This window comes from Magnolia sinica, chromosome 1 (assembly GCF_029962835.1).
Source record: "Magnolia sinica isolate HGM2019 chromosome 1, MsV1, whole genome shotgun sequence".
NCBI lineage: Eukaryota > Viridiplantae > Streptophyta > Magnoliopsida > Magnoliales > Magnoliaceae > Magnolia > Magnolia sinica.
The window spans coordinates 45,886,918-45,943,694 of NC_080573.1; the positions used below are offsets into that span (position 1 = coordinate 45,886,918).

A 56,777-nucleotide genomic window follows, 5' to 3' on the forward strand; every position below is an offset into this window, starting at 1 on the left:
TCGGTCTACAAACAGTTAGGTTTGGGTGAATTAAAATCCACCCTGACCACATTACAACTTGTTGATCGCTCAATTCATGTACCGAGAAGGATAATTGAGGATGTGTTGGTCTAGGTTAATAAATTCTACTACCCGGTAAATTTTATCGTCCTGGATACAGAATCCATCAGTAACATGAGCACTCAAATTCCCGTCATTCTTGGTCGCGCATTCCTCGCCACTTCAAACGCAATTATTAATTGCAGGAATGAAGTCATGAGTATGTCTTTCAGGAATATGACATTGGAGTTGAATATCTTTTTTAACACAAGCAAACTGTTAGATGATGGTGACGATTTCCACGACATTAACATGATTAACTCTTTCGTGGAAGTTAGAACACTTTTGAACTATTCCTCTGACCCTCTAGAGACGTGCCTGGCCCACTCCCATGATTTAGATGATGATATAATTAGGGAGATAGGTGTTATGCTTGATATTGTGTTGGTACTTGAAGTTAACTAGTGGAGGCCAAATTTTGAAGAATTGCCCCAAACCAAAGTAGTGCCTCTACCGTCTAGCCTCAAGGCGTCGAAGCTTGACCTAAAACCGTTGCCCTCAGATTTGAAATATGTCTACTTAGGTCAAGATGAGACATAACCGGTAGTGATTTCTTCCCACCTTGAGCAAGAACAAGAGAGTATGCTCGTATCTCCTCTCATTGAGCATAAGGTAGCCATTAGATGGACGATTGCGGACCTCAAGGGAATTGACCCTTCGGTTTGTACTCACCGCATTTATCTTGAGGATAATGTGAAGACCTCTCGGCAACAACAACGTAAACTAAATCCAAACATGAAGGAAGTGGTTAAGGCCGAGGTTCTTAAGTTGTTGGATGTAGGTAACATATACCACATATCCGATAGCCAATGGGTGAGTCCAACTCAGGTGATTCCTAAAAAGTACGGAATCACCATCGTAGCCAATGCCAACAATGAACTCGTGTCAACTAGAGTTACTATTAGTTGGAGAATGTGCATTAATTACAGGAAGTTGAATACTGTCACGAGGAAGGACCACTTCCCTTTTGCCCTTTATTAATCAAATCTTGGAAAGGCTAGTTGGTCACTCGTACTATTGTTTCCTTGACGGGTATTCGGGTTACAACCAGGTAGAGATAGCTTCTGAAGATCAAGAAAAGACCACATTCACATGTCATTTTGGCACATTTACTTAGCGAAGCATGCCATTCGGACTATGTAATGCCCCCGCCACTTTTTAGCGATGTATGATGAGTATTTTTTCTAACATTGTGGGGCAATATCTAAAGGTCTTCATGGACGACTTCTCTGTCTTTAGTCCATCTTTCAGCGATTGCTTAAAGAATCTTAAATGTGTGTTGAAGCGATGTGAAGAAAAGAATTTGGTACTCAAATGGGAGAAGTGTCATTTCATGGTTCGTAAAGGAATTGTCATTGGACATATTATCTCGTCTAAGGGAATTGAGGTAGATAAGGCTAAAATTGATCTTATCTCTAACCTACCTCCACCCAAGAACATACGAGACGTGTGATCCTTCTTAAGACATACCAACTTTTATAATAGATTCATAAAGAACTTTAGTCATCTTTCTCATCCTTTATATAATTTACTTCAAAAGGATACACCATACGAGTGGACTGAGCAATGACAGGAAGCTTTCACTAAGCTTAAGGGCATGTTAACCACTGCACCTATCATGCAGCCACCCGACTGAGCCTTCCTTTTGAACTTCTATGTGACGCGTATGACTATGCTCTTAGGGCGGTCGAATCCCTATGTTATTCATTACGTAAGTATAACTCTAAATCCTGCCTAAGTGAACTACTCGACTACGGAAAAGGAACTCTTAGTCGTAGTGTTCGCTTTGGACAAATTTAGGTCTTACTTGATGGGATCTAAGATCGTCATTTACACAGATCATGCGGTGCTGTCATGCCCCAAACCCAGAAATCGGATTGCCGAATTCGATGCCGACAGGCTCCGTAGTGCCCCATTCTCGGCTCCCAGCACTCATATACCAGGTTCTGATTCTGGGATCTTACAAAGAGGATTTTTCAACATGCATTTATCTCGTAAGAGGCATAACCACAAGTTTACCCAAATCACAAAGGCAACATCATCATCACACATCCACTAATATAAACATTTGAATACAATGCTGAAAGGGAAATACATATGTTAAAATCAAAACTCCAGAAGTCAGCTACATGCTCCAAGCTCCACGCTGCTGCAACCTATTATCACCTGCACGCATCTATCGTGCATAAGCTTATAGAAAGCTTAGAGGGTGGTGAAAGTGTGTGCGCAAGATAAGTGCCAAACACACAAATACAACGTCACAATCATACAATGTCGGAAGTTAGGTAAGATCATGAATTATACGATATCAAAGTATGCAATACAGATCAGCTATGCAAATGAGGAGTCATAAAAAACTAAATATCAGATGCCGTATCTAGACCATATAAATGCAGAAATACAGTAACCCAAAATACCATATGCCGCGGATGTAATACAATATGCGGTGCGAATGGAATGACCATGCTGGAGTGTGAAGTCGGGATGCCAGTACGTAGTATCGTAGGCTATGGGGTCCATCACAAGGGACTTCTATCCAAACCAGTCCCATACCTAAATTTGGATAGTCAAACTCAATGTGGTAAACTCTTGATCTCATGTCAGTCGCGCGCCTCAACTGAAATCCTGGCCATTGCGAAGGCACATGTAACAAATAGTTGCGCACCACCAGCACGAGTGGATAGTGAATGAATGAATGAATGAATATACAAACTCCTGCCCAATAAGTCCACATATCAGTACTGTTCATCTCTGGGATCATCACCGGGGTCTAGTACACTCTACATCAGCTTGCCGCCCCATCAAGCGCACAACTGGGTAAGTGAAAAAGACCTCACTATCCGCCTGGCCAGTAGTCGGCCAATATCTACCCGGCACGTCGATAGCGGACCCATTCACGAGCTGGTCAAACTCAGCCTAGCTATGCCTACTCCCTTAGGCGGGTAAGGCCACACCCCCTCCCAACCGACCACGACATAGTGGGAGACGTGGCCTACTGGTATACGGCCCTCATGCGCTCATATATATATCCACTCAGTCTCGACGTTGGGGCGTCCTCTGGTACCAAGAGGGTTTAGGAATTTTCACCCAGGGCCATCTATGACAGCTCGATGCTAATAACATATTTTCGATGTCCCATCTGGCCATCCACGATATGCCTGTGGAGGCTACAGCCTTGATATCGCTAGGGCGTACAGTAATTACAATACACAATGCCAGATGCATGAGTCATACAATCCAGTCATGCATCAATTCTACGCATGTCGTGCGCTCATGTGAGACAATCTTCGCCTATCAGGGAGTCTCATAACAACCTGCCCAATGACATATGCAATGGTCAACCACATCTCATAACAAACATGCAGATGATGCGTATGGGCATGTATCATGATGTTATGCTGTCACATACTCATAATTGGTATCAATAACCGGCATTGACAATCAGCCTCAACAATGTGGACATTTAACCAACATTGCCTCCAAGGAATGAACCGCATAGAGCCTAACATATAGTGGACCCATGGCCTCACACAAGGGCCTAATATACAACACCATGGGCCTCATTCAAGAGTTTAATATACATCATGATGGGCCTCTCATATGGGCCTAATATACAACACAACGAGCTCCATCGCCTGGCCCTCAAATGCATCACAATAGGCCTCATCACATAGGCCTCACATACATTACATAGGCCTCAAATGCATCAAGCCGAGGCCGAATGCTCATCAGAATGGGCCTCAAATACGGGCCGCATATACATCACAATGGGCCTCGGCAATCGGCCTCGATATCCAGCCTCGACAATCGGAGTCGGCCTCAATAATAAGAATCGGCCTCAATAATTGGAATCGGCCTTGATAATAATCGGAATCGGCCTCGACAATCGGATCGACTTGACAATCGACCTCGATAATCGACACCAATAATCAACATCGATAATCGGCACCGATAATAAGAATCGGCCTCAATAATCGGAATTGACCTTGACAAATGGAATCGGCCTCGACAATCAGAATCGGCCTAACAAAGGGTCTAAGAAAGGTCATTATGTAGACATTTAACAATCATCGCCCATCAATGTGGACATTCAACCAACATTGCCCCTAAGGAGTGGCCTATATAGAGCCAAACATATAGTGAGCCCATGGCCTCATATAAGGGCCTAATGTATATTACAATGGGCCATATCACATGGTCCTAATACACATCACATGGTCCTAATATACGTCACGATGGGCCACATCACATGGGCCTAATACGCATCATGATGGGCCGCAACCCATAGGCCTCAAATACAACAAGTGGGCCGCATCAATGGGTCGCACTAATGGACCTCATATACACAACAGGTGGGCCCTGCTCATGGACCTCAAATACATGACATGTGGGCCCTACACATGGGTCTCTTATGCATCAAATGGGCCATGTATCAGGGTCTCGAATACATCAAATGGGCCATGCATGATGGGCCTAATACATGTCACAATGGGTCTCGTGTACATCAAGTCGGGCCTCATATACACCAAGTGGGCCGCATCAACAGGCCGTACCAATAGGCCTAATACATATCACAATGAGCCTTGCCCATAGGCCACGAATAAATCACAATGGGCCTTGCCCATGGGCCTCAAATTCAAGCAGGTGGGCCTCATCATATGGGCCTAATACAGTCAAGTGAGCCTCATACATGGGCCTTAGGTACATCAAAGCGGGCCACATCCCAAGGGTCATACATACATCTCATTGGCCTTATTACATGGTCTCACATACATCTCATTGGGCCTTATTACATCGGTTTCACATACATCTCATTGGGCCTTATCACATGGACCCCATATACATTACATTGGGCCACATCACATGGGCCTGATGGGGCAGCCGTCCAACAAAACAGATGGGCAACATGCACCTACATCAAGGTGGCCCTACACATACAAATGGACAACATGAAATATAACTTATACATTATGGTGGATCCCACCGTCCCAGGTTGCTGGATGGTGTGGGTCAAATACATCACGATGGGCCCTGCATGTACGGCAGGTGGGGCCCGCTCTAGCATCCAACAAGATGGACGGCATGGATACAAATTATGGTGGGGTCCAGTCCTTGGGCGCCCAAGGACTAGATGGTATGGATGAAACACTTACATGCAAGTGGTTCCACATCACAAAATCACCTGGAAAACAGGGTGGATGGTATAGATATAAAGCTCATACATACCAGGGTGGCTCCACGTTAGTGTGGACAGTGTGGATTGCAACACACTCATCAAGGCGAGGCCCCACGTCTGGGCAATGGAGGGTGAGGAATCAAAGTGGACTTCACCGTCCAGAATGTTGGACGTTGTGAATAAGGCATATGCATCAAAGTGGTCCCACGTCCAATGCACTGCACATGTGCAGAGGGATTTTACCATCCATAGAGCTGGACCATGTGGATGTGCAAACACATCAGGTGGGTCCCAGCGTCCTGCTACTGGGTGGTGTGGATATCACACATACATTACGCGGGCCCTGCATACAGCTGGACAGCGTGGGTATGAAGCACACATACATCATGGTACGTTCCACAGCTGATACAGCACATAACCAAGGTGCGGTCCACGTGAGTGGGCCACCCCACTCCACTCACCTCTCTCTTTATATATATATATAATTTAAATATTAAGTTCTCTCACCCTTTTTTTTTTGGCCGAAGAGTGTTTTCCTTCACACAGTCCGGCAGCAGAGACTGCTGGATGTCTAAGGTATGGTTGCAATATCTTCATCAAGGTGGGGTCCACATACTCGTGGCCCACCAACACACATATATAGAGAGGTGGCCCCACTTATACATAGTCCCTAGATGGATGGTGTGGATCTAATCCACTCATCACGGTGGGGTCCATACGTCCCAAAACAGATGGTATGGATATAATATATACGTCATAAGCGGGCCACTCTCATCATCAACATCACCAAAAGAAAAGGATAAAGTGGGAGAGGAAGAGATAGAGAAAAATGGAGAGATAGAGGGACCCCGCCACTATGGGCCCCTCTCTACATTGCATACATCAATGTGGGTCCCACAACATGTGGCCCAAAAATTGAAATCATGAAATCAACAGTAGATCACCCACCTATATCACTCCTTTAGTTCCTTGGACTCCCATGCTCCTTGCCTTCCATTTTAATGGACGTTGATGGAGAATGAGTGGTTGAGATGGAAGATGAGAAGGTGGGAAAGTGGGCCACACTTTGTTTTTGGAAGAGGGAGCTTGGATGTTGGAGCTCTCATGGAAGTTGGGAATTGCTAGAGAATGAGAGAGAGAGAGAGAGAGAGAGAGAGAGAGAAGAATGATGGATTGATGTGGGATGGCTATTGTAAGGAAGGGGAATGGGAAAGCATAGGCTTATTTGAAATTTTTGTAAAAGAGGGTTGGGTAGGGGGGAGAGAGAGTTAACTTGTCGAAAAAGAGTGATGGTTGCTTATACTTGGAATAGGGTGAGGTGGCATTGAGGTATGATGGTGTACTTGACTTGATTTGATGTGACATGTTGTAGAGATTCTCTCAAAATTTATAATGCACGGTGTTTTATCAAAATAAATGCAGGCCCACATCTCCTGGCCTAGGTATCGGATCGGTGTGCGAGTTGCGGCATTGGAACCGCGGCGATACAGAGTTTCGTGATGCTCCCGAGAGCAACTGGGTTTTGAGACTGATTCTAGGTTTCTAGGTAATGTTGGGTTAGCGATTCTAATAGGTTTGGGTCTTGCAGTTTGTATAGAAAGTGGTTCGAGCTAATTATACTGATTATTCAGTCTAGTACTTAACTAAATTATGCCCTAATTATGACAGAATATGGTCCTAGGGCAGTTCTATGCCCCTTTCTAGTACTTTCAGCTAGTATATTATTTTAATTATTTTTCTAGTAGTTCATCATCAAGTTTACTTCACCTCCACCAAATTTCATAAGATTTTGTGTTGTAGAAAAATTCTAAAAATTTCAGAAACAGCAGTTGTCCAACTAATAATCTTCAAATAATTGTCACAATGACCTATTTTTAACTATATTAAAAATTTTATTATATTTTTTATCTATTTTTATATATAACTAGACTTATCAAGCTTCAATTTGGCTTTTGAATCACCTAAATCGGAGTTATAACGAGAGAGATATGACTTTTCAAAGTCAGACGACAAGTGTGAAAAAATCGCAGAGGCTGGCGAGGCCTCGCCGATTCGGCGATGCCATCGCCGATCCCTAGATCCCAGGGCGATGGCACCCCCCTAGGGTGCCGAAAATGTGCAGGACCCACCTCAGGTCCTCCCAATTTGCATCGTTTGGCCCCGCGAGTCCGTTTGATGTGTTTTCGGGTCCCCTTTGCAAAATGGAATGAGTTGTTTAACGTGCAATATATGATTTTGGGGTAGGAGAAGCTGATCTATCCAAATAACCTATGTATTTCATGAGATTCCAAAATTTTAAGAGTCAAAAATCCATTTTATTTATTTATTTACTATTTATAGTAAATTTTTGTTTAAGTATTGTTCTTCATCACTTAAACTTTAGGATTCATATCTAATATGGAAGGACTTAGAAAATTTTAAAGAATAAGGCAGCGAAAGGTGAGAATTTGAAGGAAATGGGTTAAAAAGGAATTTTGGACTTTAAGATTGAGTTTCAAAAAGTCAGTAAGGTGTTATGGTCGACCCATTGCTTAAGGACATCTATCTCCAAGTTGGCAAAAATTCGAGGTGTTACAACAGTAGCGCCTTCTGCGCTTGGAACATCTAGTTTAAGCTGGGAGTGATCCATCAATTCCGTCGACCTCTCAACCTTTCTTTCAACCACATCTTGCGTGAAGGTAACTCGATTGCAAACTCTTTGGCTAGATTGGCTAACGAAGGTTGCCCAAATAGGCTTTATGTTTCCCGCCCTGACCTTCCTAGGATAATGCGGGGCGCTCTTGCGTTGGATAATGCGGGAATGGGGGCCATTCTTTCCATGTAAGTGAGTCGTTGTCTCACTAGTTTTGTACCCTGCTTATGGGGGGTGGAGGGTTTTTTCTCTCTTGTTTTTTTCGGATTTTTCTTGTGTAGTTAAAGTTATATGATGGGAGTGGTCCGCTCTTTTTTGTTGGGACCCTCCTGAATGGTTGTAAATTCCCTGAAGTAATGAAATTCTAGTGTTTTTTTTTAAGGTTAGGGATGGGAGATTAGGTTACCTAATCAGTGTTTTCTCAGTTTTGAGCAAATTTTGAAATAAAAAATTTAAAATTTTTTCAATGTTTATTTATTTGGAAAGCGACAAGTTGTGTATTTAAGACTATTTTGAGTATGATGATAGGATAGAAATCGAATTTTGAATTGTTGGAATTGGAGCAACTAAGTAACTTGTCACTTATGGTTCTTACATTCAATTAATTAAGAGTAAGTTTGAATATTATGTTATTTTATTGTTTTTAGTGAATAGTACTAGATTTTCTAATTGTTAGTATGATGATTATTGCAAGATATTAAGAACTGAGTCTGGAGAATTTTATCCACCTTAAAAGAAGAAAAGAACCAGTTAAAAAATAGGAGATCGACAAAAAGGTCGTAAAGAATGAAGAATGACAACATCTTTAAGGGGAATGAAAAATGTCTTTGAAAAGGATGTAATGTCTGAAAGAAAAAAAAAAGATAAACAAACTGAATAAATTAATATGAATGTCGATATAAAATTAAAAACTGGAAAAAGAAGAAAAATGGGATAAGTTCGAATCAGTACTTGGGTTTTTAACCAATCTTGAAGTGATGAGCATGGCTAACATTATGATCAGATAGTATATTCACTGAGCACGTTGAAAAACTTGATATGCGAACTATGCTCTGACCTAATGGATAAAGGATTTATTTGATCGGTTGCTTATGTGGTTCGGCTCCAGGTTTTCAAAAACTCACTTTCTCATCTTAAGTTTACTCATGCATACTTAATACACGAAAGATTGTTTTCTGAAAATGGTTGAACATTGCGCATTAAACTTATTTTTCGCATACTTTGCTCGGGACTAGCAAAATGCTGGTTGGAGATTGTGTTGAGGGTCAAATATTGCATATTAAACCCCAGTTATTACTTGGTTTTATGCACATGATAATGCTTAATGTTCTATTTTAATCATGTTTGTGTTGCAAGGTGAATTCAAGAGCTTGGATTGAAAAGGATACTAAAAGCATGGATTTAACGCTCAAGAATCATCAAAGCCAGTGGATAGATCAACCAATCAGGAGTTAATCACTGATTTGTGGCCAACCTGATCTTTGGATAAGCCTCAATTTTGGACACAACCCTTGAAATTAGATGGAAAAATGAATGGACGGTGTAGATGCCTTTAAAACATTACGACGAACCCCACACTTAGACTATGTGCATGCTGGCTGCGCATAGCTGCAATACACTAGACCGGAACTACTAGTCAAAGCACGTTGACCCGTGCTCTCCAACGAAAAGAGATATCTCTCTCTAGTGACTTCTCGCTATGGAAGTTTCGAACAGGGACCTGTGGACGGTCCTGATGGGCCATTAATTTCGACTCAAACGTTCGATCCGGACCGTTCATTAACCTCCAATGAACCATCTAATCAAGACCTTGGCGAAGAAATTGCAGAAAGACAACGAAGATGGTCCCTGATCATTTAAACATAAGAGGGACGACACCAAAGGGACTACCACAGGTCTGATCCGTAACAAATCACGCGGGATGAAAACATCAAGAGAAATGCGATGGAAGGAGTGGATTTCCCAGATAGTTCCGATAATGGGCCCACCAATCATCACAGATCTGTGATTTTCGCATCCAATGCAAATGCGAAAGAAGCGGACGCAGCTCGAAAACTGCAGCCCGCTAGGTGATCAAGGTCCAGATCGTGGCCTTGATCCGAACCATCCAAACGTTAAAGAGGGAAGACTCGACCACTTCCATGCTGGTAGAAGTGATCGGAAGGAGAAAAGTGGGCCACACGCGGTCTCTGACCAACTCTGCGCAGAAATAGGGTGCGTAAAACGTTTGTCAATACTCTATTGTGTGCGTAAACTACCTTACGCAAGAAAGCTCTAGTGAACCTCAACTCTATAAAAGGAACTCCCCCATCCGATAATTTTTTTTTAAAAAAAGGTAATAAAAAAACATGAGCAAGGGAACGTGAGCAAGGGGACACAGTAAAAGGAGAGAGAGAGAGAGAGAGAGCGCAACGGCCAGAGGAGGATAGCGTGGAGAAGCTATTGCCTAAAGTTTTTTTCTTTCCTTTCCTTAGTTGTTACGCTTTTCTTAAGAGATTTTGGTTCAATCATGTCTATGATTGGCTAAACTTCTTAGCTAGGGCTAAGAGGTGATGCTTGTAGCGTGATGGGATGTCTTTATTGCTTTGATTCATGCTATTATTGAACTCTCTTTGATTCTAGTTTGATTATAAGAAATATTTTCAGTTTTTAATGATTTATTGTGACTTAAATTACAATGGTTCTGTGATAGCCTTGAGTATGTTCTTTTTATGAATTGAGATTATGAATTTAGGAAATCTTGTTGTTCACCATCGTCCCCTGGGCATGGTTGGATGATGGAATCCTCCCTAACAATCACAATTCTCTCAAATGGGTTGTGGACTAGTAAATTTTGTTGCTTGCTTTGTCTCATGGGCATGGTTTTGTTATGGAATCACTTCTACGTCTCATACCTCTCATCCATTGAGAACTAGATTAAAAGAAGTTCAGATTTGATGAGATATCTCCCAGTTGGATAAAGATGGGACTCTGATTCTGGTTATGTTCATAAATCAAGCATAAGTCTCTCTAATCTCTACAAGTAGATCCTTGGAAACCCTAGTTTCCCACTTTTGAATTTCACAAGTTTTTCATTAAGTTTTTCACAATTATTCTCTCACTTATTCCAGATTTAGATATACATCTTTTTCTAGTTTTAATTTTAGTTGCTCTCATAAAACACATGAGATTAGTCCCTGTGGATTCGACCTCTATCTCACCGAGATTATTACTACATCGTAGCCCTGCACTTGGGGTTGTGAATAGTCATGCTTACCTCATCATTAATACATACGACTTCGGGAGATGTCACGCCCCAAACCCAGAAATCAGGCTCACAAAATTTTCGATCGTCAAATTCGGTGCCGACAGCCTCTGTAGTACCCCATTCTCGGCTCCTAGCACGTACACACCAGATTCCGATCCTGAGATCCTACAAGGAGGATTTTTCAATGTACATTTGTCTCATAAGAAGCATAACCACAAGTTTACCCAAATCATAAGGCAACATCATCATCACATATCCACTAATATAAACTTTGAATACAATGTTGAAGGGGAAATACAAAGGTTAAATAAAATCAAAGCTCTAGAAGACAGTTGCACGCTCCATGCTCCACTCTGCCCAACCTAACACCACCTACACGCATCTATCGTGTATAAGCTTATAAAAGCTTAGAGGGTGGTGAAAGTGTGTGCATAAGATAAGTGTCAAGCACATAAATACAACACCCTAATCATACAATGTCGAAAAGATTGGCAATCCATAAATCGTACAATATCGGAATAAGCAGAAATACTAACAAGATCATGAATTATCAGATTAAGCAGAAATATTGACAAGATCATGAATCATACGATATCAGAGTAAGTGGAAATATACTGGTAAGATCATGAGTGCCATCAGCCGTACCAAGGCTATGCGATGCAAGGCATGAATGCTAACAGCCATATCAGTACAGAAACATGGCAATCTAAAATGCTAAATGTTATGGATGCAATGCAATATGCAGTGCGAATGAAATGACCAAGCTGGAGTGAAGTCGGGATGATAGTACGTAGTATCGCAGGCTATGGGGTCCATTACAAGAGACTTCTATCCAAACCAGTTCCATACATAAATTTGGATAGTTAGACTCAATGTTGTAAACTCCTGATCTCATGTTAGTCGCGCGCCCCAACCGAAATCCTTGCCATAACGAAAGTACATAATAATTAGTTGCGCACCATCAACCTGAGTGGATAGTGAATAATTGAATGAATGAGCATGCAACTCCTACTCGATAAGTCCACATATCAGTATGGCTCCTCTCTGGAAAATCACCGGGGTCTATTACACTCTAAGCCAGATTGCCGCCCCATCGCGCGCATAAGGTGAGTGGAAGAGACCTCACTATTCACCTGCCAATATCGAGCCCAGCTCGTCGATAGCGGACTCATTCCTCTAGCTGGTCAGACTCAGCCTAGCATTGCCCCCTCCTCTCAAGCAGGTAAGGTCACACCTCCTTCCAACCGACCACGACATAATGGGAGACGCTGCCTAACGGTATACGGCCCTCATGCGCTCATACATCCACTCGGTCTAGATGTTGAAGCAACCTCTGGAACCAAGAGGGTTTAGGGACTTTCACCCAGGGATGTCACGCCCCAAACCCGGGGACGGACAGCTTCCGTGATGCCCCGAATTCGACACTCGACTTCCATAAACCAAGTCCCGAGTTTGGCGCACCACAAGGAAGATTTTTGACTGATTTTTTTTTATATATACATAGTAATACCTGAGCACGAAGATCCATGATCAAACTACCAAGCAATACTCTCCATCATAAGTCCCGATGGTTCTAAGTATAATGCTTTACAAAAGATACGTAACGTCAACATTGCCAAATCGAAGAATAGATGCAATGCATCAAGAAAGCTAAGTCTTCCAAGCTACTCCAACCCTGAAAAAAATAGGAAATAGGAGGCTTAGGCAAAAAGCCTAGTGAGTACACACGTGTGTGCAATGTGTCCTACTGCAGGCAAGATAAATATGCTACAAGGAAATCATACCACAGCCATAACCATATTACATGCATCCGTAATCACATCATCATCATCATATTGTCATGCCATAATTATATAATATCGGAAATATTGACAAGTCCATGAGTCATACAATATCAGAGTACGCAATATAAATCAGTATGTAAATGAAGAGTTATAAAGAGCCAAATATCAGATGTCGAGGATGCAATGTAATATATGGTGCGAATGAAATGACTGTGCTGGAGTGAAGTCGGGATGTTAGTACATAGTATCGCAGACTATGGGGTCTATCACAAGGAACTTCTATCCAAAATAGTCTCATACTTAATTTGGATAGTCAGACTCAATGTGGTAAACTCCTGATATCAGGTTAGTCGCGCGCCCCAACCGAAATCCTGGCCATTACGAAGGTACACACAATAAATAGTTGCGCACCACCAGCCCGAGTGAATAGTAAATGAATGAATGAATGAGTATGCAACTCCTGCTCAATAAGTCCACATATCAGTACAGTTCATCTCTGGGATCATCACCGGGGTTTAGTACACTCCAAATGACACTGTCTCTCTCCTAGCAGCACAGTCCAAGTGAGCGTAAGAAACCTCACTATCCGCCTGGCCAATAGTCTGCCAATACCTATCCGGCACGTCGATAGCGGACCCATTCACGAGCTGGTCAAACTTAGCCTAGTAATGCCCCCTACCCTCGGGCGAGTAAGGCCACACCCCCTCCCAACCGACCACGACACAGTGGGAGACGCGGCCTCCTGGTATTCGGCACTCGGGCGCTCATGTATCCACTCGGTCTCGATGTTGGGGCGTCTCCTGGCCTCGGAGGTTTAGGGATTTTCACCCAGGGACATTTATGGCGCCCGTATGCTAGAACCAAATATTTTCGGTGTCCCATCTGGCCATCCACGATATGCCTGTAGAGGCTACGGCCCTGATGTCACTAGGGCACACAATGCAAGATGCATGAGTCATACAATACAGTCATACATCAATCCTGCACATACCGTGCACTCATGTGAGATAACCTCCACCTATCAGGGAGTCTCATAACAATCTGTCCAACGACATATGCAATGGTCAACCACATCTCATAACAAACATGCAGATGATGCGTATGGGCATGTATGATAATGCTGTGCTGTCACATACTCATAATCAGTATCAATAACCGGCCTCAACAATCGGCTTCGACAATGTGGACATTTAACCAACATTGTCCCCAAGGAATGACCCACATAAATATCAATACATACATCATGGTGAAATCACACCACATCGGTCCTCAGATACATCGCTTCGGGTCTCACACAAGGGCCGCACATTCATCGCATTGGGCCTCACTCATGGACCGCATATACATCACATTGGGCCGTATCATATGTGCACTACACATCGCAATGGGCCCTGGCTCATGGGCCATGAATACACCACATCAGGCTGTACGACCCATGGGCTTCAAATACTCAAGAGGTGAGCCCTACACACGGGCCTCAAATACATCACAATGAGCCACAACCTATGGGCCTAAAATATATCTCAATTAACCACGCCCATGAGTCTCAATTACATCACATTGGGCTTCGCTCATGGGCCTCGAATACATTGCAAGTGGCCTCAAATCTATTTCACAGGTAGACCACATACCTGGGCCTAATACACATCACTATGGGCCGCATCACATGGGCCGAAAACACATCACAATGAGCTTCATCATATGGACCGGAAATATATCTCAATGGGCCTTGCCCATAGGCCACGAATACATGGCTACACCAATTATGATAAGTCTTATACTACAACCACTTCACACGTCACATAGATAATGACTCATATTCGGTGTCACCTGGTTAAGGGCCGAGAGCCACATTTCATCATACCATTTATAGTTTAAAGATCACATTGTATAAAAATCCAGGATCTTGATAGCATTAGCTTAGGTAATATAACCCTAAATCATATTCGGTTTAGTGTACAACTTGGTCATCTGTGATTCAAGTGGTGGTATCTATGTTGATAAGTACAAACCTACGTTGTTGAATGGTCATCAATGTCACTTGATTTCATACGGTTAGGTGGCCTTGTACGTATTTCACATTCATACAATTAGATGACTACGTATACTACATGTACTCCACCATTGCCTATGATTAGGTGGCTATACATACATCAAATACCCACATGATCAATGGGCCAAACAGGTAATATCACACCCTCACACCACTAGAGTTTATATATTTGTTATAATTAAACATGTTTTTAAGAGTTTAAACACAAGTATCATGATCCTATTACTTGGGGCCGCACTCTAACCAAAGTGCCAAGTGATCAAGGGATGTCCACAATCAGCCCATTTAAAGGATTAATCATCATTACTTCAAAAATTACAATACCAGTTCATCATACATTCTACACATGGAAATTACAAACTCTTATCGAAGAGGCCCAATGGTTAGCCCAAACAAGGCTATCACTGATGGGCCCACATGGCGTTCACTCAAAATGGGCCTTAACATTCTTGGGCTCACATATCAATGGAATTCATAATGGGTCCTATGCAGTAGAGTCCATGGGGATTTCCCATGAGGTTGAGTTGTGTGTGACCCACCTACGACTTAGGTCTGCTTGGATTATTTTAGTCTAAGTCCTAAAATGATATGAGGAAGTGGATGGTCTGCATGGATTAAATAGATATACCATGGTGGCCTTAGGTTGGATTCAATAGTTAAGTACTTATCCTCACAGCCTTGTATTGCATGGTCCAATTCAGGTTGGATTGACTGTTCTGTGGGATAATGGCCTAAAGGAAACCCGGTATATGGGTCGATATCTAATACATCGTCAGGATGGCCCATAATGAATTTTCAATGATGAGAGTTTAATTTGCATTATTTCAGAACGTACGACTATCTAATCATTGGATGGGCCTAAGTCTTGGTAACATATCGTCAAAAGAGTTGATAAAATAGATAAACGATGAGGATCTTAAATATAAATCATGTCATAACCATGGTGGATTAAGTGGCATAACACCTACATCAAAGTGGGTCATACCACACACAAGTTGAGAGGGTTACCCTCCCTTAAATATTCATAATTATTTGTTGGGCCCACAGAGGAGTGGTTCATAAATCCAGCCCATCCCTTATGTGTGTCCCACTTGGTTGAGTGGTCAGACCAAGTTTCAGATACATCCAAATTTCAGGTGGACCTAACAGGTGATTTACATACTCGAGCTTCGAGTTGTACAGACAGTTAAGGAGATCAAAGTTACATGGGTGCAGAGAGATGTATTTATTGCATATACACAGTTCATCTATTTTTATTTTTTTATTATTTTTATTTCTTCTTTTTTTTTTTGAGATCATTTTATAGCACCATCCAAAAATGAATCATATCCGAAGAATTATCTGGACCTCACCACAAATAGTAGTGGAGATAATGATTTCACCATTAAACAATTTACAGGGCCCACCATACCGTTTATTTTCCATCCAATCTGTTCATAAGGTCACAAAGACCTGAATTAAGGGGAAAAACAAATTTCATACTGCTCCAAAATTTCTGACCCAAAAAGGGTTTCAATGGTTTACGTTCAACCCCTGCCACTTTTGTAGTGTGGCCCACTTGATAGTTAGATCTATCTTTTTTTTTTTTTTTTTTTTCTTCTCAAGCCTTAAGACAAACTTGCCAAATGGATGGACGGTTTGGATATAACACATACCTCATGATCAGATTGATCCAAATATATTTTTTTTTGTAATTATTATTTATTATTAATATATATATATATATATATATATATATATATATATATATATATATATATATATATTTATGGTGTGGGTCACCTGAGTTCCGTGTACGGCTGACTTTTGGGGTATCCCAATTTCGAAAGGGGACCCATCAAATGCATGGTGTAGATGTCCGACATACATCACGGTGAGACCGGTGGTGGGGCCCACCATCCCTGCCCATTCCAAGCAGCAGCGGGTGACGGCATATATATTATTTTTATTATTTTTTTTGTTTTCAAATATGGGGCCCACAACAGGACGATCCAGTCCGACTGTTGTGTGTGTCCCTCGTGGTTGATGGGTCAGTCCAAGTTTCAGATGCATCCAAATTTCAGGTGAGGCCCAGCAAGTGCTTTTATATGTTTTAGCTATGTCTGCACATTATTTTAGACGGTGTGGGCCACCTAAGTTCTTTATACGGTTGATTTTTAGCGTGACCCCTTTTTAAGAGGGGACCCATCAAATTCACGGTGCTGATGTTCGAAATACATCAAGGTGGGGCCTATAGTGGGGATCACTTCTTCCAGCGTCAACTGAGACGCTGCTTGCTGCAGCGACGCTGGCAGCAACAGCGTCATTGCTGTTTGCAACTTTTTTTTTTTTTTTTTGTTTTTCATAATTGGGGCTCATGGCAGGACGATCTAGTCTGTCTATTACGTGTGTCCCACTAAGTTAAGGGGTCATTCCAAGTTTCAAATACATCAAAATTTCAGGTGGGCCCCCCAGAAAGTACTTTTATATGTTTTAGCATGTTTTCACATGACTTTTGATGGTGTGGCCTACCAGAGAAATGTATTGGCTTCATTTTTTGGCTAAAAGCGTAAAATGATCTGAAAAATTGAATGGACGGCGTGGATTTAATACATACATCATGGGTGGGGCCCGTTGGGGACCCACAGTCCCTACCCCTTTAAATCAAATCACTGGGATGTTGCTACCAGCAATCAGCGTCTCTCTCTCTCTCTCTCTTCTTCTTCTTCTTCTTCTTTTTATTTTATTTTATTTTATATACGTGTAGGTGTGTGTGAGTTTGGCCAGCCCAATGGGCCAATGGTTGGATGACTTGGATGCCATACAAACATTTTGGTGGGTCCTACTATCAATGGGTCCCACATGAGCTCTATAATAAATTGATTTTTTATATATTTTCTCCTATGCATCCACACCATTAATAGCATCATCATCATTATTGCAATTATCTTCACCATCAATCATACTATCTTCACCATCCACACCATTAATCACATCATCATTAACATCATTTCCACCATACATAAACACAACAAAAATAAAATAAGAATGAGTAGGGTTGGTGTACTCACCTTGATGAATTAGATGGATGGTTGAGATGTATGGAAGGGATGGAATTGATGGTTGAGATGGATGAAAGGTATGGGATTGATGGAGTTGATGGCCCACCAAGATCACTCCTCTCTCTTATGGAAAAATAGTGAAATACTAAGGGATGGAGGGGTATTTATAAAGAAATGGATAAAATTTTGGTTAAGTTAAGCTAATGTGATTAATATTATCTTAGGCTAGGATTATAGTACTTAATTCATGCTTTGCAATTAATGGTGGATTAAGGAGCATGGGATGGCATGGTGTGGTGATGTCATGCATAGTGTATGGCATGGAGAAAGGTTGACTTTTATGCACATGAGAGAGAAGAGGTATGGGTATGTGACATCACACACATGGGTAGAGATTCTCTCACCCATGTGTGGCATATACATGTGTGGTTGACATGTGTTGTGCACATGTGTGGAATAAAATACATGGTGCCATGCGCACATGATACACTTATTATTCTTTACGGCGTATCTCACTAACGGAGTATCATACCGACGCACGGGTGGTACCTCCACGATCGCGGCGATGGGGCGGTCGATATGAGATAGGTTTCAAGGTCTTGGGGTTCCGGTCAGTTGGGTGTGTACTATGAATGATTAATCCATGTCTAGCTAAGGGCTTCAATCATCATAAGCATGGAAATAGTACCGAATGGACCAGGTGTTACAAGGGATATCTATAGCACCCCATGTAGAACAGATTTTCGGTGTCCCATCTGACCATCCACGATATGCTTGTAGAGGCTACGACCCTGATGTCGTCAGGGCGTACAGTAATCATAACACACAATGCAAGATGCATGAGTCATATAATCCAGTCATACATCAATCCTGAGCATACCGTGCGCTCATGTGTGACAATTTCCGCCTATCAGGGAATCTCATAACAACCTGCACTATGGCATATGCAATAGTCAATCATATCTCATAACAAACATGCAAATGATGCGTATGGGCATATATCATGATGTTATGCTGTCACATACTCATAATCAATATCAATAACTGTCATCGACAATCGACCTCGACAATGTGGACATTTAACTAACATTGCCCCCAAGGAATGACCCATATAAAGCCTAACATATAGTGGACCCATTACCTCACACAAGGGCCAAATATATAACACCATGGGCCTTACTCAAGAGCTCAATACACATCACGATGAGCCTTTCACATGGGCCTAACATACATCACAATGGGCTCCATCGCCTAGCCCTCAAATGCATCACAATGAGCCTCATCACATAGGCTTCATATACATCACATTGGACCTTAAACGCGGCCTGAATACACATCACAACGAGCCTCAAATACGGGTCGTATATACATCACATTAGGCCTCAAACACGGGCCGAATGCACATCACAATGGGCCTCAAATACAGACCGCATATACATCACATTGGGCCTCGACAATCTGCCTCGATATTCGGTCTCGACAATCAAAATTAGCCTCAATAATTGATCGGCTTATACAATCACCCTCAACAATCGGTATCAGCTTCGACAATCAGAATCGGAATCGGCCTCAACAATCGGCGTCGATAATCAGAATCGGTATCTACAATTGGAATCGGCCTCAATATTCAGCCTCGACAATCGAAATCGGAATCGGCCTCAACAATCGGCCTCGACAATCAGAGTCGGAATCAGCCTAAACAATTGGCCTCGACAATCGAAATCGGCCTCGACAATTGGAATTGGAATCAGCCTAAACAATCGGCCTCGACAATCGAAATCAGCTTCAACAATCGAAATCGAAATCGGCCTTAACAATCGGCCTTGACAATCGGAATCGGTATCGACAATCGGAATCGGCCTCAATATTCGGCCTTGATGATTGGAATCAGAATCGGCCTCAACAATCGGCCTTGACAATCGGAATCGGTATCGACAATCGGAATCGGCCTCAATATTCGGCCTCGATGATCGGAATCAGAATCAGCCTCAATAGTCAGCCTCTACAATCGGAATCGACCTCAACAATCGGCCTTGACAATCAGAATCAAATCGACAATCGGAATTGGCCTCGATATTCGGCCTCGACAATCAGAATCAAAATCGGCCTCGACAATCAAAATCGGCCTCGACAATCGAAATCGGCCTCAACAATCGACCTTGACAATCGAAATTAGTATCGACAATCGGAATCGGCCTCGATAATCGGCACCGATAATCGGCCTATATACACCGCAGGATCTATATATGAATGACCGATCAAACCATAATATAAAGATCGGCCCTCAACCGTTGTTATCTAAAATCTAATGGCACGGAGCCATCCATCTATGACAAATGGGGCCCACTTATTTAGGTTAACCCACTCAGGAAATGATGAAAATGGGCCAACAAGGCCTAAGGGAAGGTCACAATGAGGACATCTAACTATCATTGCCCATCAATATAGACATCTAACCAACATTGCTCCCAAGGAGTGGTCCACATAGAGTCATATGTATAGTGGGCCTATGGCCCCACACAAGGGCCTAATATACATCACCATGGGCCTCGCTCATGGGCCACATATGCATCACATTGGGCCACGCCCATGGGCCTTGAATACATCATATGGGCCTCATATATAACAAGTGGGCCGGATCATATGGGCCTCATACATATCAAGTGGGCCATATCACATGGGCCACACCAGTGGGCCTCATATACATCAAGTGGACCGCGTCCACGGGCAGCACCATTGGGCCTCATATACATTAAGTGGGGTCCACTGTTATATATTTTTGAGATCCAACCTATTCATAGGTTAACATAGAGATAAATGAAGTGAAAACCAAATATCAGTGATGATTGGAAACTATTGTGACTACTAAGAAGTTTGAACGGTGGATGTTACTGTTCACTATTTCAATGGTGGGGTCCACTTGAACTTGAGATCTGACTCATCCTCTCATTCATGCCATAAAATGATATCTCAAAGTGTTGGACGGTATGGATACAATGCATGCATCATGATGGGACCCACCGACCAAACAGTGGACGGTGTAGATAAAGCACATACATCATTGGGGCTCACATCACAGGGATGAAACACATACATCTGGAGTGGGTCCCACCGTCAGATGGACGGCGTGGGATACAAAATATACATCAAATGCGGATCCACAATGGACGAACGGTCTGGATGAGTCAAGGTGGATCCCACAGTCCAGATGCTGATAGTGTGGATGAATCACGTACGGCGTGGTGGGCTCACGTGAGTTTGGACGGTCGTATGCATTGCAGCTGGCCTCACAAGCTGGATAAAACAGATACATCAAGGTGGTGTTCCACCGTCCAAATGATGGATGGCTGGATACAACAAATACATCACACGTGGACTCCACATGCTGGATAGCATATGTGTACAACACACGTCAAGGTGGGACCCAGCGGATGGAAGGCATGGACATACAACACATACATCAACGGTGGGTTACCACTATCCATGTGGCACACCAGATTTGGACCTGCCTCGTATTAGGCTCATCCCTTAAAATAATATATCCAAATTGGATGGACGTTGTGGATACAACACATGCCCCACACGTGGGGCCCATGGAACTATGCTGACGTCAGCAGGCAGCAGCGGCTGCCGCTGGGACTCAGCAAAGATGGACGGTATGGCTGTAACAATAACTCATGGCCCACCCCACTGTCCACGTGGACGGTGGGGATATACAATACATCATTAAGGTGGCCCCACCCTCACACGTGGGGTGGGTCCCGCATCCTGTAAATAGATGGACGGCATGTATATATAATACATCACGGTGGGCCTTACACCACACCGTCCAAATGGACGGTGTGAAAGTAGAATGCATACATCAAGGTGGGCTGCCCACCTCCACACGTGTCACACGTGTGGAGTGGGTCCCACGGTCCTGCCAAGGAAAAACAGGCAGACGGTGTTGATTGTGGGTCCACACGTGTGGATTAACCTCACCTATAGCAGCTTCATAGCTGGTATGCGGTACCCAGCCAATCCCAGAACAGGTGAGTCCCACGTGGGGCCCACCATATACTACTATATGTTTATATATATATATATATATATATATATATATATATATATATATATATTATAATTTTTATTTTTAAAAAATAAAATAAAATAAAACTATGCTGCTGCCAGCAAGTCCAGATGAATGGACGGTTAGGTTGAAAGGCACGTGTACGTCAAGGTGGGTTTCCTCAGATGGATGGTGTGGGTATGAACATGTACATCATGCGTGTGGCCCACATGGATGGATGGATCAACGCACACAATCATGGTGGTGGGCCACCGGGCTCCGGATCAAGCTGACATTTATTTCCCCTTCATCTGAGCCTGTCCAAAACGGACGGCCTGGATGTAACAGGTGGGTCTCACCGTCCAGATCTGCTGGACGGTGTGGATCCACACATTCATCAGGTGAGCCGCAATAGGAAAGAGAGAGAGAGAGAGAGAGAGAGAGAGAGAGAGAGAGATCAGGTGGTGATGGAGGAGCCCCGCCACTATGGGTCCCTCTTTGATACAAAGCATACATCAAGGTGAGTCCCACCATATATGAACCCTTAAATTAAAAATAAAAGATGAAAATCCAAGATCACCCACCTCAAGATCTCTTCGTCCTTATTCCATCAACTCGTTCTATAGCTCCAAAGAACGTGATCCAACGGTTGAGATGAGGCTTTGATGGTGGAGATAGGAGGTAGGAAGGTGGGCCACACATGGCTTCTCTCATGAAGATAGCTTGTGTTGTGTAGCACGCCAACAACGTAGTAAGCCTAGATCCAATCTCAGGCCTCACCCACAAACGATAAACAGGAAGAAATATAAACTAGAAACAGATCAAAGCAATCCAAAACAAACCACAAGATAAGATATACGTGAAAAAACCCCAATCTAGGATAAAAAACCACGGATGCAAATTTTCACTATGAAGAATGAAGATTACAAGGCAATATACTAACCTCTCCCTTGAAAGTACAGAGAAAATCCCTTGCCCACACCTTAGAAATATATCCCAATATTCACCTTAACCCTAGAATAGCCATAGGGACCCCAATTTATAGTTTTCGCAACTTTCCTTTCGCACCCTTGCGAAAGGCGACACCGACATCCGCAGTCCGCATCAGATTCGGAAACGAATCTGCGTAACCACGAACGGTCGAGCAGACTGCACGACCGGTCGAGTGGACCCCACGACCAGTCGTGAATGGCCCATGACCGGCCGAGCACCTCGGACCCAAAAAACTGATGCTCGCTGGATTTCAAGTCGTGTCACGAGTCGCAGTCGCCAGACGGCATTCTAAATTCCACGGAGACTTCGTCATAAACTTTGTCTTCTCATCCGAGTCGGCAGGCCACCGGTCGCCGCATCTTCAGAGCTGAAGCCAATCAACTTTAACAGACTTCCTTACTCGTGGACATTCTGGTAACAGTTTAAGGATTTCACTTTGAATCTTCTTCTCGAGGCACACTCATCCATCTTCCAAGAAAAGACCAATAAAGTGATAATCGAGGTAATATGCTTGGTTCTGATAAAAGGTGAATGTCTTAGTAATGTTTGTAATGGATTCTTCATTTCTTTACCAATCTTCTTGAAACTTGCAATCCATCCATCTTCCTATAGATAAACGTATGAAGTGATATCTCGATGGTAGATAGCTTGGTTCTTGAATAAAGGCTAATTCGTTAGCTAAGGTTGATACTATAACTGTAGGCTTTCATCATGCGATGTTTCTTACCAAATCAATCCCGTAGCTTGATACCTTGTTTTCGATCGCCATAGCACACCTCTCCTTAGTACGCTACTGTATCTAAGGATCCATTCATAGTTTCCTAATGTTCCTTCCGGGTTGATCATGATACCCATCTACAATCCAGTGAGAATGTCAGCCTCGTGCCCACTTAGCTACATGAGTCTAATAGTTGACGATAGGACTTTAGCTGTAGTCTTCCTCCTACGATTTTACTTCCAAATCAATCCTTAGATAGCCTTGAAGTTGGTTGGTAATGGAGTACCGCCTAGCACACTCCCTATAATCGTTAGTACCTTGGCATGTATCTAAGGAGTAACTAATTCTAGTTTTCCGTAGTTTATCCTATGCTTAGGGATTTGATATGAACTCCTAATCCTTAGGCAAATTCTCGCACTTGTCTTTTGAGTCAATGTCTTTAGCTTACGGCCCACTATAGCATACATAGACTCCTAAGAAGGATATGTACGTAGTATAGGACTTTTAAGTACCATGGTTAGATACTTCCGAAATCGCTTACGCATAATCTGTGAACTCCTTAGTACACGCCTGGAATGGTTGGCTATATAGGACTCTTCTTATCTGCACATCCATATGAATCATCAATCCTTGGGCCATTATCTGTCGCGTGATCATGTAACTATTCTTCAAGTTCCCCATAAAGAAGTCCGCTTTATCTCTATGCTCTAGAATGTAAGTCCTTTGAACTCCTAAATCTTAAGCCATGGCAAATTCTAGACATTTTCCAGTAAAATTTTAGAAATCGAACTCCTTTCATGTTAAAACACCTTTTACAACCATATCTCACTGTATGTTCGAACATGTGCTCTGACTGTAAACCACCGTTATCAAAGCTTCTTCAAGTAACCCTTGGTTGCATGACACTCCCATGTATGATTCAGACATGAACCATCTCTCACCATGTCTTGCTCCACTTAACCTCGTGACTGCTGAGCTAATAGACTCTTCTTTCAAAACATCTGTCTCCTTATCTTGGTGCCATAATAATGTAAAAGGTGTATGCCATGTATTCTCTTCTCCAAGTGCCCCTATAACCATGTATAAGGTCGCTCTTAATCATTCTATCATCCCGGCCTAACACCGTAAGTCCGTAACTCTTACCACTATACGAATTTTTTCCGGCCTATTTTCCACATATTTCCTAGACATTTTCCCATTGAAAATACGTCCTTGCATGAAATGATACTACCTTTTGTCTAAAACCCTTTACAAAACCAATGCTAGCCTATAAAATGCACTTCTGACTTCAATCCATTCTGCTCCTCCTTCTTGACATTAGTGCAACCAACACCAGATTTAAAGTTACTTCTCTTCATCCACTTGTGTGTAGCCCACCATTAATGTTGAGGACTTCTATTATGAGATCGCGATTCCGATCTGACCCAAATGGTCTTGGCAACCCATGTAACCCATGTCCAGCGTGTCAAGATGGTCCTTTTCAAAACACTCAACCACACCATTATCGTGGTGTCACCGATAATAATGTTTAGATGGTTGATCCATTCGGCCATGAATCTCTCTCCAAGAGACCTCCTTATAACCGAGTATACGTCTCGCCTCATAATTCGATTGAGACATCTGGTCTTGTTTCACCTGTCTCAGTAATCTTCCATCTCAAATTTTTTCTGCTTAAATCTACATATTTCCTTATCGCATTCATTTTTATGAAAGTAGCTTCATGATTTTCCTCTGCATCCATAAAAAAACAAAATAACGTAGCACCAAGAATAATCCTATGCCGGCCACCTCGTTGTAAGCTCCAAAAGATGTGCATTGGCGCGAACTTACTCTCAAACTTACCTCTTCTATGTTCATACAGCATGCTCGAAATATCCAAGTCACATAACTTGAGCTAGTAAGTTCACTTTTCAATACCTTTCATCCACGTTTCTCATCATAGCCCAACCTCGATACCATAATGGTCACGAGCACTCCATTGATGGATATGCGCAAGTGAATTAACAGATCTCAAGCACATCAAATATTTGGTCTTGCTCGAGATATCCCAAGGCATCTTGTAACTTCTAGAATCTCCTAGGAATGTCATCAAAACTGGTCTTGCCAACGCCCACCGATCATTCCTTCTTAAATGGAATGTCCGAAATCCTTAATTTCAATGATGTTTGTTCCATTTTTGATAATACTCTAAATCTCCTTTCAACAATATCTGCACGGCTCATTTCGATCACCGTAGACACTTCCAAAGTTACCGCCATATCACGCAAATTTTACTTACAAAAGTCATGAAACAAATACACCGATTTATGTCTTAAAAAAGACCTCATTCCTCTGCATCAAAAAGAAAGACAAGATAACGTGTACTCTCCAGAAATAGATTACCGAATGCGTCCCGCCTGAAGCTTTCGTTCTGTTCTGAGGCCCAAATATTGATTGCCCCTTCTTGGAATGACACGTCTTTGTCTTTCGTCAAACTTGACCCTCTTCCTCGACTTAGATGCCCGTGTTTATTACACTTTTATTTAGCGATCTTCCTATTCCTCAAGTAATAGAACATTTCTAATCCCTAAACCGATAACTTTCTCAGATTTTCAGAAAATTAGACCCCACATCATCAATTTCTCACTTTGTTACCCAAACTCTGTACCATAAATCAGCAAACCATACCACTCCGTTGAAACTAGATCAAGATCAATTATAGCCGACCTCAATCCATACAAAGAACAATCCATTCAGTTGCGATAACTCGTTTAGATATTCACCATGCCCACATCGGCAATTCATTTGAATAGATCTTCATAAGATGAATCTTTGACCAGGGTTTCAACATGGTGGTTGGCTTCCATTAATTCTTTGTAGTTTTCCCTTGGAAGTTAAGGCGCCTCTACAAAGAGAGTCGATTCCTTCCTCAAACTCGGTTCTTCCGAAAATCCATTCATATTGTCAATTCGTTCTCTTTTTTCCTCCTAATGAACATAAGCTCCTTTCCGATACAGATATTCACGCTCATCATGCATCTTCCGTAAGGTAAATCTTCAACAGTCACCGAACCATAATTCAGATTTTCCTTCTCAAAGTGCATTGCTCCCAATAGAATAAACCATAGTTTATAACCCAAGTTGTACCCGCATCAAATGAGCCTAGATCCAAGCCTCGTGCTCACCCCAAACATAAACGAAGATAATATAAACCGAAATCTTAAGCAATCCAAACAAACCACAGAAAGTATCTGAAAATCCTGAATCTAGGGTAAAAAGCGCCGATGCAAATTCCATATAAAACGAAATTACAGGAATATATGCCCCTCTTGCGAAATGAAAACTTCTTGCCTCCTTGGTCCCTTGGACTTCTTCCTCGACTTAGAATGCCCGTGTTTATTACATCTTTTATTTAGCGATCTTCCTCTTCCTTCAACGTTTAGAACATTTTCTGAATCCCCTGAAACTCCTGATGTCTTTCTTCTAGATTTTTCACTGAAAATTAGACCGGCCACATCATCAAATTTCAGCTTTGTTGACCCTGAAGAATTGTTCACAACAATCACCAAACCATACCATCTGTCTGGCAAACTAGATAAGATCAATAACGCCCTGACCTCATCCTCAAAAACAATGCCAACAGATTCCAACTGGCTCGTGACTGTATTAAACTCGTTTAGATATTCAGCCATGCTCCCACCATCTGACATATTCATGTTGAATAGCTGTTTCATAAGATGAATCTTGTTGGATGCTGAGGGCTTTTCATACATGGTGGTTAGGGCTTCCATTAATTCTTTTGTAGTTTTCACCTTGGATATGTTGAAGGCGACGCTCTTAGACAAAGAGAGTCGGATCGTTCCTAAAGCCTTCCTATCCAGTAAAAACCATTCATCATCTGTCATCTTTTCTGGTTTCTTCTCTTTTCCTCCTAGAGGAATATAGAGGTCCTTCTGATACAGATAATCCTCCATCTGCATCTTCCAGAAGGCAAAGTTTGAACCATCAAACTTCTCAATTCTAGTTTTCCCTTCTTCCGTCATTGCTCCCAATAGAACTAAAACCAATAGTTTTGATACCAGTTGTTGTGTAGCACGCCAACAACGTAGTGAGCCTAGATCCAATCTCAGGCCTCACCCACAAACGATAAACAGGAAGAAATATAAACCAAAAACAGATTAAAGCAATCCAAAACAAACCACAAGACAAGATATACGTGGAAAAATCCTAATCTAGGGTAAAAAACCACGGATGCAAACTTCCACTATGAAGAACGAAGATTACAAGGCAATATACTAACCTCTCCCTTGGAAATACAGAGAAAATCCATTGCCCATACCTTAGAGCTTGGACATTGGGTTGCTTGGAGATGGAGTTTGAAAATGAGAGAGAGAGAAAGAGAATGGGATGTAAGAGAGAGAGATAGAGACAGAGATGGGTGTGATGGGTGAAAAGGTGAGTGATGTGTACTTGACATGTAAGGGTGTGTAAGAGAGAGAGTTGACTTTGGGGTTGCTCTTGTACTTGACATGAGATGATTGATGTGCACTTGATTGATGAGACATGTTGTAAAGATTCTCTAGGGATTGCAAACACGTGGCATTTTCTCAAACTGAATGTGGGCCCACATCTCCTAGCCTGGGTATCACCTTGGCGCATGAGACACGGCATCGAAACCGCAGCGACAGCGCGGTCGCTAGGGTACAAGTCTCAGGTCGAGCCAACTCTGAAATACGGGATACAGCTCAGGATCATGCGCAACTGGCATTTACGCGTCACGGGTCGCAGAAATTCGACTAGGAGGACCACAGAAGCCTACGGAATGGTACAGGCTAGGATATGGGTCTTACACTATATATATGTCATTTCAAATATTTCTCTCTTCTTCATCCCTCCTTGCTCGTATTGTTTATTTCTCTTCTTAAAACCTTTCAAGTACCGCATAGCTACCTCCTCGTCTTCCGTTCTTATGATTACATCTCAAGAAGAGATGATTTAGGAATTAGAAAAATTTGCCTTTTATGTTATCGACGAAATCCTATTTAAAGCTTATATTTTTGAAAATAAGACTTTTTGCGTCCTCAGGTCAGCCTTCGATCCGGAAACCACTTGCTCCCAACTCGAATCATGAAGTCAATTCTTCCCAGAACATCCAAATGAAACCATTCTCCTTCAATCAATTTTTTTGGATACTTTTACTACTCTTAAACCCCCAAGTGCTTGGCCGAATCCTATAAACGGATGGGAAGAATGATACATCGTGTATCCAAACAACAGGGTGATACATGAAAATCGATTGATATTGATGAATGTATTGGATTTTCTCTCATCGACTACCTAACTTACCTTTGATGGCTATTGTTTGGGCTTTCTGGAGCCAATCGACAAACACCTTTCACTTTGTTTGTAGCCTATGAGTATGACAATTAGAGATGTTTGTGAAATTATGGTATAAGTTCAATAACCGTTACGATAGGATCTAGAAAGTAAGGCTAAGTCTTAAAGGGGTGGTGAATAGGATCTTTAAAAATAATTAAATTAAATTTCTAAGGTCCACCTCTAATCCCTCAATCAATTAAAAAAGATATAGATATACCAATTTAGCTCAACTCTAAAACATGAGTATAGTGAATCATCATGTGTACAATTTATCAAACATGTTGGCTACACTAAGGATATGCACTCATGAACATTCAGCAAAAATGAAACCAACAATAGATAAGATTCATTCAACCCATTGCATACTATGTATAGTGGCTCGGCTATGTGCCTAATCCACTTTCGGCTAACTCACTCTCTCCTAAAGTGTATCAAATTTCATTATCACAATTGTTTTAAATTAGGTTTACCATAAACCTTTACAACCTACACAAAGTCTATACATTTTTCATTCGTTAATGGCCTACATAAACTCTTAGTAAGTTTGGATGTCAAACTCAATAAAATTTCCTATATAAGGATGACATATGTATACTCCCATCGGAGGCCTACACATGGACTTGGCGAGTTTGGTTTATCAAACTCTGAAATCCAACTCTACACAAGAATCAGTTTCTAGACAAAATGGACTCATAAATAACTTTATTACTCAAAGTAGATGAGCCCCCATAAATGTGCCCTGTTAAAGAGCTTAATCTATCATGAAAGCTTCTTCTTCAGCTTCCTTGAACAACAACCTTAAAGTAGATGTGCCTTTGTAGTGCCGGGGTGAGGGATAAGGGTAAGAGAACCTAACTTAAAGGTGAGGGATATTTAGCGTACAAGTTAGGATACCTAAGTGCTAGCATTCAATGCCCTTAAATACCAAAGATTTTTCATTAACGATCAGGGTTAGGGCATCGATGAATGTTGGAGTTTATGTTTCAATTCGAGCTTTGAATGCTCAATAAATGTGCTTAATTACAAGGATTGAATAATGAACTCCATGAAGGAAAGAGCTTGGGATGTGGAATTTTACCAATGGAATAACACTCTCTCAAGACTCTATGTATTTCTCACCACCTTGTAAGAAAAGTCATCTTTGGGTTAAATAGAGGAGCTTGCAATGATTAAAAAAATTTGACAGAAATCTCTTATTTCGATGGCATCAAGGCTCCCTTCAATGGCATCGAAAAAGATTCAAACTCCAGATAAGAACTTGTTAGACAGTTTATACTTCTCTACTCGATGTCATCGAAGATCCATTGCTCTCATCAAGAAAATTTGATAAAATTGTCAAAACTCGTTGGATATATCTAATACAACTACTTGATGTCATCAAGTGGACTTTAATGCCATCGAAGCCCCCTCGAGAATCGCTCAATGAGATCGAATCAGAATATAATTTAAAGATTTTGATTCGATCTGATTTCTTCCCAAGACCATCTATTTAGCTAACAATGGAATAACTATTCCTATTGAGTTTGGGCTAACAAGGAGGCATGGTTTTGGGACTTACACAGGCATAGGTTTTGAAGAGGTTAACATACGTATTTTATCGTTTTCTCATTTCTTCAATGCTTTGAACGTTGATGATCTTTGAGACTCCAATCTTTAACATAAAATAATGTCGTTTATGAATGACTACTCAAGACATAACCAAATATACATCACCGAAGAAAATGTGCCTAAAAAGGCATTTCAGTTTCTGGAAGTAATTGGAACTTATTATTGGGTTGTAATGCTGTTTGGGCTCAAGAATGTCGGAGCAACAATAAGAGAGCCATGAATGCCATATTTCACAACATGATTGGCAAGTTCATGGAAGTCTACATTGATGATGTGGTGGTAAAGTCGGTCGACCTGGGGATCATTTTGTAGACCTAAGACGGTCATTTAAGTGCATGAGAAGGCATAAGTTGAAGATGAATCCCTTAAAGTGTGCCTTCAATGTCTTAACCGGTAACTTCTTAAGGTTTCTACTTCATCAGCAAGGCATTAAGTTGAACAAAATAGGGTATGAGCAATTTTAAAAGCCAAATCACCTAAGAATAAGGAGTTTCAAAGGTTCATCAGCCAAATAAACTTCCTGCACTAATTTATCTTAAACTTAACCAGAAAAACTAGCGCATTCTTGTACAAATGACAAAAAAAATCGTACTCATGTATTGATGATATATTTTCGACCCATATTCATTAGCGACATGTTACTTGCCAAAATCATAACGGCTCAAAGTCGTATGCATGTTTGTCGATGAGACACTGTGACAAAGGACATGTAGCCCTCACATTGGTGGTACATATGGTCAAAGCAGTGTAATCAACAAGTTTATAAAGACCTGTTGAGATATAAAGTCTATCGCAATCCAAATACACATGGTTTAAAGTCTTATGCACGCTTTCTGATGAGACACTGCGATGAAGAATATGTGGCTCTCACATTGGTGGTTCGTATGCTTGTAGCAGAGTGTTGAACAAGTTTATAAAGACCTGTTGAGATATGAAGTCTATCGTAATCCAGATACACTCGGCAAGGCCATCTCACACAATCCTACCAAAATGAGAAACCCCCCTAGATACAATCGATGATTTTACGGAGAGAATAGAGATTTGAGAAGTCGATTCCTCCCAAAACGGAAGGAAATAAAAAGATGTGATGATGAATATGAGTTTAGATAGAATATGGTTTGATCCCATAACCTTCGAGGATATCTGTAAACAAGATGGCAAGGAGACATAAAAATGGTTTCAACCCATAACCTTCAATGATCCTGGACCACCATGGAAACCCAACAAGGGTCATCAGCTCTCTAGCTATATAAGGAGCACGCGATAAAGAAATCGGGGCCCATGCCAAAATACAAACACTTTACATAACACAACGTTGCTTATCCTAATTGTACCAGTAATTCCTCCACTTCTGTCCAACCTCGCTACAAAACGTTCAGAGTTTAGGTTAGCTTAGATTGTTGGTGTCCAAGGCTATCACCACGGTACACTTAGGAGTAGTATAACTATCCATGACCTACCATCATTGGATTCCTTATCAACCGAGTCCTTACTTGGAAGATCACACTCCGATCACATCCTACCAACCATCCGCCTTGTTTGTATGTCCACAAAAAGGATTATATGTATTTATTTTTTATTTGTTTCTTTACTTATTCTATTTTCTTACTGATTGTACTGAGCTTCAATTATAAATCAATAAAATTGGTAGTTTTAACTTTTAGTTTTTATTTCTTTCCATCAATTACTATATTATTGAGAAACCTAAGGCTCATCATCACTATTGAAAGAAAAGTCCTTATCTCAAGGCAAAAAGTTTCCATTCAGAATGACTAACCCCCCATTCTAAATCGCTTGATCGCTACAATATTGGTGGTTGGACAGTCAGGTCAACCTTCACCAGGTTTGATAATACGACTGAATTGGTACATGGGGTCGCAAGTGTTCAATCATCTTGAGTCGAGTACGACTCTGGCATGCCCGCACTATCCTAATTGCACACATTTGATCGACTACAAGTTTGTTAATACATGTGGCCTTGCGTTTGATTGATTAACAAACACTTATGATGAAAGGACTATTTAAAAGGTTAGTCATTGATCACATTGAAGAAGGGAACGGGATTGAGCCTAAAATATGAGATATTAGTATTAGCAACCAAACCTATATTAGTAGAGATCCCATAAGATGGATTCAATGAATAAACAACAAGACGCTAGGGATGTTTAACACTGCAATAAGTGAGTGCCTTCTATCGTGTAGGCATTGCAAGCAAGAATGACTAATGATGAGTTTTTAACTCTTAATGAACCCATATCTATATATTGGTGGTGTATTTAATTGTTGTGTACACTTGATGGAATTCATATATACGAATGTGAGGGTGGCTGGACAGTGCAAAATAAAGCAACGTTGATACTCATGAAATCTATATAATGGCGTATGTAATTGTTGTGTACACTTCGTATGAGATCTAAATGAATTTTGTAAACTACTCATGAAATCTATATAATAGCGTATGTCCAAAAAACATTCAACCATAAAATCACCTATAGCGAAAAAGTTGTTTGAATGGCATATGTATAACCAATTGATACTAAGAGATTGTTTGATTTTTCATTTCTTTATACCTTGTAAATAGAAAATAATTACTTACACATGCAATTACCACAACAATTCCGGTACATACATTGACAGCTAACTACATACATTGACGGCATTACACCACAACAACTCCAGTATATACATTGACAGCTAACTACATACATTGATAGCTAACTTTTAGAACGCTAACACCGAAGAAGGGTGCAATTACCACGACAATTCCGGTACATACATTGATAGCCAACTACATACATTGACAGCATATTGCACCACAACAATTCCAGTACATACATTGACAACTAACTTGCATACATTGATAGCTAACTTTTTGAACACTAACACCAAAGAAGGGTGCAAAATAAAGTGGGGTCGACCATGATGTATGTAGTTTATCCACGTCCTCATGATCCCAAAAATGAAGCAGATTCAAAGCTCAAGTGGATTACACTACGAAAAATAATGGAAATTTAACGCTTAAGGTTAAAAAACTTGTTAGGGCCCTAGAAGTTTTGGATGAAGCTTATATTTGTGATTCCCTTCGTCAATATCTGTGATTTTTATTAGTTAGATGACAAATAAACATCAATGTAGGCAGATGGACAAAAAACTATTAACGGAGGATGTTGAAGGCTGCTGTTTCCTATGTTATCGGCCACTTGAACTTTAGATCTACCTTATTTTTGGCCTCACGCCCTAAAAACAGCTCCTTACACGTGACACACATATCAGACCAATCACAGCGTCCAAATTCTAGGGCATATTACCAATGGGGCATGTTCAGAAGATCATGGTGATTGAGATATCCTATCTTTATGGAGTTCATCAAATAGGTGTTAAGATTAGCGGTCTAAACTTAATGCAGCTGGTTTTTTAACGATAGCGTCAGCCTCCCTAACACCAACTAGGAATATTTCCGTCATTCGCTGGTTAAAACTACCTAAAAGCTGGAAGAAATTGAATGTGGACGGCTCTGCTCGGGGAAACCCAGGGGCCGGTGGCTAAGGAGGTGTATGCCGAGATCACTCCGGTGATCTTATCTTTGCTTATCACCACTCCTATGATCAGATCTCGAATATGTTAGCTGAAGCCCGTGCGATGATCGATGGCCTCATTTTATGCAGGGACTTGGGTCTCTCTTCGATCATTGTGGAAACAAACTCCCCAGTTCTTTTTGAAGTAGTATCAAACCAATCTACTTCATGTGGATGGAAACTTTAGTATATGCTTGAAGCCATCCATCAACTCAAGCCTCTTCTCAACCTCAAATTCAGCCACACCTTCTGGGAAGGCAATTTTGTAGCGGATGGTCTCGCCAACATTGCTAGCAGTGATGCCCTGGATAGAGTCTTCCTTAGTCATCCCGATCTCCCCAGGCTCATTAAAGGATCTTTGGTTTTAGATAGAGCAGGAGTAGGGCAGATCCGCCTCTGCAAAATCAAGAAAGGCGTGGGCTAATCCCCCTATCTTGGGCCTCTATCCTGGCTGTCCCTCTCGCTAGTGTCTTCCACCGGTCCCGCTTGTGGGATGCTCCTTTTGCGCGAGTGGTTTGCTCGTATGTTGCCCCTTTTATGTCATCCCCCCCCCCTAATTTAAATATAAAAAATTAAAAATAAATAATAATTAATTTTAAAAAAAGCTGGTTTTTTAACGAGAAAAAAGAAAAAAGAAAAAAAAGGCCCAGATCAGATCATATTTATTAATGCAGTATAAATAATCCATTTTCTGTAGAATTGTGTGTGGGGCCCTCCCTAATGTAAGGCCCAGATCCATTCCGTCAATAAGGTCTGTCCCTTTAATTTACCAAAAACAGATGATCCAAAAAAGAGGTGGACCAAACCACAAGGAACAATTGGGATGGGAAAGCCCACAATTAATACCTTCCTGTTTGTGCATAGAGCCCACATATTTCCTATATGTCATTCAATCCATTCATAACACAACCATCCCAGGTGCCCTAAAAAGTTAGGCCATTCCAAAATTGATAACGGCTAAATCTATATGATTCTATACATACGTTCCACGCATGTTCTTACATGGTGTGGCGGCTTTCTGAGTTTTGGACCAGCTTTATTTTGAGCTTCAAGGAGAACATTGTTATTGTTAAGACTAATGTTATGGGAAAAGCATTAATAAAATAAATCGACGATCTTATTAAATGCCATATTTGATTAGAAGATTGATAAAAACTAATACCAATGATGACGGTTTAGATTTCTTGTTGAATCGAGGTGAGACTAGGTTGCTCTCTTTGAAATAGTTTGTGGCTTTTGATGAGATCGACCAGTGATTCTTAGGATACAATTGCTCAGAGTGCTGAGTTTCACAGCAGACATGGACTGGAAACCCAATAAAAAAATCATTGAAAAATCACCTTCCTGCGTTCGCTCAAATGTAGAGAGATCATTTTGAGAACGAGAATGTTTAATTGTGCAAAAAGAAAAAAAGAAAACTAGAGGAAAATTCCTTTTTTTTTATGTAAAAACTCTAAGCATAGAAATGACCTTAAATAATAAGCAACATCCAACGGTTTTGACAACAAAAAGAGAAGAAAAAAAAAGAAAAAAAGAAAAAAAGAAAAAAAGAATGATTATAAACTCAAAGAAAAGAACTCACTCAAGCCTATCATGCACTAACTAATTTTCTTGCCAATTTACCTCACAAGCCAACTTTCTACATGAATACGAGCTAGAACATAATGTGAGCATTTTCACAATTATTCAAGAGATTGATGCTTTATAATCATTCTTCACTCATTCTTTTCATCCACCGTAAGACAAGCTTTTACACTTAAAAAAAAAAAAAACAAACAAACAAACGTAAGTAGTTTATATTAAGAAGTTTCAAGTAACAAGTATATTTAGATTATTATTTTTAAATACTATCAACAAATATAAGAGAGGGTGTATGATATATTGGAGTGAATGTCATGCACACATCACAGTAGTGCCCATACAAAAATGTTACAAAATAAGCTTATTCTATAAACGTTGTACATAAATGGCTAGTGACGATATACATTTTTATAAGCAGAAGTACTCAATTTTGGGGCAACTTGCAATTATGGTTACCTTTAGATGGTTTACTTACCAAATGGTGGGATTACAACATCCATGCAGTCACAGGCATCAAACTGGCTTCTCATATTGGACCACTGATCTTTCCAGCCCACGAAACACCTTAGGAAGGAATGTACCAGATTGTGTGACCAATCAAACAGTAGACAAGGAATGGCCCGCTACAACCAATAGCCAAGATCAAAATAGCTAGCCACAAGCACTCTGGTGCAACCACTGCATACACAGCTGCCATGAATGAAACCATCAGCGCCAGGCATGCAATGATCGTAAGCCGATGGCCCCACATAAGCATATCACGTAAGAAACTCATGTGATGACCCCATGCCCAGATGAAGCAGACAACGACAATAAGTGAGCAACATAACGCAATTGTATTTGAGAACAAGAAAGCTTTGAATGACCAACGCTTCACGAGCACTGCAGCACCTTGGTTTGGGTCATCATTCCTGTACCCACCTGGCATTGTGAATGTGGCAGCGAAGGTGACGGTGGCGATGAGTGCAGCCACTAATGTGTATGTGCTGACCCCGGCTTTGTAGCGCTCGTTCCAATCAGCCACGTCGATATTTTGCAGCCTTGTTTCTTCGATTCCACTAGGCATTTGCTGCCGCCGTCCATGGATCGCGCCATGATATCTCAAGTATTTCAAGATGAGCAGCTGTTGTGAGAGGAAGTGTTAGTTGGAATCCCAATCCGTAGGATTAGAAGGCTGGTAATCTGCCCAGACTGATTTATTGGGTGGTTTGATAGACCCATCATCATCATCTTAGCTCTTCTCTCAGACATAGTTCTAAAACTCGATGACTTGACTAGGCATCTGACCCAGTGAACTCGACTCAGCTGCATTCTAGGTTGAGTTGTCCTGTAAATTTGTACTTTTTACTGGACTGTACTGGACTTGGGTGTTCACTTTTTTTTTTTTTTTTGGTTAGCTTGTTAGTACACGCACTCCATGTTAGCCACCCCCCCTTGGGTGTTCACTTGGATGGCAAGGATCTCAACCATTGGACAATAGCACTTAGCTATCTATTTTAGACATTTTATATTAGGGAAATTCTCCAGAACTCTCAGAGCATTATAAGTTACAGTTCTCCTAGTCTCATCTATCCATTTGAACAGTTCAATCCATCAATCTGAACTGCCTAGTCCAGAACATGATAGACTACCATGCGAAAAACACACTGATTGAATGATCCAATCCATCCTTAACTTGGCCTTATTATATTACTTAAATATATAAAGTTTTCGATATTTAATTATTCTACAAAGAGAAATGCTCTAATACTCTCATGCGAACATCACATCGATATAACAAATACTAACCATTTGATCAATGGGCTTTAATACTGTAAAGATTGTTTACACAAAAATAGGTCAAATCAACAATTTAACCCATTTATTTGTTGGGGGCCATCATGGATTACAAATGATTTTAAAGAATCATAGGCATTCATAATCATCCCATCCATGGCCTGGAAAATGGATGGCTAGAGAAAATAAGGCTATGGATTGGATCATCTAATTAGTGCGATTTTTGCATGGTAATCCACAAATTGTGTTCTGGAGTGAATTTAAGAGACAGTTCAGATCAATCAATTGGACTGTCCAATTCATTGGATGCAACTAGAAGCACTATAACTTATAATGATCTGAAAGCAGTATAACTTATGGTGTTCTAAGAGCACTGGAGCATCTCTTATAAATATATCTAATTAAATTGTTAAGTATGGGGTTGAGTCGAATCAAGACTTCATTGAATCTTTGAGTCGAACTCAACTCAGTGGAACATCAAGTCCGCCCGCCAAACATCAACCTTCTCTTGGAACCTGACTTGAAGAGACCTTTTACTAGCAGCAGCTTAAAATGGCTTATAGACCCCAATTAGTGGAAATGATGGGGCCCACTTATTTTTGTTTGGGGACCCAAGCCACACAAGGATGGCCCCATCATTTTCACCAATGGAAACTGAGGTGATCATCTAACTTTGAACGATCCCATCCATGACACCCATGCCTTAAAAAATGGATATCCTCGATTGTTTACAATAGCAAGGCTCCATCATCAATACTAACCATCCATTCAATCAGGCCGACTCATACATGGTTTTATAAATGGATAGTTGAAAGTTGTAACAGAAAGACCAATGTCTGAAGGATTTTTGCGAACAATATGATATTTACAAGGTGGTCAATGAGGACTTGAGGAGTGGGCAAGACTGAATGGATGGTTGAGCTCGGTTAATTTATCGAGTATTTGCATGTCCATGGGTGTGGAAACCCATGTATGACAGTCTGAACCATTCATCCTGTAGGCTCCAACATGGATTAATTGGCCACTAAACAATGATTGCCCTGTTTAGAAGATCCTAACCATCCAACTGATGAACCTTTGTATACTGTTTGCAGCCCATAGTAAACCATATTTCAGTGTCTTTGATTGCATGCCACCAATCGGACAGCTAGGATCATCCCATCAGCATGATTTCTGGTCCAAGGTTCATCCATCCATAGTTGGAACCATTGAGCAAAACTCGGATCTCATCAATGTGGGATGATTAATAAAATGGTTTTTTTGACTCGTGACTCAGATCGACTCATTTGGTCTTGAGTCGAGTTGAGACTTGCACGATCTGGGTTGAGTCACCCTCTATTTCCAAATCCAGACACACTGGTAATGAACTGTGGATTGGACTGGACTGAGTCCAAGTTGACTCGGATGAGTCATAACCAACTCAAATGAGTCTTTCTAGTTTAGCCCTCCTAAGATCTCATGTGGGCCCAAATGTGCATGATGCATGAGGCAATACCTGAATTTCGTGATTCTCCGGGTCCATTTCTATAAGGTCAAGCGCAGTCTGACCATCCTTATTCATGATCGTCATGTCCACCCTTCTGTCCCTTGACAACAACAGCAACAGTGCATCACTACGGTACTTCGCAGCAAGATGAAGAAGAGTGTTTCCATCTGCATCGGGCTCGTTTATCATCCCCTCAAGCTCTGGCATACGCAATAAGCCGTGAACGGTGGAATACTTGCTGTATATAATAGCAATGTGAAATACATTCTTCCCACTTGGATCGAGTTGCTCGCTAACGTCCGGGTAGTGTTTAAGTAGCTCAGTGATCACCAATGGGGAACCAGAAGCAGCCGCAATGTGAAGAGGTGAGCAGCCATTGTTGTCTAATATGTAAGCGAGGGAACGGTCAGATCTCAATAACATTGAAACTATGGTAGGTTTGTCTTGGCATGCTGCATAGTGAAGGGCAGTTCGGCCATGGGTGTCTTGGATTCTGACTATGTCTCTCTTTTGCTCCCATTGGTGTGTTTGCATGGAATTCATTAGAGAAATGATAATGCAGAATGAAAGCATAGCAGAAATTTTTTGAAATGTTGGCAACTCATTCCCTGGTGCAAATGTGTGGCAATAAGAACCATAAAAAATTGTGGGGCCCACTGGAGGGACATCAAGCAAAAATTAATCCCAAACATCAGATTGGTGTGTAAATTGAAAGAATACTCTGCTGCTAGAGATGGGGATAATTCACTGTTATTTTCGAAATGGTGATGACTCATCCACCGTACAAGCTGCATATATGTATGGCATTCTGCACCTTCCAAAGCATGGGCCACATAGTGGATGGAACAACTGATCAAAAGAATTTAACCATCTGATTTTGATGGATGAATATGGATCCCTGACCATTCTATAGTGGGCTAGGTGCAATAAGGTGGCAGAACATCTCCACTTCTGCAAATTGCCTGTTATGAAAAGAAAGCACAAAAGTGGCGAACTCGGGGCTCACCCATCTTGCCCCACTACACAATGATGAGACCATTCATCTAAAAGGATGAAATATAGGTGGACGTCATGGCAAAAATCTCAGCAATCAGAGTGGTGGTTCAATTCTGTGTGGATGGTGAGGATCTCTTCTCAATTGAACTTTCGGGATTACCATGTGTCAGGGCATAAGGTGGCGGGAGCTTAGGAGTAAACTTACCAACATGAATCCTGTTTACAACTGCTTGTATAGGCATAAGCTCATCTGCTGATGGTGTAGTGTCCAAAATCATCTGAACAACTTGCAGGAACTCCTCTCTGGCAGCTATATGCAATGGCGATTCACCAGCTTCATTAACCAAACACGCCAATTTCCAATCTGATTCTAATAACTTCATGGCCACAGGGCCGTGCCGATTTCTCAATGCTTCGTGTAAGGCCGTGTTCTTTTCCTTGTTGGTCATCCTAAGTAGCCCCAGACTTCTGTCTTCTGTCTCAATCCAATTCAATAGGATTTCAACCACATTGAGCCGTCCAGTCCTTGTGGCACAGTGTAAAGGAGTGTCACCTGTGGATTTCACTTGCATGAGATGGGCCCCACATCGGCCCAAGATCTCTTTGGTGAACTCTGCATGTCCTAATCTCACTGCAATGTGTAGGGCATTGTTCATTTGGGGAGCTGTAGAGTGGAGAATTTGTTGGTCCTCATCTTTGATGGCTTTCAGGAGTGGGATGCTCCCTCGTCTTGCGGCCTCATGTAATTGGGGGTCCATGCTTTTGATGCAAAGGCTAGGATTAATGCTCTCACATCTCTAATAATTGCCAGAGGGCCTTTATCCTTGTGGGACATATACTGGTTCTAGCATTAGCACCCGAACATTGGTGAAGACAAGGGAATAAGATGATAGATACAAGAGACTGATGCCCCCATCAACATGATTTTCTAGATGGGGCCAAAATGCAGCAATTTCCAGATAAACAAATCCATCCATTGTCCAAGCGATACAGTGATGGACCATGAATAAAAAATCACATTGATGGCTGAAAGTCATCAACCAGTAGCTTGTTTTTTTGTCAATATGGTAACTTCTCTATGTTTTTCTAGGCCCATGATGTATTGTTATTTCTTTGTTTTTTAATAAATTGAAAACATTTGAATGGACAATTGAAAACAGAACTCATTGAATTGAAAGCAAAAAATCCTTGTCAAGGAATGTTTTTTCATTGTGATTTTTGGACCATGGTGTAACCCTGGTTGTTTCCATCCAATGAATGGTTTTTGAGTATAGTACTATTGCTATATGTAGGCACCATCTAGCGGTGTAAAACCGGAGGGGCAAGATTTACTACATATTCGAATAAAATCTGGAGAATGAAACAGCAAGATAAGAACTTGATTGACAAGAAACAGAAAGACATGGCAGTTGAAAGAAGGGATCATTGGGTGTGTAGACCATACACCATCATTCGATGTATGCATATCAGCTCTTGGCACCTCCTAAGTCCTACCTGGGCACGCATTTTAAAACTATCTTCAGATAAGGACTGAGGTAAGAGTACAATGCCTTAGATTGTGAGATAAAATGAGCAGTTGCAGTTATCACACACACAAATAATGGTGTACAGTTGAAACAGGCCCAACGGTTGTGTTTGGGCATCTGTGATACCCAGGGCCAACAGGGTGCCTGAGCCTCAAAGCATGTTGAGATAAAAAACAGGAAATCCATGTCCTTCTTGAGGTGGAAGAGCTTGAAATAGCAATGCATGTTTTCTTATGTTGGTACCATTCCCTTTGCAATTTGGGTACTACATAAATCAAGGTCCAGAGATTTTTGGGCATGGTTCGACAATGAAGGGGGATATCAGACCAACGGCTCGAATAAACCAACCATGGCCCCCACATGAGAAGATTAGGTACCAAACATGGAACACGGCCTTGTATAATTGCATTATTCAATTAAATATAATATTTTATCATTTACTAATGCATTTCAATTTCCTAAAACCATGCTTGGAGGCAACCTTCCATCTAATCCCAAGGCCAAGCAAGGAAGAAGGGATTGATGTCAGGTGGGCAGCCACTTGTGAAAACATTTGCTAAGCAGACATTAGAATTCTTATTTCAAACATCAATGGTGAAATAGCTCTTGTAAACAAAAGTCACAAATCTCGTTCTCGTCAATTTCTCAGTCCAGGAAGGATTCTCAGATTTTGAGGGTTTTCTCAGGACATTATCAGGAGTCTGGCTGTAGCTAAAAAATTTAAAAATCTTAATATAAATTAATGCATAATATTAAAATTTTAATATATGTACGTAATGAAATGAAAAAAAAAATCACTTAAAAAAATTATGATAATTTCTTTTAAAAAAATAAAAAATAAAACTGCGAATAAATAAACCTTACTGAGATTATGAAAATCTTACAGTATTAACAAATTAATATCATTTGCTTAATTTTCTGCGAAAAACATCACAAGATTTTCATAATCTCAAACTATATTTCTCACAGTCGAAGAGTAGATGAGTGGCATATAGCTTACTTCAGAATTTTTGTCACTACATTTCACCCAAAAAATGATTTTAATTGGAATTCAATATCATACAAAGCTCAATAATATTAAAGCCTATGGCCCTGTTTGGTTGCTACTTAAAAATGATTTCATTACATTTTAGGTAACAGTGATTAAGCTTTAGAAATCATAGTTTATACAAATAATGGTTGTCAAAATTATTATTAATTCTTATCAAAATCTTTAATAATAACTACTGCCAACTAAAATGAGAAAACCTCATTTTTTAGGTGTCACCCACACAGGCCCTATCATTTTGCATTAGGAATTTATATCATCAGATTCATGCATAAACCCAATACACAAACAATGTTTGAACTTGTTAAAAAAATGGCAAAAACCCAACAATATGTCCAAAAAAAAAAAAAAAAACACACGAAAATCCTCAAGATATAGAAAATACCATCTGTAGCAAATTAAAAATAAATAAATAAATATCAACACCGAGAAAAGCTAAATTCCAATGGAAATCCATAAAGAATTTCCACTTTAACATCTAAATTAGACAAAAAGCCAATACACCCAAGTAAACAAAATTCAAAATTGAAGACTGAAATCATACACAAACAATACAAATGAGAAAAGCCAATACTCTTTGGAATTTCCATGCAAGGAATAGAGAACAAAAAAGCCATGATATCGAATGGGAAATGGCTGAGTGAAAAGTCTTACCTGAGAAAGTGTGATGTTGACCGGTTTAAAAGGCAGGCTAGTTATGGTGTTTTATTTATCAGCAGACCTTTTTATACTCTGGCAGAGTATGAGGACGATACGCAGTCACTCAGATGTTACTTAAAAATTGCGAACGTGGAATAAGGGCCTGTTTGATTTACTTGCAGGGGTAATTCAGGGTCAATGGGTATTAAGGATTTACGTTTGAATTTCCAACTGCATTATCGAGGTGATTTTGACGGCCGCCTTCAATTTTAGCACTCTCACGTCATCCAAGAAAAAAATCAAACGTAATGTGAATTGACACACATATCGAGGTGATATTGTTTTTGTGGGGTCCACCGTGATATGTGTGTCTTATCCACACCGTTCATCCCTTTATCTAGATCATTTTAGCATGTGAATCGAAAAATGAGGCAGATCTAAACCTCATGTCGACCACACAGTAGGAAATAATGTGAATTAAGCTCTTACCATTGAAAGCTTTTTGAGAGCCCTGGAAGTTTTGGATCTAGTTGATAATTTTGTTTTCCCTTTATCCATGGCTTTGTGACCTTATGAACACGTTGGATGACAAATAAACATCAATGTGGGCCCTAGGGAGAAATTAGCTTTCAACTGCTGATGTCTTTACGATCACTATTTCTTAAGGTGTGGCCCACTTAACCGTGGGATTTGCCTCATTTTTGGACTCATACACTAAAAGGTATTGTTAAAAAAAGTTAAATGGTATGGATAAGTCACATACATCATGATGGGGCCCACAAGTTGAAATCGGTTGTAACGTAGTTTTTGTGAACGGTTTTCGAGAGAATCCAGACTCATTTCAAACAGGTGAAACTATTCATCATTATTGTTTATACCTATTTACCTTGTTTTACCGCTGTAGTTAGAAAATTGCGAACGTGGGAATGTTTGATTTTCGAGTGCACTTGCAAATACTAGGTAAAAGAGTAATAATTATTTTTCCGTGTATTTGCAACTTACCTGATTTGGCTACTTACTTTTTTGACACAGGAGCCAAAAACATTATAAAATATATATATGAGTCCAACTGTGATGCATTTCGCTTATCCATACCGTTCATCCATTATGCCATTTGAATTTATAATATGAATTAAAAAAATGAGGTATATCCAAAACTCAAGCGGACCACACCATACGACAAAGGGAATCGAATACTTACTGTTAAAAACTTTGTGGAGCCACTATTTCTTTTGGTGTGAGCCACCTGAGTGTTGTATCTGCTTCATTTTTTGTCTCATGCTTTAAAATATTGTATTAAAATAGATGGACGGAACGGATATATCATATACATTACCGTACCATTCAAAAATTAAAATTATCTCTTTTAAATGAACCTAACTTAAAGGTGAGGGATATTTAGCGTACAAGTTAGGATACCTAAATACTAGCATTCAGTGCCCTTAAATACCAAAGATTTTTCATTAACGATCAGGGTTAGGGCATCGATGAATGTTGGAGTTTATGTTTCAATTCGAGCTTTGAATGCTCGATAAATGTGCTTAATTACAAGGATTGAATAATGAACTCCATGAAGGAAAGAGCTTGGGATGTGGAATTTTACCAATGGAATAACACTCTCTCAAGGCTCTATGTATTTCTCACCACCTTGCAAGAAAAGTCATCTTTGGGTTAAATAGAGGAGCTTGCAATGATTAAAAAAATTTGACAGAAATCTCTTATTTCGATGGCATTAAGGCTCCCTTCGATGGCAACGAAAAAGATTCAAATTCCAGATAAGAAGTTGTTAGACAGTTTATACTTCTCTATTCGATGTCATCGAAGATCCATTGCTCTCATCAAAAAAATTTGATAAAATTGTCAAAACTCGTTGGATAAATCTAATACAACTACTTGATGTCATCAAGTGGACTTCAATGCCATCGAAGCCCCCTCGAGGATCGCTCAATGAGATCGAATCAGATATAATTTGAAGATTTTGATTTGATCTGATTTCTTCCCAAGACCATCTATTTAGCTAACAATGGAATAACTATTCATATTGAGTTTGGGCTAACAAGGAGGCATGGTTTTGGGACTTACACAGGCATAGGTTTTGAAGAGGTTAACGTACGTATTTTATCGTTTTCTCATTTCTTCAATGCTTTGAACGTTGATAATCTTTGAGACTCCAATCTTTGACACAAAATAATGTCGTTTATGAATGACTACTCAAGACATAACCAAATATACATCGCCGAAGAAAATGTGCCTAAAAAGGCATTTCAGTTTCTGGAAGTAATTGGAACTTATTATTGGGTTGTAATGCTGTTTGGTCTCAAGAATGTCGGAGCAACAATAAGGGAGCCATGAATGCCATATTTCACAACATGATTGGCAAGTTCATGGAAGTCTACATTGATGATGTGGTGGTAAAGTCGGTCGACCTGGGGATCATTTTGTAGACCTAAGACGGTCATTTGAGTGCATGAGAAGGCATAAGTTGAAGATGAATCCCTTAAAGTGTGCCTTCAATGTCTTAACCGGTAACTTCTTAGGGTTTCTACTTCATCAACAAGGCATTAAGTTGAACAAAATAGGGTATGAGCAATTTTAAAAGCCAAATCACCTAAGAATAAGGAGTTACAAAGGTTCATCAGCCAAATAAACTTCCTACACTGATTTATCTTAAACTTAACCAGAAAAACTAGTGCATTCTTGTACAAATGACGGAAAAAATCATAATCATGCGTTGATGATATATTTTCGACCCATATTCATTAGCGACGTGTTACTTGCCAAAATCATAACGTCTCGAAGTCGTATGCACGTTTGTCGATGAGATACTGTGACAAAGGACATGTAGCCCTCACATTGGTGGTACGTATGGTCAAAGCAGTGTACTCAATAAGTTTATAAAGACCTATTGAGATATAAAGTCTATCGCAATCCAGATACACATGGTTTAAAGTCTTATGCACGCTTTCTGATGAGACACTGCGATGAAGAATATGTGGCTCTCACATTGGTGCTTCGTATGCTCGTAGCAGAGTGTTGAACAAGTTTATAAAGACCTGTTGAGATATGAAGTCTATCGCAATCCAGATACACTTGGCAAGGCCGTCTCACACAATCCTACCAAAATGAGAAACCTCCCTAGATACAATCGATGATTTTACGGAGAGTATAGAGATTTGAGAAGTCGATTCCTCCCAAAACAGAAGGAAATCAAAAGATGTGATGATGAATATGAGTTTAGATATAATACGGTTTGATCCCATAACCTTCGAGGATATCTGTAAACAAGATGGCAAGGAGACATAAAAATGGTTTCAACCCATAGCCTTCAATGATCCTGGACCACCATGGAAACCCAACAAGGGTCATCAGCTCTCTAGCTATATAAGGAGCACGCAATAAAGAAATCGGGGCCCATGCCAAAATACAAACTCTTTACATAACACAACGTTGCTTATCCTAATTGTACTGGTAGTTCCTCCACTTCTGTCCAACCTCGCTACAAAACGTTCAGAGTTTAGGTTAGCTTAGATTGTTGGTGTCCAAGGCTATCACCACGGTACACCTAGGAGTAGTATAACTATCCATGACCTACCATCATTGGATTCCTTATCAACCGAGTCCTTACTTGGAAGATCACACTCCGGTCACATCCTACCAACCATCCGCCTTGTTTGTATGTCCACAAAAAGGATTATATGTATTTATTTTTTATTTGTTTCTTTGCTTATTCTATTTTCTTACTGATTGTACTGAGCTTCAATTATAAATCAATAAAATTGGTAGTTTTAACTTTTAGTTTTTATTTCTTTCCATCAATTACTATATTATTGAGAAACCTAAGGCTTGTCATCACTATTGAAAGAAAAGTCCTTATCTCAAGGCAAAAAGTTTCCATTCAGAATGACTAACCCCCCATTCTAAATCGCTTGATCGCTACAATATTGGTGGTTGGACAGTCGGGTCAACCTTCACCAGGTTTGATAATACGACTGAATTGGTACATGGGGTCGCAAGTGTTCAATCATCTTGAGTCGAGTGCGACTCTGGCATGCCCGCACTATCCTAATTGCACACATTTGATCGACTACAAGTTTGTTAATACATGTAGCCTTGTGTTTAATTGATTAACAAACACTTATGATGAAGGGACTATTTAAAAGGTTAATCATTGATCACATTAAAGGGAACGGGATTGAGCCTAAAATATGAGATATTAGTATTAGCAACCAAACCTATATTAGTAGAGATCCCATAAGATGGATTCAATGAATAAACAACAAGATGCTAGGGATGTTTAACACTACAATAAGTGAGTGCCTTCTATCGTGTAGGCATTGCAAGCAGGAATGACTAATGATGAGTTTTTAACTCTTAATGAACCCATATCTATATATTGGTGGTGTATTTAATTGTTGTGTACACTTGATGGAATTCATATATACAAATGTGAGGGTGGCTGGACAGTGCAAAATAAAGCAACGTTAATACTCATGAAATTTATATAATGGCGTATGTAATTGTTATGTACACTTCGTATGAGATCTAAATGAGTTTTGTAAACTACTCATGAAATCTATATAATGGCGTATGTCTAAAAAACATTCAACCATAAAGCGAAAAAGTTGTTTGAATGGCATGTGTATAACCAATTGATACTAAGAGATTGTTTGATTTTTCATTTCTTTATACCTTGTAAATAGAAAATAATTACTTACACATGCAATTACCACAACAATTCCGGTACATACATTGACAACTAACTACATACATTGACAGCATTACACCACAACAACTCCAGTACATACATTGACAGCTAACTACATACATTGGTAGCTAACTTTTTGAACGCTAACACCGAAGAAGGGTGCAATTACCACAACAATTCCGGTACATACATTGACAGCCAACTACATACATTGACAGCATATTACACCATAACAATTCCAGTACATACCTTGACAGTTAACTTGCATACATTGATAGCTAACTTTTTGAATGCTAACACCGAAGAAGGGTGCAAAATAAAGTGGGCCGACCATGATGTATGTAGTTTATCCACGTCCTCATGATCCCAAAAATGAAGCAGATTCAAAGCTCAAGTGGATTACACTACAAAAAATAATGGAAATTTAACGCTTAAGGTTAAAAAACTTGTTAGGGCCCTAGAAGTTTTGGATGAAGCTTATATTTGTGATTCCCTTCGTCAATATCTATGTGATTTTTATTAGTTAGATGACAAATAAACATCAATGTAGGCAGATTGACAAAAAAACTATTAACGGAGGACGTTGAAGGCTGCTGTTTCCTGTGTTATAGGCCACTTGAACTTTAGATCTACCTTATTTTTGGCCTCACGCCCTAAAAACAGCTCCTTACACGTGACACACATATCAGGCCAACCACAATGTCCAAATTCTAGGGCATATTACCAATGGGGCATGTTCAAAAGATCATGGTGATTGAGATATCCTATCTTTACGGAGTTCATCAAATAGGTGTTAAGATTAGCGGTCTAAACTTAATGCGGCTGGTTTTTTAACGATAGCATCGACCTCCCTAACGCAAACTAGGAATATTTCCGTCATTCGCTGGTTAAAACCACTTGAAAGCTGGAAGAAATTGAATATGGACGGCTCTGCTCGGGGAAACCCAGGGGCCGGTGGCGGAGGAGGTGTATGCCGAGATCACTCCGGTGATCTTATCTTTGCTTATCACCACTCCTATGATCAGATCTCGAATATGTTAGCTAAAGCCCGTGCGATGATCGATGGCCTCATTTTATGTAGGGACTTGGGTCTCTCTTCGATCATTGTGGAAACAAACTCCCCAGTTCTTTTTGAAGTAGTATCAAACCAATCTACTTCATGTGGATGGAAACTTTGGTATATCCTTGAAGCCATCCATCAACTCAAGCCTCTTCTCAACCTCAAATTCAGCCACACCTTCCGGGAAGGCAATTCTGTAGCGGATGGTCTCGCCAACATTGCTAGTGGTGGCGCCCTGGATAGAGTCTTCCTCAGTCGTCCCGATCTCCCCAGGCTCATTAAAGGACCTTTGGTTTTAGATAGAGCAGGAGTAGGGCAGATCCGCCTCTGCAAAATCAAGAAAGGCGTGGGCTAATCCCCCCTATCTTGGGCCTCTATCCTGGTTGTCCCTCTCGCTAGTGTCTTCCACCGGTCCTGCTTGTGGGATGCTCCTTTTGCGCGAGTGGTTTGCTCGTATGTTGCGCCTTTTATGTCATCCCCCCCCCCTAATTTAAATATAAAAAATTAAAAATAAATAATAATTAATTTTAAAAAAGCTGGTTTTTTAACGAGAAAAAAAAAGAAGAAAAAAAGGCCCAGATCAGATCATATTTATTAATGCGGTATAAATAATCCATTTTCTATAGAATTGTGTGTGGGGCCCTCCCTAATGTAAGGCCCAGATCCATTCCGTCAATAAGGTCTGTCCCTTTAATTTACCAAAAACAGATGATCCAAAAAAGAGGTGGACCAAACCACAAGGAACAATTGGGATGGGAAAGCCCACAATTAACACCTTCCCGTTTGTGCATAGAGCCCACATATTTCCAATATGTCATTCAATCCATTCATAACACAACCATCCCAGGTGCCCTAAAAAGTTAGGCCATTCCAAAATTGATAACGGCTAATGCTATATGATTCTATACATACGTTCCACGCATGTTCTTACATGGTGTGGCGGCTTTCTGAGTTTTGGACCAGCTTTATTTTGAGCTTCAAGGAGAACATTGTTATTGTTAAGACTAATGTCAGGGGAAAAGCATTAATAAAATAAATCGACGATCTTATTAAATGCCATATTTGATTAGAAGATTGATAAAAACTAATACCAATGATGACGGTTTAGATTTCTTGTTGAATCGAGGTGAGACTAGGTTGCTCTCTTTGAAATAGTTTGTGGCTTTTGATGAGATCGACCAGTGATTCTTAGGATACAATTGCTCAGAGTGCTGAGTTTCACAGCAGACATGGACTGGAAACCCAATAAAAAAATCATTGAAAAATCACCTTCCTGCGTTCGCTCAAATGTAGAGAGATCATTTTGAGAACGAGAATGTTTAATTGTGCAAAAAGAAAAAAAGAAAACTAGAGGAAAATTCCTTTTTTTTTATGTAAAAACTCTAAGCATAGAAATGACCTTAAATAATAAGCAACATCCAACGGTTTTGACAACAAAAAGAGAAGAAAAAAAAAGAAAAAAAGAAAAAAAGAAAAAAAGAATGATTATAAACTCAAAGAAAAGAACTCACTCAAGCCTATCATGCACTAACTAATTTTCTTGCCAATTTACCTCACAAGCCAACTTTCTACATGAATACGAGCTAGAACATAATGTGAGCATTTTCACAATTATTCAAGAGATTGATGCTTTATAATCATTCTTCACTCATTCTTTTCATCCACCGTAAGACAAGCTTTTACACTTAAAAAAAAAAAAAACAAACAAACAAACGTAAGTAGTTTATATTAAGAAGTTTCAAGTAACAAGTATATTTAGATTATTATTTTTAAATACTATCAACAAATATAAGAGAGGGTGTATGATATATTGGAGTGAATGTCATGCACACATCACAGTAGTGCCCATACAAAAATGTTACAAAATAAGCTTATTCTATAAACGTTGTACATAAATGGCCGGTGACGATATACATTTTTATAAGCAGAAGTACTCAATTTTGGGGCAACTTGCAATTATGGTTACCTTTAGATGGTTTACTTACCAAATGGTGGGATTACAACATCCATGCAGTCACATGCATCAAACTGGCTTCTCATATTGGACCACTGATCTTTCCAGCCCACGAAACACCTTAGAAAGGAATGTAGCAGATTGTGTGACCAATCAAACAGTAGACAAGGAATGGCCCGCTAAAACCAATAGCCAAGATCAAAATAGCTAGCCACAAGCACTCTGGTGCAACCACTGCATACACAGCTGCCATGAATGAAACCATCAGCGCCAGGCATGCAATGATCGTAAGCCGATGGCCCCACATAAGCATATCACGTAAGAAACTCATGTGATGACCCCATGCCCAGATGAAGCAGACAACGACAATAAGTGAGCAACATAACGCAATTGTATTTGAGAACAAGAAAGCTTTGAATGACCAACGCTTCACGAGCACTGCAGCACCTTGGTTTGGGTCATCATTCCTGTACCCACCCGGCATTGTGAATGCGGCAGCGAAGGTGACGGTGGCGATGAGTGCAGCCACTAATGTGTATGTGCTGACCCTGGCTTTGTAGCGCTCGTTCCAGTCAGCCACGTCGATGTTTTGCAGCCTTGTTTCTTCGATTCCACTAGGCATTTGCTGCCGCCGTCCATGGATCGCGCCATGATATCTCAAGTATTTCAACATGAGCAGCTGTTGTGAGAGGAAGTGTTAGTTGGAATCCCAATCCATAGGATTAGAAGGCTGGTAATCTGCCCAGACTGATTTATTGGGTGGTTTGATAGACCCATCATCATCATCTTAGCTCTTCTCTCAGACATAGTTCTAAAACTCGATGACTTGACTAGGCATCTGACCCAATGAACTCGACTCAGCTGCATTCTAGGTTGAGTTGTCCTGTAAATTTGTACTTTTTACTGGACTGTACTGGACTTGGGTGTTCACTTTTTTTTTTTTTTTTGGTTAGCTTGTTAGTACACGCACTCCATGTTAGCCACCCCCGCTTGGGTGTTAACTTGGATGGCAAGGATCTCAACCATTGGACAATAGCACTTAGCTATCTATTTTAGATATTTTATATTAGGGAAATTCTCCAGAACTCTCAGAGCATTATAAGTTACAGTTCTCCTAGTCTCATCTATCCATTTGAACAGTTCAATCCATCAATCTGAACTGCCTAGTCCAGAACATGATAGACTACCATCAGAAAAACACACTGATTGAATGATCCAATCCATCCTTGACTTGGCCTTATTATATTACTTAAATATATAAAGTTTTCGATATTTAATTATTCTACAAAGAGAAATGCTCTAATACTCTCATGCAATATAACAAATACTAACCATTTGATCAATGGGCTTTAATACTGTAAAGATTGTTTACACAATAATAGGTCAAATCAACAATTTAACCCATTTATTTGTTGGGGGCCATCATGGATTACAAATGATTTTAAAGAATCATAGGCATTCATAATCATCCCATCCATGGCCTGGAAAATGGATGGCTAGAGAAAATAAGGCTATGGATTGGATCATCTAATTAGTGCGATTTTTGCATGGTAATCCACAAATTGTGTTCTGGAGTGAATTTAAGAGACAGTTCAGATCAATCAATTGGACTGTCCAATTCATTGGATGCAACTAGAAGCACTATAACTTATAATGCTCTGAAAGCAGTATAACTTATGGTGTTCTAAGAGCACTGGAGCATCTCTTATAAATATATCTAATTAAATTGTTAAGTATGGGGTTGAGTCGAATCAAGACTTCATTGAATCTTTGAGTCAACTCAACTCAGTGGAACATCAAGTCCGCCCACCAAACATCAACCTTCTCTTGGAACCTGACTTGAAGAGACCTTTTACTAGCAGCAGCTTAAAATGGCTTATAGACCCCAATTAGTGGAAATGATGGGGCCCACTTATTTTTGTTTGGGGACCCAAGCCACACAAGGATGGCCCCATCATTTTCACCAATGGAAACTGAGGTGATCATCTAACTTTGAACGATCCCATCCATGACACCCATGCCTTAAAAAATGGATATCCTCGATTGTTTACAATAGCAAGGCTCCATCATCAATGCTAACCATCTATTCAATCAGGCCGACTCACACATGGTTTTAGAAATGGATAGTTGAAAGTTGTAACAGAAAGACCAATGTCTGAAGGATTTTTGCGAACAATATGATATTTACAAGGTGGTCAATGAGGACTTGAGGAGTGGGCAAGACTGAATGGATGGTTGAGCTCGGTTAATTTATCGAGTATTTGCATGTCCATGGGTGTGGAAACCCATGTATGACAGTCTGAACCATTCATCCTGTGGGCTCCAACATGGATTAATTGGCCACTAAACAATGATTGCCCTGTTTAGAAGATCCTAACCATCCAACTGATGAACATTTGTATACTGTTTGCAGCCCATAGTAAACCGTATTTCAGTGTCTTTGATTGCATGCCACCAATCGGACAGCTAGGATCATCCCATCAGCATGATTTCTGGTCCAAGGTTCATCCATCCATAGTTGGAACCATTGAGCAAAACTCAGATCTCATCAATGTGGGATGATTAATAAAATGGTTTTTTTGACTCGTGACTCAGACCGACTCATTTGGTCTTGAGTCAAGTTGAGACTTGCACGATCTGGGTTGAGTCACCCTCTATTTCCAAATCCAGAGACACTGGTAATGAACTGTGGATTGGACTGGACTGAGTCCAAGTTGACTCGGATGAGTCATAACCAACTCAAATGAGTCTTTCTAGTTTAGCCCTCCTATGGCCACTTCCTAAGATCTCATGTGGGCCCAAATGTGCATGATGCAGGAGGCAATACCTGAATTTCGTGATTCTCCAGGTCCATTTCTATAAGGTCAAGCGCGGTCTGACCATCCTTATTCATGATCGTCATGTCCACCCTTCTGTCCCTTGACAACAACAGCAACAGTGCATCACTACGGTACTTCGCAGCAAGATGAAGAAGAGTGTTTCCATCTGCATTGGGCTCGTTTATCATCCCCTCAAGCTCTGGCATACGCAATAAGCAGTGAACGGTGGAATACTTGCTGTATATAATAGCAATGTGAAATACATTCTTCCCACTTGGATCGAGTTGCTCGCTAACGTCCGGGCAGTGTTTAAGTAGCTCAGTGATCACCAATGGGGAACCAGAAGCAGCCGCAATGTGAAGAGGTGAGCAGCCATTGTTGTCTAATATGTAAGCGAGGGAACGGTCAGATCTCAATAACATTGAAACTATGGTAGGTTTGTCTTGGCATGCTGCATAGTGAAGGGCAGTTCGGCCATGGGTGTCTTGGATTCTGACTATGTCTCTCTTTTGCTCCCATTGGTGTGTTTGCATGGAATTCAGTAGAGAAATGATAATGCAGAATGAAAGCATAGCAGAAATTTTTTGAAATGTTGGCAACTCATTCCCTGGTGCAAATGTGTGGCAATAAGAACCATAAAAAATTGCGGGGCCCACTGGAGGGACATCAAGCAAAAAATAATCCCAAACATCAGATTGGTGTGTAAATTGAAAGAATACTCTGCTGCTAGAGATGGGGATAATTCACTGTTATTTTCGAAATGGTGATGACTCATCCACCATACGAGCTGCATATATGTATGGCATTCTGCACCTTCCAAAGCATGGGCCACATAGTGGATGGAACAACTGATCAAAAGAATTTAACCATCTGATTTTGATGGATGAATATGGATCCCTGACCATTCTATAGTGGGCTAGGTGCAATAAGGTGGCAGAACATCTCCACTTCTGCAAATTGCCTGTTATGAAAAGAAAGCACAAAAGTGGCGAACTCGGGGCTCACCCATCTTGCCCCACTACACAATGATGAGACCATTCATCTAAAAGGATGAAATATAGGTGGACGTCATGGCAAAAATCTCAGCAATCAGAGTGGTGGTTCAATTCTGTGTGGATGGTGAGGATCTCTTCTCAATTGAACTTTTGGGATTACCATGTGTCAGGGCATAAGGTGGCGGGAGCTTAGGAGTAAACTTACCAACATGAATCCTGTTTACAACTGCTTGTATAGGCATAAGCTCATCTGCTGATGGTTTAGTGTCCAAAATCATCTGAACAACTTGCAGCAACTCCTCTCTGGCAGCTATATGCAATGGCGATTCACCAGCTTCATTAACCAAACACGCCAATTTCCAATCTGATTCTAATAACTTCATGGCCACAGGCCCATGCCGATTTCTCAATGCTTCGTGTAAGGCCGTGTTCTTTTCCTTGTTGGTCATCCTAAGTAGCCCCAGACTTCTGTCTTCTGTCTCAATCCAATTCAATAGGATTTCAACCACATTGAGCCGTCCAGTCCTTGTGGCACAGTGTAAAGGAGTGTCACCTGTGGAATTCACTTGCATGAGATGGGCCCCACATCAGCCCAAGATCTCTTTGGTGAACTCTGCATGTCCTAATCTAGCTGCAATGTGTAGGGCATTGTTCATTTGGGGAGCTGTAGAGTGGAGAATTTGTTGGTCCTCATCTTTGATGGCTTTCAGGAGTGGGACGCTCCCTCGTCTTGCGGCCTCATGTAATTGGGGGTCCATGCTTTTGATGCAAAGGCTAGGATTAATGCTCTCACATCTCTAATAATTGCCAGAGGGCCTTTATCCTTGTGGGACATATACTGGTTCTAGCATTAGCACCCGAACATTGGTGAAGACAAGGGCATAAGATGATAGATACAAGAGACTGATGCCCCCATCAACATGATTTTCTAGATGGGGCCAAAATGCAGCAATTTCCAGATAAACAAATCCATCCATTGTCCAAGCAATACAGTGATGGACCATGAATAAAAAATCACATTGATGGCTGAAAGTCATCAACCAGTAGCTTGTTTTTTTGTCAATATGGTAACTTCTTTATGTTTTTCTAGGCCCATGATGTATTGTCATTTCTTTGTTTTTTAATAAATTGAAAACATTTGAATGGACAATTGAAAACAGAACTCATTGAATTGAAAGCAAAAAATCCTTGTCAAGGAATGTTTTTTCATTGTGATTTTTGGACCATGGTGTAACCCTGGTTGTTTCCATCCAATGAATGGTTTTTGAGTATAGTACTATTGCTATATGTAGGCACCATCTAGCGGTGTAAAACCGGAGGGGCAAGATTTACTACATATTCGAATAAAATCTGGAGAATGAAACAGCAAGATAAGAACTTGATTGACAACAAACAGAAAGACATGGCAGTTGAAAGAAGGGATCATTGGGTGTGTAGACCATACACCATCATTCGATGTATGCATATCAGCTCTTGGCACCTCCTAAGTCCTACCTGGGCACGCATTTTAAAACTATCTTCAGATAAGGACTAAGGTAAGAGTACAATGCCTTAGATTGTGAGATAACATGAGCAGTTGCAGTTATCACACACACAAATAATGGTGTACAGTTGAAACAGGCCCAACGGTTGTGTTTGGGCATCTGTGATACCCAGGGCCAACAGGGTGCCTGAGCCTCAAAGCATGTTGAGATAAAAAACAGGAAATCCATGTCCTTCTTGAGGTGGAAGAGCTTGAAATAGCAATGCATGTTTTCTTATGTTGGTACCATTCCCTTTGCAATTTGGGTACTACATAAATCAAGGTCCAGAGATTTTTGGGCATGCTTCGACAATGAAGGGGGATATCAGACCAACGGCT

General features: G+C 40.6%; 2 protein-coding genes across 2 annotated transcripts; both read right to left on the reverse strand.

The window, feature by feature from the left end:
- Positions 1-36,138: 36,138 nt before the first annotated feature.
- Positions 36,139-40,928, reverse strand: LOC131246127 (protein ACCELERATED CELL DEATH 6-like). Its single transcript, XM_058246015.1, has 3 exons — positions 40,376-40,928; positions 39,184-39,782; positions 36,139-37,035 (listed from the first exon to the last, which is right to left on the reverse strand). The coding sequence occupies exons 1-3, from the start codon at positions 40,926-40,928 to the stop codon at positions 36,478-36,480; spliced, it is 1,710 nt and encodes a 569-aa protein (XP_058101998.1). The 3' UTR covers positions 36,139-36,477.
- A 9,956-nt stretch (positions 40,929-50,884) lies between these two features.
- LOC131246136 (protein ACCELERATED CELL DEATH 6-like) lies at positions 50,885-55,365 on the reverse strand. Its single transcript, XM_058246034.1, has 3 exons — positions 55,122-55,365; positions 53,930-54,528; positions 50,885-51,781 (listed from the first exon to the last, which is right to left on the reverse strand). The coding sequence occupies exons 1-3, from the start codon at positions 55,363-55,365 to the stop codon at positions 51,224-51,226; spliced, it is 1,401 nt and encodes a 466-aa protein (XP_058102017.1). The 3' UTR covers positions 50,885-51,223.
- Positions 55,366-56,777: the final 1,412 nt, after the last annotated feature.

What these genes read in the sequence shown, in the direction of transcription:
- LOC131246127 (XM_058246015.1), bottom strand. Translation starts at nt 40,928, where the DNA reads ATGGACCCCCAATTACATGAGGCCGCAAGACGAGGGAGCATCCCACTC. An exon ending in TGTAAACAGGATTCATGTTG is followed by an intron (nt 39,783 to 40,375) that starts GTAAGTTTACTC and finishes CATTTGCACCAG; the next exon opens with GGAATGAGTTGCCAACATTT. An exon ending in CGGAGAATCACGAAATTCAG is followed by an intron (nt 37,036 to 39,183) that starts GTATTGCCTCAT and finishes CTCTCACAACAG; the next exon opens with CTGCTCATCTTGAAATACTT.
- LOC131246136 (XM_058246034.1), bottom strand. Translation starts at nt 55,365, where the DNA reads ATGACCAACAAGGAAAAGAACACGGCCTTACACGAAGCATTGAGAAAT. An exon ending in TGTAAACAGGATTCATGTTG is followed by an intron (nt 54,529 to 55,121) that starts GTAAGTTTACTC and finishes CATTTGCACCAG; the next exon opens with GGAATGAGTTGCCAACATTT. An exon ending in TGGAGAATCACGAAATTCAG is followed by an intron (nt 51,782 to 53,929) that starts GTATTGCCTCCT and finishes CTCTCACAACAG; the next exon opens with CTGCTCATGTTGAAATACTT.